The sequence below is a fragment of the Malaclemys terrapin genome, chromosome 11 (assembly GCF_027887155.1).
Source record: "Malaclemys terrapin pileata isolate rMalTer1 chromosome 11, rMalTer1.hap1, whole genome shotgun sequence".
In the NCBI taxonomy this organism is placed as follows: domain Eukaryota; kingdom Metazoa; phylum Chordata; order Testudines; family Emydidae; genus Malaclemys; species Malaclemys terrapin.
Genome location: NC_071515.1, coordinates 65913062 through 65985150, shown reverse-complemented (window position 1 = coordinate 65985150; position 72089 = coordinate 65913062). Strand labels below are relative to the sequence as shown.

Sequence of the window (72089 nt, the reverse complement as noted above, 5' to 3'; positions counted from 1 at the left end):
TTGGCTATGAAAATCTTTTAAACATAGTTAAAACAAAAAATAAGCATTCATACAAAGAGGAGGAAACAAGCACATAGAGGTAAATTATAGTGTATCCCCAGTGTTTTGTATGCATTCAATGAAACAAAGACTTTTTTGTCCTGTAAACATAATCACATTTGAAATCCCTTTTGTAATTATTATTATTATTGCATTAAAATATCATTTAGAATTGTCCAGATTCTCTTAAATTCTCTTACCACTCATTATTTATTCCCAGGCATAAATACATACCATACTGCATAGGATTATAAGAAAAAGCTATTAAGGTTGAACCTCATATTTTTCCCAGTTGGCACTATACTTGGATAGTTGTAGAGTAGCCTTTGAAAAACCGAGTATGAGTTTTGTCTTCATTGGTGGGATGAGCAGTGATTTTGCACCACCTTCTGGCACACTGAAGAACAACAATAGACCAAGTCTGAATGAAAAGAGTTATTCCCTCTCTCCCAACCCCTTTAAAATGTTAGTGTAATGATACTATCTAATTAGGCCCTAATTCATGGAGTTCCACTAATTTCAGTGGGACTCTGCATAGGAGTCAAGGTCCAGCTATATTAAACCCTTTGTAGAATCTGGCCTACAATACCACACTGGTGAATTAAAATAGACCCAAGACTGAGCATTGCCTCAAATTAAGGGCTGCATTCAAGGGAAACTCTTGTGGAGCTGGGGAGTCCTAACCCCACTAGAGGGATCCCCAAGAACCTACAGTGCTGGCTGCTGCAGAGAAGAATATAAGGCCTTCTCTTCCTGTCCTGCACTGAAAGGAGGCCACACAGATCCATGTCACATGCAGAACCATTGGCCATGCCCTGTTTCTGCTCTCGATAGAGAACTGCTGAGATCCACGCCAACGTTCATGGGTAGGCAGAGTCAACCTGTACTGGACCTCTGCTATTGCCCCCCTCCCCGGGGCTTTTCTTAAGCTTTTATGAACCTGTCCAATGAGTGTCTGGACTGGACACTTAGGGCCTGATCAGAAGCTCATCAAAGTCAATGGAAACCCCTATATTCCCTACATGGCACTGGATTGCATTGGGGTCTGGATCAGGGCCACAATTAGCAAGTCATAGTGAACAGGCCATTTCATTTAGGGTCTCATTCTGCCACCCTTATTCACATGGAGTAGCATGCTAGCCTACTGTCAGTCACATTGATTTTCTATGGAAGATGACCACAGAACCTATTTTCCTTAATTTTTCTATGTCAGCCAGCTGTTTTAATCTTTTCTAAAAAGAAAAATAGAAAATTACAGTACTTTGAGTCAAATCCTTCCTTGCTCGTACAAACAGAGCTACTGAGGCCAACGGGTCTACTCGTCTGAGTGGAATCTGCCCCCGCACCTCTAATAGTAGCTGTTCCACGGATAAACAAAAGAGCCAAGAGAGGGGTTTCATCATCTATTTGGCTTTGCATACCTAAAGCTTTAAAACAAAACAGGAGTCTACAACTACAATACCAGAGAAACAAATGTGTTTCTTTCTTAGGTTCATAAAACACTCATTACCCACAATTAATCATAATGACATGTCGTATTCAGGGCTTTAGCTAGGATCTGGCTAGGAGTGTAAAGACTTGGCTCTTTCTAGATTTCAATTCTTCATGCAGTATGTATTTAAGGATGCAAAACTGATTAGGCAAAACACAAACCTCTTAGTTTCTCTCTCTTTTGTGTTGAAAAGCCTGTTAGTTTAATTGCTGAGGGTTTTTCATTTCATGCTTTTTCCAACCCAAACAATCCAAAAGCTATAGAAGTCCACTCAAACGTCCATGGATTCCAAGTAACAAGAGAACAGGGACAGTTCAAAAGTTGTGAATTCCCACAAGAGGAGTGTGATATTAAATGCTAGCGCATATGCTTTGTTCACTGTCACCTGTTTGAACTCTAGTAACAGGAGAGAAGGGCTTGATCCAAAGCTCATGGCAGTCAATGGGAATCTTTCTATTAATTTCAGTGGGGCTTTGGAACAAGCCTCAGGACAGAATGTGCTTGTTGGCATTTTCTGTCCCCCCTGGAAACACAAAGCAAGAGGAATAGACTTATCAAGAAGTGCAATTTTCATTTATACAACAAGCTTACGATCTATTGAAAACCTCTGTCCTAAGACATCCTCCTCATCAGCCAACCATAATCTTGCAGTCACGGTGAAGTACATATGGTACAGCACATGCAGAGGACGGATTTTTTACAAAATAAAATCAAGTTGTTTGGGCATTTCTGCAATCTAACATTTGCATTATTAAAGCAGACTATCACAGTCCACACTGCAAATCAATGAGGTGAACATGGGATTGTTTTTAGTGCTTAAAGCTTTTACTTGGCGTGCTAGTCCCCAATGAAACGTATGCCACCATGACTATACTACTCTGATGAGATGTACTGGCTAGATTAAAGCTAAAATGGGTTTTCCTATCCATGCTAAAGTCATATCTTCACTTACAAAGTAGACGTGGACATAGGAGTGGGTAGAAATTTAACCAGAGAAAAAATTATTCTTTTATTTACATTCACATTGTCAACATTTGCCCTTGAGGGAAAAACCTTGCTGGCTGCAGTTATGTTTGTTTTTCTGACGACTCATTCCACCAAAAGCATCTAATGCCTAAGACTGTGTGTATACTACAAAGCTTTGCAGGCATATCTATAGCCATATAGCTATATTAGCAGCTATACCAGTGTAGATGCAGCATATGCCAACAGAGGGAATTTTTCTGCCAGCATAGTGACATCACCTCCCCAAATGACATTAGCTATATCTACAGAGACACTCTTCTGTCAGCATAGCAGTGCCTACATTGCTATGTAGAGTGAGTGTGTGGTCCCCCCCCCCCATCTCTAACTAAATAGCTACATAGACAAAACTTTGTAGTGTAGACCTAGCCTAAGGTAGGTTATGACTTTCTTTGCCGCTACTATGAGCAAAACTGCGGTCTGGGAGGACTACTAGGCCAGGAGGACTAGATTTTCAGTGTGAGATTTGTTGCAGTGATGGGGCATGTGAGGTACAGGGGACAGGTTTGCTTGGAAATCCAGGGTGTTCCTATGAAAGGATTTTGGCAGGTGAGAGTGACAAATGTGTGTCCACTCCTCCTTCTCTCTCTCTCCCCCCCCCCCCCATTTCAGGATAAAAAACGGGGACTTAAGCATAAAAAAAGAGCCAGTGGGAGAAAACACTTATCTGCCTGCATTCCCTAAGCTGTTTGCTCACGAGTCCCAAGGGTTTTCCTCAGTGCTTAATTTGTAATGAAAGGGGTGCGGAAAGGCTCATGCATTTTTTTTTTACTTTCATAACTGGCTGAAGACCACCTACGGAGATGGGGATTCACAGGTGACTTTTTTGCAGTGATGGAGAGAGGGGCTGGGTTTGTAACATGTGAGATACCCAGCAGAAGGGGTCCTTAAGATGCACACGCTCTCAAGCAACCACCTGTCAATTTCACCACTTCAGCTAGGCAGCAGCTCCTTCAGGTAATCAGGGTTTGTAAGAGAACTGGATAAAACAGCAGGTTTGCTGGGACAGGCTCCAAAAACAGGACTTCTGTGCACTGATTATATATAATCACCACTCAGTCGCCAACTCTGCATCTTAAAATTGGTCAAGAATTAACTAACTCTCCAACAACTGTATGGTGTCAAGCATAAAAACTGAACCCCAAAATTGTGTTTGGAGGGGGAAGAGACTTTTTACTCTGACTCAGTTAAAGTCTAATCTTTCTCCCAAATTGTGTGTATCAAAAAAGGCTGTTCAAAGTTTTGCTGCCAAGTTCCAGAATGTTAAGAGAAAGCTATAAGCATGTCTGTAGAGCAGGAGCTGCCCCTTTCTGGGCATGGCTGAGTGAATGCATGACTGGTGTAGTCCTATTATTTCAGTTCCCACTTTTTGCTAGCTTTGAATTTTCAAAATTATTTTTGAGTCAGGACTTTTAGAATGGTTGAGATAATGCCTGTGGATTGACCCATAATCTCGAACGTCTCAAGATACCCAGTCGGTCAATCAGCAGGGCTGTAGGTATGTTTTTAGATTTGTGGACTTTCTGAGCTCCAAGTTATGGGAATGGGGAGGTTCCTTGTTTCCTAAAGGTGACCTAACTGAACCTGGTTAGGTGCTACTAGACCTCAAAAAAGAACTTCCCATTCAGTTTCACCAAGAAGCTCCTGCAAGGAGTTCCACAGGGGAGGAACCACTCAGGCCACCAACTGAAGAAAAGGAAGATGCTTGCTCACTTCTGGCTCATTCGCCTGCAACAGCTGCTGGCCTCTGGCTATACAGTGCCACTGAGTCTGACAAAGAAGCTTGTGGTTCAACTGGCAACCAAAGCGGTAGGAGTCAGCAACATCTAAGATAGCAAGTAACCTCTAACCAGCCGGCAAGTCTATCAACATTAAACATCGGGCGAACAAAACCAGCTAATCTTTTCAACTCTGTGTCACCTTCATGAAACTAAGGGAAACCACAAGAGTCACAACCCCCTCCTTAGTTTCATTTCATTTTTCAATCTTTATTAGGTAGAGGCATGCATCTACCTCAGCATTCTTGCAATTGTTTTTAACTCCAGCAGATGGCTGGTAGTGAGCGTGTGTGTGTCGAGAACTCACAGAATTTATCTGAGAATGCTTCTATAGAAGCATTCCTCAAATGTCTTAAACACCATTAGGTAAAACCTTGCTGTCTAAAAGATCACACATGCATATATTTCATGTGTTAGGAGTGTTATGCTTAATCCTAAGAAATCATGTTATTTTCACCTAAATTTATCATTTGACTATTAAATTTAGCAAGTGGTGTCATAAATTGTATTAGACTTTTTCATTGTAATCCTATGTTTGGGGGGTGGATGTAGGACGGGGGGAAAGAAGCGAATGGCTGTCACTTAACTATTGGCCAGGCTACCTTAATTGCTAAACATTAGCTTTAACTTGGGAAGGATATGACCCTCTCTAGATCAGATATTTGGCTGGAACCTAAGTACTGTATCTTGATTGGTATTGAGACATACTTTTGTGGAATAACAGGACGGTTGCCTTCCCAAATTATTACTTAAAGCTTATAAAGAGTTGGTGGTTTACGTGATATGAATTAATCAACCGGCAGGTTAGATTTGACAATTTGATACTAACTTTCTCTTTTCATGTGATATGCATTGTTTTTGCTTATTATTTTGCAGTTATTTTTGTGTAGTTAACTATAGATACAGATCATTGGAAACCTGTCTGGTTTGGATCTTTCCTCTACAAATGTCAGGGTTCCAAAGCTGAGGAGTTCCCAGGCTAATTAAGAGGCCACTCTGTGACCCGCCTCGTGGTGGTCTATCAAATTGCTCCTATAACTGGTGCCTGACCTGGTACACTCAGGGTTTTTGAGGGAAATATTGACTTGTATAGTGATCATTTCTTTTGATTAAACAAAGCATGGGTTTCAGAAACTTTGAGGGCCTACTGAGGTGGATATGAGCCAGTCAATCTAAAGGCTGGCCCATTCCCCTCAATAAATCTATACTTCTTGCAATGGGGGGGGGAGGGGGCTAATAAATGCGTTAGAACCTCACTATTCTACACTTTGCTAATCCAGATCCTTTGGGGGTTTACAAAAAAATGGCTGTCTCTCCCTACCTCTCAGCAAATAATTAATGGCAGAGGCTCTGGGAAGTATCCATATTACTGAAATTGAATTGTTTTTACAAAACACAATTTGGAACATTTACCAATCCATTAAAAAGTATAGTATAAATAATGATTAAATTACACAGATGCATATGTAAACACCAGTATAGGAGTGCACAGTATGTGTGGTATTTTGCACTGTCAGCAAGAGGAATGGCATAGGATGGGGAAAAGAGGTTGGATAAGCACACATTAGTGCTGATCTTATATATGGGACAGGGATAATATCCAGTTTCTGAACTAGTATGGAAAATGGTACAAATATGCATGAGCAATTTAACCAAGTCTTTATTCTACCCTCTTTAAATAGGTACCACATGTATCTTTTATAACTTATGTTTGCAGTATTTAGGCAATAGCCACTATTGAAGACTGTGTCAGCCATGCTTCAATGCGTCATAAAAGCACCTTCCATTGAAAGAAAGAGGATTTCATAGTAATAGGGGAAATTGTAAGTGCTGTCAATGGTTACATTTCACTTCATTGATTTACACTGTATAGCATGATAACCTGAGCTGAATCATGTATGCAGGAGATATACAGTATTCAATGCAAGACAGTTGGGTTTCACAATATAAATGAACTAGCAAAGTCCACTAGTTCTTGGCATGGGGACTGTGTACATAAAAGTCTCACGGGGTTATGATTAGGTGATGCTGAGCACATACCCGTCAGTGGAATTTAGAATGTACGCAGGTCTCAGGATGTTAGCAAAAATCACATCTGTCCAGGATCAGAGCATACATACTTCGTTGTTTGCTAATTTTATAATGGAGAACAAGTTGCCTCTTGCACAGACACATATCTAAGGGTAACCACGGAGGTGGAGTGGGAAGGGAGGTGCATTTGCTGCATCTTATTCTGGGACATCTGCCAACTGCAGATGGGAAGAAGGCATTCTAGGAGTGTTTGGTCAGCACAACTAGCATGGATGCTGCCAAAACCTGCAGCCCACATTTCCTGGGGATTAATTTAGCCAGGGCAGAACCAATCTCACAGTTTTGGGGTGATTAGAGAGGGCCTGAATTTGGCCCAGTGCAGCAGGTGTCAGCACTCACTTTGGCAGATCCACATCACTACTTCTTGCCATGGCTTATTTTCTCCACACATTGACACCACCAGACTTAACTGGTAAATACCTTTTTAGGATACAAGTAACAGAGGACTGGGTTCTACGTGAGCTATGTTTTATATAACCCCTTGTGTAGTACCACCCTCCTTGTAAATTCTAGCTGAGGCATTAGGACCCTCACCTGGGATGGGGAGACCTAAGTGTCTCTTCATTCCCCTCCAACTGAGCGTGCTAACCTCTGAGCAGAAATTAAGGATGGTGGGACCACCTGATCCTCCAGGGTTGGCTAAGGATCCCTTTTTAAATGCTTGAAAACAAGACATTTTGGGGCAGATGACATCTTCCATTTGACTCAAAATAAATTTTTTTAATTCACTGAAATTTTCTGATTCAGTGCAGATCAAACTAGCATCCTTCCTCCACTCCACCCCCCTCCCCCAAGTTTTCCACAACTTCCAGTGAACTACAAAAAGTCAGTTATTTGTCTAACGCTAACTATGACAGAGGTAATTCAATCAATTGCCACCACTTCTCTAGAGTTAATTTGCATTCAACAATTCTACTGGTTGTAATGCTTCACTGGTGTAAGGGAGACTGGACAAGTGTAAAGAGTTCATTGGTGGATTATTTAGTCCCATTCTCATTACTCTTCAGAAGTAGGATGACCATACGTCCTGTTCTGGCCGGGACAGTCCCTTTTTTAAGCCTTATCCTGGCCGTACCGACTCTCTCCCCCTCCCCCCTTCAAAAGGAGGCATTTGTCCCATTTGCTTTTGCTGACTTGCTCAGTTGGCAAGAGCAAAGGGGACAAATGCCCACTTTTATCAAAAAAGGTGGGGTGCAGTGTGGAGGAATGTGTGGGGGCAAGCATAGATGCCAGCCCCCCTGCAAGGGAGGAGGCAGAGCTGGGGCAGGAGAGAGCATTCCAGCACAGGGGGCGAGGCGGCCGGGTTCGAGCCACTGGGCAACAGCCTCCTGAGGGGGCCCCCCGCAGGGTTCCAGGGACCGGGCAACAGCCTCACATGGGGTGGGGAGCCGCTGAGGGTGTCCCATTTTCTCTTTGGGAAATATAGTTATCCTATTCAGAAGCTCCATGCCCACTTGGGCATCAGTACTTAAAAGGCTTCCGATGACACCGTTGCCTCTGCACATTGCCAAGGATTCTGCAGCAGAGCTCAGGGGAGTGCAGGGAGAACTCTTTAAGCACAGACACATTGCAACTCAGGTACTGGGATCTTCCTCTTCTCCCCTTACATAAGGCTGGTCTCACTAACACCTCTAGTTGAGGATTGGTCCTGCTTTGAGCAGGGGGTTGGACTAGATGACCTCCTGAGGTCCCTTCCAGCCCTGATGGTTTAGAGAGAATCATAGACTAACAAGTCATTGTTTGCAAATTTGCATTATTTGAATTTGCAAATCCACTAGTACACTCTCCTGCTTTGTCCTGCTGTGGTGATGCAAAACAGTAATCACATTTTAACTTGCAGGTGCTCTATGGCTACTTTGTGCTGCTATGATTAACCAGGGAGATCTTCCCTGGAGTTTGTTTGCTTTTTAAGTGATTTTAGGTTGATACTACATACCATCAAATCATTAGAAACATGATATGGTAGCATTCACTTTGGGTTTTTCCTTTAGTGTTAGTATATGAGATTTAGTTTAAAAAAATACTACAGAACAGAGGAAAAAGTTCCATTAAGGCTGAGGGACACATCAGTAATGTAATGGTTAAACACATTAGAGATTTGTAGTTCTCTCAAAGCCAAGCATTTTAAACCCAGGGAACTCAGAGTTAAGGCTACTCTATAGAGAAATCTAAACATGCTAAAGTAAAAAATGCAGTGATGGCCCGCTGTAGCAGGATGCATCTGATCCAGCATTCAGCCCACCCACTGCCTCAGTTTACCTTCCACCTCACATCAAGCAAGCAACCACACCTGGTGTTTTCACAATACTGCTCCCCTTCTATGTCCAGCTTATTGCAATGAAAATAACATCCAGAACAAACCTTCCAGATTTCCTCCCCCGGCTTAATTAGACCTTTTCGTTTATAATAATATACTTTAGCCAGCATTTAGCTCAAAAGTGTTCACCTTCCTTATAGCCTGCCCTTTAGGGCTTTGCAGTCCTTTGCCCCTTCCAGTTGGAACTAGTTCTCCAACAGGCCCCTGTGCCCTGAAATTACTTCAGGAAACTCCTGCCATCTGCCTGAGAACTCTAAAGAGTCATCTCTACCCTCTCTCAGTCTTCTGATTGATGTAAGTTATAGGATTGCCTTATATAGTGTGACTGGTCATGTGACCACCACCTGATGCCCACAGAACTACAATTCCCCAGATCCTGCAGGCAACCATGTATCTGACTGGGCCTTGAAACAGGCTTAGCTGGCCCACAGATCCTTTACCACTCAAAGTGAACAGACCATCCTGTTACACACCCAAACCAGCTTAACTCTGCCCTGTAGTGAGGCCCCAAGGGAAAAAAAATATAAAATCTGGAAAACAAAGCAAGGCTAATGCACATAACATCCTGGACTGTGTAGAAATCTCTCTGAAACAGCTGAGAGCATTGCTGCCACACATATGAAGGTGTAGAAGCAAGTGCTGCTGTGACGTTACCCAGGGCACAATCTGGACCAATGAGTCCCTTCAGTTCTCCAACCTGAGGTGCCTTTTAAACTGCTTCGCTGTGAGAGCCACCACTCCTGGTCTGCTCTCACACAGCCTCCAGCATGTAAGTTACCCCCAAGTGTACTGCATGAGTGTTATAGCCAGCCACTTAAGAATTATACTGCAGAGCAACACCAGCAAATTCCCGGACGCAGACTGTCCCCAGAAACGTATGTATTGTATTGCCAGCTCACTCCTGGACAATACAAGCTCATATGAAGTCTGTCACTTCATTAATAGTGAATGATATGCACAAATCCTGTTCTCAACTACAGTTTCCCAAACAAACACACTGGTTTAGATAAAACAAATGCATTAATTACAAAAGATAGATTTTAAGTGACTACAAGTAATGAGGCATAAAAGAAAATTGGTTACAAAAAAGTAAAAAAATAAAACAAAACACAACTAACCCTAACTTAACAACCTAAGTGAATTCAAAGCAAAGGTTTCTCTCACCACATGTTCTAGCAATCTTATTGTCTGAATTCTTTCACTCAGGAACCCGCCATAGTCTAATGCTGCTTCCTTTGTTCTTCAAGTGTTGTCGATGCTGTGGTTAGAGAGAAAGGGAGGAATAATATGGGGTGTCTGCTCCCCCCTTCTTATTCTTTCTCCTCTAATAATCATCTACAGCTCAGGTTCAGGAGACAGTCTGTGTGAATGGGAATGGCCATTTAACCAAAACCAAGTGGTCCATTTGATTCTGTTGACACCCAGCTGAGGTGTTGGCTAGCCTTTTGTTTCTGGGGAAATGGTTTGTGACTGCTCTCCAGACTTGGAGCATGTCTTAGTAATATCATACAATAGAATTTTATAACTTTACATACACTGTTGTCACACATTTTACCAGGACAATAATGATCAGCAAATTATAAGTTTTCAAATGATACCTCACAAGGTATACTTTGTACAAAATTTATCATAGTCTTGTCTTGTAAAGGGATGAACTTAGGGGTACCGACTGTCACAGCTGCAAAATGAGCTCATTGAGTAAGTAGGTGTGTCCTAGTTCCAGTCCCTCCACCATTCATCTGAGCCTGCCCCACACCTAAGAGCTATTTTCCCTATTAGCTAAAACAACAGGTACCACCAGCAATGTTGTACATGGTGAGAAGGGGCATGGAATGAAGACTACTTGTAGTTGAAGGTGCTTTGATTGGCCTTCCAACTGAGCTGTCTAGGCACCTTCTCCCTCTGGCAAACCTCCTATGGTCACCAGAGGAGAGTCCCAGTCTGAGTTATAGCAATGCTGCACAACTACATGGTACAATGAGGCAGTACCAAAACAAGGTATCACTGAATTTATTTACCTGCATTTCTATCACATACATAGGTGTGCACATATCACCCGGTGTTCAATGAGCAAATTTCCTGTGCAAATGCCTTTTTAAATCCAAATCAGAGTTAAAGAATTAATTAAATCCACTCTGCAACTGGATTTACCTTGAGAATCAGCATTACAAACATGTAGTCTCAAAGGGGACCATAAAATAGGCACAATTCTGTACATTCAGAAATATTAAACCACAAAGAGTCTCTTGTTCACCTCAGAGCCCAGCCTGATACTATTGATCAAAGCAGGCAACTATTCGGTCATGTAAAGGGATGGGGACAGTGTAGTGAAACTCAGGCACACTCCCTGCATTTGGGAGCTTTTCTGAAGGTAAGTACACACTTCCCTAACTATATGTGGAAGGAGGTTGTTGGAGATCCAGTTGCTGGTGGGAGTGGCCAACTTGCCCTGCATAACATCCATAAGAGGGGCACTCTCTTGTTGCTGGAGTCCCTCTAACACAAGCAGAGCAATGCTAACAGTGGGATATGCATAAGCAGGTAGGGGACCATAGAACAGGTTAAGGCTGTATTTTACATCCATTGCATTGCATCTAGACAGGATGTGATCCATATACCTGTACAGGATTCTTAATTTGTATGGTGGTAGCAGCTAGAACCCCTAGTTATCGGCCAGGGTGCTAGGCACCATACAGATACATTACAAAAGTCTCTTCCCCACTGAACTATCTACCTAGTTCTGACATAAACAATGAATAAAACCTCTGCACATCTGTCAGAATGTAGGTGCCTGGATCACATCCTGCCTGAGTACAATGCAATATGCTTTTACTTCTGGGCTGTCACTATTTGCCTTGGCTCATTACATGTTGGAAGTAGAGTATCAGAGCCCAGTGATTCTCCAACACATCTTGAGATTGTCAAATTCAGGTTGTGATTTGGTCTGTCTCTTTAATTTCTCACATGTTCTTCAGTCATCTCAGTTGTAGGGTTTTCTTTGGTAAGGTATTTTCTGGCAGCTGCAGTTAGTATTTTTAACAAGTGCCTGTTGGTTATTAGGAGTGTTTCAGACTGTTTTCCAGTCTTTTTCTTCCCTATCTTGGCACTTATCTGTTAAAACCCAACAGCTTTGGCCTGACTCGGAAGAGCTAATTCAACATTTCTGAAAATTTTGATCCCTCCTCCTCTTTTAAGGCGAGCCATAATCCATGGGATCATGGATCAACATTATCAGTCTTTTCTTCAGCCCCCACATTGATACAGCAAGAACAGCTTATCCCAATCCACTCTGTATGGAGCAGACAGAATCTATTCTTTTAGGCCAGAAGAATGATACTCCTAAATCCTTGAGGACAGGTCCCTGTGGAGCATGTCAGTAGGAGAATCTCATTCACTTGCTGCTAAGAGGTGAATTTTACATCATTATTTGAAGTGAACTGGGTGATCTGCTGTTTTAAATAGATAGATATTTTTATGACAGTAGCACCTAGAGGTCTCAACCAAGGTCAGGGCTCCATTGTGCTAGGTGCTGTACACACATATAATAACAGAACGCCTGCCCAGAACAGCATACAGTCTAAACAGGTCAGATAGAGGGGAATGGGGAGGGGGAACAGAGGCACAGAAATGTGAAGTGACTTGTCTTAGGTCACACAGCAAGTCAACAGCAAAGCTATTAAAAAAAAAATCAAGCTCTCCTGACACCCCATGCACAGGATATTGCACCCCACCACTGTTTTTGCTTGAGGGCTCTGTAGTTATTGGCAACTGGCCTATACCAGTAGCAAATTACATCATCCTCCCCCATACCAGCTCGGTGACACTGGCCAGCAGATTGGAGTGGGGGGACTGGAATCAAAGCTCCCCTGCCCACCAACTCTGCAGGGACTAAGAGGATGCAGAGTGCCTGCTTCTTACCTGCCCCGAAGTAAGGCTCAGGTTGCCCACACACATGTGCAAGAGAGGTTGGCACTCTTCCTTACTGCCTGAACGGGCATCTACTCTGCACCAAATCCCTTGTCCATCACTGTCCTCCCCCAGGCCAGCCTGAGCGTCCCCTGCTCTTGTGCAAGCAAAATGGGACTGGTGGAGTCACCTGTGTACTTGGCAGAGGGAACCTCTAGCACCATAGGTGCTGCAGCACCCCCTGGCTTGAAGTGGTTTCCATCAGATACAGGTTTTACAGTTTGTTTAATGACTCTCAGCACCCCCACTATACAAATTCTTCCAGCGCCCCATCTAGCATCATAGGATTTCCTCAGAGGGCTATACATCTACCCTACGGTCCCTTCACACCAGCCTCGCTAGCAGGGCAATGATGAATTGGGGCCTTGTTTGTGCCAGTTTGTCCCCCTATCACTCACACTATTATAGCCCTTTTGTTTCTCTGTTAAGATGGCAAATTAAGACACCTTTAAAATAAATACAGGTTTGCCATCTACCTTGGCGCAATATAATTATTTAGAGTGCACAATCAGTTATTTCAGTTAGCGTGGCTATAGAGCCACAAAAATTAACTCAAACTCTCTTCAGGTAGCAACAGGTCAGCCTTCGAAGGATTGTGCCTCAGCAATGTGGCAATAGATTGAAGGACCTGTGTGGAAAGGACTTTGGAAACAAACAATGCTGTGGTTGAAGCCTGAAGCCACACCACCTACCCAGTTTGGTGTCAGGCTAGCTACTTACAACCTCAGTTTCCCCTCACTCCAGTTGGAACTTCCCCCTTCCAACCTGGCTTGGTTACTGCAGTGACTTAGCACTGCAACAAAATCATTTAAAAAAAAAAAAAAAGTCCACTTCCAGGATAACTAAGTTCAATACAAACACAAACCATCCCCAATCTCAAGCAACATACACTCCCTTTTACCTAGGATCTCTCTTCTCAACCCCTCCCAAGTTCCTTTAGAGTTCATCCTAGCCTTATCAAGCAGTAGTGGCTTCCTACCTAGAGTCCCCCTAGATCTGTACAAGCTTCTGGCTTCTCTCTCCCCCCCCCGGAAAGCTAGAGTCAGCCACATGACTTGCCTTTCAGGTGATTTCAGTTATTTCCTCCAACTGGAGATGTGAGCTCAGTATGTCACAGGTGGGGCTGGACCCATCTCCCCTTAATGGGCCAATCATCTGTGATGGCAAGACCATAATGAACAAAAAAGGCATGAGGTTAACAGGCGTAGACCCTGTTTATTAGCTCAACCTATTGAAGGACTTCAGCTCACTTTGTTATTCCAAACCTGTGGTCTGGGCTGATCTTGCACTATTGACCTTAATAGAAGATTTGCCATTGCCTTAGGGATTGATCAAAATGCCCACTGAAGTTAATAGAAATCCTTCTATCCTTAAATAAGAGCAGGATCCTTCTGGGGATGGTCTGAACATGAGTGTCCTACCATGTGAGCATGCTCAGATGGCTACAGCTGTTTTTTTTTAAGGAGGTGGGCTAAGGGTCCCTTAAAATCTGTGAGTCAATGCATTTTTAAAATGTTGACAATGTTTTTTCAAGCATTGCTTACCATTTTCCAACCAGCTTTAGATCAGAGATTTGGGTTTGGTTAAATATCTTAGTCCCAAACCATCAATTTCAGGTCTGGATCTGATCATTCCCATAAGTTTGTGCAAGGGAGGGGATTAGATTCTGTAATATTTTGTATTCTTATTGTTAATGTAAGCCACCTGCTAATGCAAAGCAAAGTATCGAGCGGCAAGGTAAGGTCTCTAGGCAGTTAGGAGATGTAAAGCATAGTGGAGGAGATGAGATATAACCACACTGCAAATTCATGAATGAGATCATGGGGGAAGTATACAACTCAGAATACTTTGTCTTAATGGTATGAGAATGTAGACAAGGAACAGGAAAGTAAGAAAAATTAGTTCTACTTCTATAAAGCAGTGACTGTGGGGCTCAGAAATTCATACATATTCACAGAAGGTTTCAGCTTAGGCACCGGCCCGAGCAAGGAGTGGTGTGTAAGATGCATCACCCCAGCAGGCCCTGTGCATATTTCTCAGGTACCATTCTTCCCTTGCTCTGGTATTGGATTGGAGAATAGGAAGTTACTGTGGCTCTTGTAAGGATGTAGCATACTCCCCCCTTCTCACTTAGACACTCAGTTTAGCCAGTGAAGGGAATAGAGCCAAGGATCTGCCCTGCCTTCTTCTCCTACATTTGTTCACAGCACAGTTTTCCTTTGCATTAGACCAATGACCTGGGTAGATTTCACTCACCTGTGTAGGTTGGTTGTGGGGCCTTACACCCCTGCTCAGGACAAGGGCAGAACATAGCTTCTAGTTATCTAGCCAAATACGGCTGCTTGAGTAAGCAGCAGTTTGAGAGAGAAAATTTACAAGAGTGTGATGTTGCTAAAAATATCTGCCTATTGGTACATGTTTCAAGTGAGGGGTAGTGCGGAAAGACAGAAAAAGTGTATGTATGAGAAAAGAAGGGTGGTCCACTGGCTAGGGATTCAGGGACCAAGTGCCAATACTTCCTCCGCCCCATATGTTCTGTGTGACCTTTAGCAAGTCACTTAGGGCTAAATTTTCAAAAGTATTTAGGTGCCTCACTCCCACTCCAGTCCTTAGTCTCTCTGTGCCTCAGGTCCCTATCTGTAAAATGGGGGTAATCAGATTTCCCTACCTCACAGGGGTGTTGTGAGAATAAATACATTAAAGAATGTGAGGCACTCAGCTACTGTGGTAATGGGCCCCATACAAATACCAGACAGATCAAAGTGTGAGACAGAGAGGAGAAAAATGTTGGGAGAATAAAACTGTGATAAGAGAGGACATTTTGTGCATGAGGGAAAGCCGGTGGGAATTATTCTCCCCTGCCCCATATCCTTAGTACAGACACATCCTAATGTCCTAATCATGAACATGATCGTGCAGCAGCACTGCAGTTTGCCCCTCTTCATTCCTCTTCACTCAAGACTGAGGCCTAACAAAGATAAAATGAAAGTGTGTGTGTGTCTGTGTGAGAGAGAGAGAGAGAAAGGGAGAGAGAGAGAGAAACCAGAGGATAGGCTGAAAGAGAAACTGTGTCTGCCTGTGTCTGAGTCTGATGGTGTATGTAAACATGTGTGCATGTAAGACACACACGCAGAGAGCCAGATGATGAAACTGACAAAGGCAAGGGTGAAGATGAACACCCAGTAGTGACAATGATGTTCTAGCCAATCAATGATGCTTGATGCATGGGGGAAAGAATAGATGTAGTTATTCTACAAAACCATATCCAAGCAAAAACAAAGCCATCTTTTTTTAAATAAAAATGAAACAGAAATGACAGGGAAAAGCAAAATATTTGTGAAATGATTTAAACATAGAGAAGTGAATCCAAGGAATCCCCCCCCCCACTAGTGAATATGATGTACTGTATAGTTTACGAGGGGAGGAAGAAAAAATCAATCCATGGCAATATCTGACATGCCTCTGTGTAATAAAATGCTCCACAATTACATGAACACGGTGGTGGTGGTGACAAGAGCTAGGGGATTTTGTGTCACCAAATACACTAGATTTGTATCATCCTGTCACCAGTTGTTCAATATTGTGATACTGGACAATCTCCCAGTGTTTCTCCCTGTAGAGCAGTAAACTTATTTTCTTATCGAGCCCTAAGGCAGGTGCAGACCTGAAGAAGGCATTTGCCTTTGTTTTTCTCCTTCAGCCCAGCCTAGCATCTCCTTAGTATGCGGGGCCAGTGATTCAGCCACACAAGTTTCCTCCTCACAGTATTTTCTTTACAAGGATTGCCGTGAACTGCACAATGGGGAGAAGTTTCAACTCCCCCCGTTAATGCAAATGAGAGAAAATGTCCAATACCTGTTATAAAAGATGGCATTTTAATTACTGCCACACACCACAACAGGCACACGTGCACACATACTGTGAATCTTTGGCTCCCTCGCCCCAGCTTCCTATGGAAAAGGTCTCCCTCCTCCAATCCTTTCTTGGCGTTTATGCAACCCAGAGTAACACAGGTTGATTGGAAAGGTCTCTCTCCTTGATAACAACAATTCAATGTGCCTTGACATTTTAATAGCCTGCCATCCTAGTGAACACAATCGAGCTGAGCAGTGAAGCAAAAATCATTAGGTAAGCAAGATAATCTAAACAAAAAATCAGCCTCAACCAGCTTCCCACATCTGGGAGCACTGCAGGCTGCATGACTGGAGAAGGCTGCACATCTGGGCAGACGTTCCCCACCCCCAACAAGAATGTTCCTTGTGGGGTGAATGACATTGGAGTCAGTGGATTTATTATGGGGGGAAACCCACATCCCCCAGTCCCCCACACACAGTGTATATCAATTTCTCTCTCCCCCCCATCATCCCCCTCCCCCTCACATACACATCCGTTTCCATAGGAGTGAGACGCTGACTTTGCAAGCCATTCTCTGTATGAATATGACCCTCGGTGGGAAGAAACCCTCTCAGGAGCCCAGAACTATGTTATCATCGTTATTAAGGAGCTAAAAAAGGAGCTGGGAAGAGGAGACACTGCTGGAATTGCAGCTTGATTGTGATTGATGTGTTCCTATTAGCTCCTCACTGTTATCTCTCAGGATGGCAAGAACAGCCAGTGGCTTGTAACACAACAGATTACCTGAGTTTTCAGCCCTAGACGGATGTTTAAATAAAATATAGTCCCTTTTAGCGAGAAGCTCATTTTCTCGCTGAGGCTCCCAGACTATTTCATGTCAGCTGTGATTCGCTGTGACTCTTCTCAGTAAACATGTCTTATCATTAATAATTCTTTACAAGCACAATTTCATGGAGTCTTTTTGTGTATGTGCGTGCGTGCACGCTGGCCTCAGCCTCATCTTGATACAATTTGGGAATCCAAGGTGCTTCTCTTCAGAATTTCACCTGCCTTGCCAAAAATGATTGATTACCCCTAGCAGACTGGGTGTCCAGCTATACCCAACAAATGACTTTGGCCCCTAACAGCAGGCCTTGGCCAGATAGAAATCAATATTTCACCATTAAAATCTATCAAAGAAGAGTTAAGGCACCATCTGTCCCTGCCGCCTTTCCATGGTGTGTGAACATTAAATCCGACACTTGTAGTACATGAGTAATCAATATATAGTAGTTCACAGATCATTTGTGGTCCCCTTTTAGCAGTGATGGATGCTTGGAATAGTTGTGATTCATTTTGTCACACCATTAAACAAGATTCTGTCCAGTTCCTTCCTGATTTCATTTAGAGGATCATTCTTCACAGTTCATAAGAGAGAAACGGTTTTACCAATCTGCTTCTATTTCAATAAGTCACTTTATAGAGATTTTGTGTCCTGCAGACTGTAAAAATTCTGGCTAGATAGTACAAACATACCTCTAAAACTATTCACTGCATGACATATGCATGAAGTGTGAAAAACTGAATGTAAATATGTTTACCTCTTTATCTACAAATATTGGTTTTAACCCTCTCCTTGCTAGGGTAGACCAAAGGCAAAGGACTCGTAAGCAGAGATTAGGACAAGAGGAATATTTTGGAGTTAGAAAATGTAGTGTGATCAAAATGACGATTAAAATAACCACAAACCCAGTTAAAGGATTTATTGCTGTATCGCTGTTTTATTTTTAGGAGCAAGAAAAACTGTTCTTAATTACTTCTGTTAATAGTCACTTTTTTGGCTACATATCACACGTATAATTACAATAAATATACAATTACTAAACAGTTTAAAATGAGTAACCTACAAGGAATAGGCAATATTTTTATTACTTTTGTTATACTTACCATTATTATGCATACTTGTAATTTGGGGATAGGAGAAAGAATATTACACATTAATGTTTGAGAGATTGTTGATCTCATAAAATGACCAATTCTTTCAATCTCACTCTGACAAAACTCACAATGGCATCAATCAGTTGGCTCCTTGGAGGGCAATGTACATCGGATTAATGGCCTTATGTTGATTTGCACCAGCTGCGGATCTGGCCTAGTATGGGTTTTGCCTGACTGCAAGGAGAGACCTGAGTACTTTAAGCAGCATGCATGGGTATTGAAATACAATTAGAGACAGCAATATAGATCTATCACTGCGTGTCCTCCAAAATCCACATCGTACAGTGGAATATTGCCCAAAGAAAAGGACATAAATAGCAGCGATTCATGGAACCAGCAGTGCTGACCTTACTATAGGGCATTTTATCATGTACTTTTATCATGTATGTAGAACATTTAAAATTGATACATGTTTAGGACTCCGCTTTGGTTGTTAGCGCATTAAAATCATTAAGCACAGTGATAGCACAGGCTCACAGCCAACTGCAATCTGGCTAAAGCTCGCTTTGTCTCGCACAGCTACAAAACCCTCCTTGACAAAAGGACCCGGTCTTGCAAACACTTGAGTGCAAAAGTCACATTTGATATGGGAGCACATATATGCAGGATTAGGCCCCCTGGTGCCCAGTCACGTCCCCCAGATATAAATGTGAAGCATCCCCTCCACATGTAGCTGTCCCCCTTCTCGTGTGGGCTTGGTGGGGACTGAGAGGGCTGGCGTAGGAAGTAGCCCCACATTACGTGGATGTGAGGCCAGGGACACACATGTTTTCCCCCACATCAGCCTCGGATTAATTACTGGGGACTAGCAGCACAGCTTCCTCTGTGGCAATCTCATCCCCCTTTTAGCAAGGGTTCCGGGGGAAGTCGCAGCCTAAGAGCAGGCATCAGAAGGGGTATGCTGCCGCTGGCACAGAGCCAGTGCATGGGAGCCCAAAGCCTCTCCACAGCTACCTTCTGCCGATATCCTGAGAACTGCAGGGTTTGGAATGGGCAGCATCTGTGCCTCATTCCACAGAGAGGTGGAGCCAAACTTGTGCCTAGTTCTGGTGCCCACAGTTCAAGAAGGATGTTGAAAAATTGGACAGGGTTCAGAGAAGTGCCACAATAATTATTATTATTTATTATTTGTAATAGGCAGGGGCAGCTCTATGTACTTTGCTGCGCCAAGCACGGCAGGCAGGCGGCTTTCGGCGGCGCGCCTGCAGGAGGTCCGCCAGTCCCGCAGCTTCGGCGTACCGCCGCCGAATTGCCGCCGAATCCGTGGGACCGGTGGACCTCCCACAGGCATGCTGCCGAAGGCTCCCTGACTGCTGCCCCCACAGCGACCAGCAGGCCGCCCCCCTGACTTGCCGCCCCAGGCACGCGCTTGGTGCACTGGTGCCGGGGGCCATCCCTGGTAACAGGAGCCCTATTAATGGACCAGGACCCCATTGTGCAAGGCGCTGCACAAACACAAAACAAAGACAGTCCCTGCCCCAAGGGGCTTTTAAAGGGTTTGAAAATATGCCTTATAGTGAAAGACTCAAGTGACTTAATCGATTTAAGAACAGGAGTACTTGTGGCACCTTAGAGACTAACAAATTTATTAGAGCATAAGCTTTTGTGGGCTACAGCCCACGGCTGCCACTCTGAAATTAATCGATTTAGCATATCAAAGTGAAGGTTAGGGGGTGACTTGATCACAGTCTATAAATACCTACATGGGGGACAGAAATGTGATAACTCTTCAGACTAGTGAACAAAGGTATAACAAGATCCAAAAGCAAAAAGTTGAAGCTAGTCAAATTTAGACTAGAAATAGGCGTACATTTTTAACAGTGAGGGTAATTAACCATTGGAACAATTTACCAAGGGCTGTGGTGGATTCTCCATTACTGGACATTTTTTTAATCAAGATTGGATTTTTTTAAAAAGACACACACTAGTTCAAAGAGGAATTAATTTGGGGAAATCCAATGGTCTGTGTTATACAGATCAGACTAGATGGTCACAGTGGTCCCCTCCAGGTTTGTAATCTATGAAAGCTCCTCCTTCAGCTGCAATGATTGGGGACAAACTCTCCTGGTATTTGCAACTCCTTTAATTACTGTCCACAGATTTTACAACAAGAGGGAACAAGCCATGCAAAAGTAAAGGCCAAATCAAGACTTGACTAAACTGAAGATACATCTATGCTTACAGTGATGTGTAGAGCATGTGGAAGCAGAGAAAAGGATAAAGGGAATTTGAACTCAGATATCTTAACTGTTAGGAATAAAGTAAGAGTCAGGCTAACACTAGCTCTAATAATGCGAGATTTCAGGCAGGGCCTGGGCAAGTGGAAAGCGAGTGGAACAAAAAAACTGTAAGAAATACTGTTTTTCAACCTTGTGTTAGATAAGAATGGAATACAGACTGTAGCAGGAATTGCTGAGAAAAGTAAGATATCAGAAGGAAGATGTATAAACAAGATGCAGTTGTTGATCATTATTGTCTGTAACAAAAGGTATAAATGATTACCCTAATTGTTTATCTGGCAGAGTCCTGCCTGGGATGGGGGGAGGGGAGGGGAACCCCCTGTCCAGGTGTACCCTCCCCTTGCAAGTGTCAGGAAAATAAACTGTCTCTGACTTGTTGCAACCAACCTTAGAGTGAAGACTCTGTTTTCTTCCACATGCACAAACACTGCATGCCCAGCTAGCATGGGTATAAATAGCAGTGTAGATGGTGTGGCATGAATTAAACAAGTAGAGTGCCCACATGCCTGAACCCTATGGTATTGAGCCTACCTGGCTCTCTACATACCCAAGCTGTGCCTCCCACATATATACTATTTTTAGCAGAATAGTGCCCCACCGCTGGAGCCTTTCCCCACTGCCTCCTTGCTGCCAGAGCCTTTCACTGCCAGGTGTAGCTGCATACCTCTGTGTCAAGCCTGGATGCAGTGTGCTTTTCACTGTGGGATGTAGCTACACGTGTAGTGCCCATATTCTACGTGCCACCATAAGTGCAGACATAGCCTGAACATCCAGGAGTGCATAGAATAGCACCACTTACCCCAAATCTTAATTTGTTAACCCCAAAGTCTATTTATTGCTACCCGTAACCCTATGGCATGGTAAAAAGAACAGGAGTACTTGTGGCACCTTAGAGACTAACAAATTTATTAGAGCATAAGCTTTCGTGGACTACAGCCCACTTCTTCGGATGCATATAGTTATTCCTTAATCACCAAAGAGGAAGGCATCAGGCCAGCGTATTAATAATATGACAGTACAGATGATTTGTGTTAGGGTGGGAAAGTTGCTAGAGCAGCAAACTGTAATGGAAAAATCCTGGGATTCAAGCCTAATTATTTAAAAGTGTGCACAAATGTTCTAGGCACACAATGCCCAATGCACACATACAAGCTGCAGTTGTACATTTGCCCTGAGTGTTTTGCATGTGCAATTCAAGCATGAAAATAACACGCATGCAAATTTTTACACACACATACACATCTAAAAATGGCTGACATTTTCAAACTTGGGGGCTTAAAGTTAGGTTCCTGAATCCATACTTAGGCAACAAAATAATTTGCCTGATTTTCTGAGCTGCTGACCTCCTGTATCTGTTACTGCCTTCAGGAGCTCAGCACCACTGAAAATGTCTTAGTTCTGTAGGTATCTATAGAAGCCACTTGATTAGATGACCTGTATTTAGGCACCTAAATTTGAAAGGGTTGGCCTTAGACATTAGCTTCTATGTGACTTTACCCATCTGTAATTAACATTTGTAAAAAAATATTATTATAAAAACAAAAACAAAAACCTGGGGCCAAATCCTCAGCTGATGTAAATCAGATTAGTGCCACAGATGTCAATGGCGCTACATTGGCTAATACCAGAACAGATTCTGGCCCTTAGTGCCTAGGATTACAGTATGTCAAAGAATGGAGATGGCAAAAAAAAAAAAAAAGACTGAATCTTTTCCAAAAAAAAAAAAAAAAAATATGGAACCAGCCAATAAAAGAGATTGTTCACTTCAGTCTTGCATCTTACAGCTTGGCACCAGTAAACTCTCAGTGTACAGTGTTATGTTACCACTGAGTAATCCTGAGGTTCCTATCCCGTACAGAAGCCAAAGGAAGAAAACAAAGATGTAAAAGGAAATCCAGCAAAAACTGTGAATTGTTCCTTGTGAAAGTTCTATATGGGGGAAGGAGGATGGGGAATAAAGCAATGGAAACATGTCCCACGTCTTTCCTTTTAACACTATGCAGAGTCACTATGTTTTGTAGAACCTTTTATATATGTAGGAGGAAAGGATACATGTATTGATTTTTTGCTAATAAACTGCATAGCTGTGACTCTCTTCTTGTAAATCTTTCCCTAAGCACAAAAGTGGGCTAAGGGAGGGGGACAGGGACTGTAGGGTAACGAGACTAATCAGGACTTTACCATCAAAGCGAATACATCCAATTAACAGCTATTAAAGAAGAATTTTATGGCACTGTGCACAGTGAGAGCCATTATATCTAGTGGAAATTAATCTTCATTATTTGTACCTGTGTACATACATGCAAAGGGAAGCAACTCACATTAATCTACATTAAACATAATACACAGTTGGTGTATTATCTACTCTCAGTCAAAATTGACTGCTAGTCCCTGCATATGTATCTTCGGTGCTAACTCAAGTCATTATAGTACAGCATGTTTCAAAGACACAATTTGTTCCATACATAATAAATCAATAGTTAGAATCTTTTATATAATAAAAAAAAATAGCACTGTATAGGCAAATATCACCTTCTCAGAAAGCTGTGTAAAAAAAAAATAGAATCCGCTATACAGATTTATTATCCATTTTAAAGGAAACTGAACAAATATAAATCTGTGGGTTTCAGAGATTTAATTAAAAGCAATTACCAACTCCACAATGTTGTATTTCATATGCTTTGGACAACAATGTTAAAGCTACCCACGATATTTTGGATTTGGGGATTTTCTGGTTCCAAATACGTTGTTTGTTTGCTTGGTTTGCAGTAGATGTAAGGGTAATTTTTAAAGGCCTGCACTGTGCTAAAAATAGTGAATCGTGTATTCGTTGCTTTAAATTCCCATCTAGTGATCAGACACATTCACAAACAGATGTTTAGAATCCTAAAAAGGTGAAAAAATAAGAAGCAACAGGCTCCAGCTGGTTTTCTCTGCTGTTCAATTGTTCAAGGACATTTCTCGTTTCAGGAGGTAGCCTTGGGGTCCTGAGAAACAAATGAAGAAATTGATGTTTATCCATATTTCTTTTTGTAGCAAAGGTACTTCTGATTTAATGGAGATCATATATACACGATTGCCTAAGGTAGTCTTATATATGATCACATTTTATAGTACAGTGTTTTTACTGTGTGATGACACAAACTGCAATCAAACAAAATATCACTGCAGAAGAGGCTTCGGTTGGAGCTCGGGCTCTGAAGCCCACCCCCATCCCTAGGCTTCGGAGCATGAGCTCCAGCCCGAGCCGCAACTTCCAAGTGTGGTCTATGCAGCTGTTTTTAGAGTGCTAGTGCAAGCCCTGCTAATCAAGTCTGTTGACCCAGACTCCAAAATGCTGTGTAGACATACTTATTGAGACTCCAGTTCAGGAAAGTGCTTAAAATTAAGCATATCCTTACATGCTTTGTTGAACTGGAGTCAGAGGCGAGAACTCCTTGCTACTATTTTGGAAGCTTTCAGAGTGGCAGCATAACAGAGGCCTGTCACTGAGGTATATTTAGCTGACATTGTTCTGATTGTCCGTCTGTCTAAACCTAAGGCATTTCTGTTGTGTCTATCACCCTAGTATCTACAGCCTGGATCTACAAAGGTACTTAGGTTCCTAATCCCCAGATTTAGGCACCATTGAAGTTCATAACCATGGCCAGGAATAATAACTCTCATTAATGAGATAACCCCCATAAATTGCATGGGTGGATCAAGGAAAAGTCCCCAGACGTATATTTCTATATATTTGCTCAGGTATTTTAAGAAAGAAAGAAAGAAAGAAAAGGGTTAAATTCTCGTCCCACTGAAGTCGGTAGGGTCAGTTTTATCTCAAAGCTTAAACCGCAGAGCAGCTGTTACCCAGACCCAGTCTACACGACAGGGTTAGGTCAATATAAGCTGCCTTGTGTCGACCTAGCTGTGGAAATGTCTTCTCTTGAATTTGGCTCCCGCCAACATAAATCCCTCTCTATGCCAATTTAGGCTACTCTAGCACTTTTGTCAGTAAAACTTTTGTCAGCCAGGGGTGTGAAAAAAAACACATCCTGACTGACATGTTTCACCGACAAAAGCACCGGTGTGGACAGCTCTCCTGCAGACATGGCTACCACCATTCGTTATGAGTGGATTAATTATGTCAACAGGAGAGCTCTCCCGTTGGCATAGAGCTGCTACACATGAGACCTTACTGCAGTGCAGCTGCGACAGTACAGCCGTGCCACTGTAAGGTCCGTAGTGCAGACATAGTAACATCACCTCCCCAGGCAGCGCAAAGTCACGATCAATGTAATTAGGTCGATGCAATGTCAGTATAGACACTGGGTTGCTTATGTTGACAGTTACTGGCTTTCAGGAGCTGTCTTGCAATGCTCCACACTGACAAGACAATCGACACAAGTGCTCCTGGTGAGGATGTGCGCCGCTGACACAAGGATCCAAGTGTGCACACACACACTAGCGATTTAATAACTGCAGTGGCTGTAAGCCAATGTAAATTGGGTCAACGTAATTTTGTAGTGTAGACATGGCCTAAGTTTAGTGGATATGTGTTGGTAACCCACACTGGGATAAAGTCTAAATATGTATTTTAGTCATATTTTAACACGTTAATTAACATGTCAGCTAATGTGATTTTAAATTCTAGTGTAGACACTAAACAGATGTTTGTTCTAGGGATTAATGACAATTAGCTGCAAATGTTCAGGGCCTGTCTACACTAGAATTTACAATCACGTTAGCATGTGTGTAACAATGAAACCAGCTCGAGCCCCTACCCAGTGACCTGGGTTAATTACACACCACCTCCTGGGCACCTCTAAAGGGCAATACTTCCTCTCTCACAAGCACAGAGTCTGAGTGTAGCAAAGAAACTTTCAATAAAAGGAGGGAAGTAACCTGGCATTAAATTTGGAGAACACCACAAACATGATTCATAACATAAACCATGAGCAAAAGACCCACCCCCAAGTAAGTTGGGCAGTGTCCTTTTCCCTCAGGTTCTTAAATCCAGCAACCAAAAGTCCCTTTAACATGCCTGTCCCTTCTCTGCACCCCACTCACAGTTGTTGTCCTTGGTCAGGGCAGACTCACAGTTCAGAGGTGCATCTGCAGAGTTCACCTCCCACCGTGGGTGTGGAGGGGAGAGTAAGAAGGCACCTTACTCGTTCCGCTGCCTGGGCACTCACTCACCGTTCCTCTTCACTGGCCGATTGGCACTCCGCTCCTCTCCGCTAGCCGCCCTGCCGGCCGATCGGCACTCCACGCCTCTCCACCAGCCACTCTGCCAGCCAATCACCGATCCACTGGGATGTCTTAAGGGCTCACAGCTCTCAGTAATTGTAGCTGTTAGTGGGGGAACCTCACTGCTGGTGCACACTAGGCAGTGTCTTACATCAGAGATACTGCCCAAAAACACATCTAATGTTTAGACTTAGGTATCAGTGATTTCAGGTCTGAAGTGTGTAACAAGACTCTCAGTTAAGTCTAAATTGGCTCTCCTTACAGTGAAGAGAGCCCACACAACCAGGCACATATACCTATCCCCACCCTCTCTCAATTCACTGGGCTTTGGAACCCATGTCCCCCGCCTAGCAAGTGTCATTTAGTTGAGGGTGAGTCCTTCAATCAGGGTATGCCAAACACAGTTCTGCTGCCCTTGATTCACACAACAAGGATAACAACCCTTTATTACTCCTGCCCCAATAACAAGAGGACTGGGGATCCAGCACCAGCCAAAAGTGATCATTTGGGCAAGCAATCCCATCATGCTGAGCATCTAGGCAGGGTGGGTGTGCCTATGCAAACGAGATCAACCAGTGGGAGCCGCAATCGGCCGAACCTGCAGACGTGGCAGGTAAACAAATCGGCCAGGGGCTTTCCCTGAACAAGCGGCAGACCGGCTTTGAGAACCACTGCTATAGAAGAGTGTGAATCTTTGTCCCCCAATAGTGGCTGGTTCACATAAAGTTCATGATTTTAGCTCTGTGGTTGATGTCTGAGGCCTGATATCAGGAAAATATATCTGTTTTATATTTAGGAATGATTATTATTACAAAAATAACAAGGATACATGTTATTCCAATTCATTTAACTAGGATGATGGCAGCAATGGTAAGAATTTGTTGAAATTTGAAATTTCAATGACATTTTGAATTTCAAAATTCAGAAACAAAATGGCAAGACATTTTCATTAGAGTCTTTCATAATTCATTCTATTGTATGGACAAGGTGTGTGAGTGGAACAATATTTCAGTTTTTAAATTATGTAGAAGTGTGAGAGTGACCCAAAACTCTATAGGGTGAAATCCTGGCAAAACTCCTATTGACTTCAATAGCACCATGATTTCCCTCTAAAAGGTCTTCACTAGAGTAAGCAATGTTAAGATCAGTGAATAATGAACACTGCAAAGACCTATTCTATTTTGCCTAGGTTCCTATACTGCCCTCCTCACGTGGTATGTAAACACCTTCCAGGAATGAATTAAGCCACATGACTAATATCTGACATGTGTGGTTCATTCTTTCTCTCACTCTCCCCCCAGGGAAAGAATTGTGGATTTGAAATTTGGATTCTTTTAAAAAATGTACATGCTGCTCTGTGTTTATGCTAGAAAAGGCAGGTTGAAATCGTGTGCCTTGCACTTGGAATCAAAGATAGTGAGTTTGTGATGGTTTGTTCCTATGGCAGCTCATGCCACGGACCGGACCCTGAGAAAGCTTTGTCTCCTTTTGCATAGAAAGCTTTAGTCTTATGGTATAAAGTTCCATTGTGCCTGTTGATCACAGCCCTCACCCCAGAGCTTTAGATGGTCTTTTAATTACCCTGCGTCCAGGGCATTAAGTACCTTGAAATCAAGGACCTGTATATAAAAACATCAGTGAAATGAGTGAAATCTTTTTTGCAATCCTGTAGAAAAATTAAACGCCCATTTTTGTTGCTGGCCTTACCAATATGACAATAATGGATATTGTGTGCGCACACACACACACACACTGCAGTTTCCACTAACAGCCAAATGCAATTTGAAATCCCCAGTTCATTCCAACTATTTACAAGTATTATACTTCATAAACAGACCACCTCTTCGGTAACATTCTTTAGGAAAGCTGTATAATATATTGGCATAATAGTATTTTTCAGGGAAAGCATTTCATTTTAATAAAATGTGTGCCACCATATTTAATCAATCATATTGATTGACAACAGCAATAGTTGGGTATCCCAGCAGATGCTGCTACTACCTCATTCTTATTCCAGTTTCATTTCTCAATCAAATCCATGTGTAAAAAAAATATAATGTGCTGCCAAGATAATGTAATAAAACTTCAACTGAAATGCATACCACCAAGACCAAACCTGATAAGTCAAAGTATGGGAAAAGTTAACTTTAGAAAAATCATTTATGACATGCAAATATTAAAGTTTTATAGACTAGATATGCAAAGACTAGCCCTAATAAAAATGGGAAAGTTTCAGATATCAGTGCTGAATAATCATTGGGAGATTAGCTCTGAGCATATTTAAAATATTTTGCAATAAACCTTACATTTTGTTAGTATTATCTGAGTTGGATTCAACTGTTCATTACACAAGTGAGATGAATTATAACTTTTATCTGAACAGCTGTGTTGTTTCTGTTGTGGCGAACACCAGTTAGCAGTGATGCATTGCTCTATGCCAGAGGCTGAACTAGCAGGTTTTGAAGTTAATGATTCATATAAGCATACAATGAGCCCTAATTGTTAGTATGTCAAGTACAGTATAAAATTACTGTATTCCAACTCCCAACTCCATTAAAATTCTTTCTAAGCAACCTGCATACCTCACTTTACTAAAATAAGGTTTGATGACCAACCGAGACCACCCTCATAGTGGATTTGCTTCATCATATAGTTAGGCCCAGACCCTCAAAGGTATATGGGCACCTAACTCCCATTGATTGGGGTTTCAATATGTTGGATTTTCATGCATATAGTATTATAAATCCATTAACTGTTAGATCACTATAACGTAATGGGCCAGGTCCTCAACTAGTGTAATTTGGTGTAGCACCATTAATGCTAACACAGCAATGCTGTTGTGCTCCAGCTGAGGATCTGACCCAACAAGTCTGTCTCTCTCTTCAGAATATATTTTTTCTGAAGTTTCTATGTTTTATGCCATTCAAGTACAATGGCACATTATGTTTTCAAAACAGTCAGTATATTAAAAAAAAACAGAAAAGATAAGTCTCCAAATAAGTCTCCTTTTATGCCTCAGAATAACTGAGCGGGTTTCTGAGTATCTTGAAATAAACTAGAAGATGCAGCCAATGACTATAGAATTAGGCTATGGATGCCAGTATTGTCTGGCATCCTTCAAGCTAACCTCACACCCAGAACTGAGTTTAGCAGGAATGATGTTGACAGCAACTAGAAGAACACACAGTTCCTCATAGTAGCAATCACTGTGATGGAATTTCTTATTCTAAAACAATGGAAAGTGAACCGGGAAACAGGCCAAACGGACCTCAGGAAATTTTTCCCAGAATCATTTTCTCACGGAGATGCCCTCTTTTCTTGTCATTTAAATGATTGTATTGTTCATGACATGAAAGGTGCCAGATTCGCAGTTCTCCAGACTAAAATCCAAATTGGAAAGGGTTCAGAAAAGAGATACAAGAATGTTTCGTCTGGAAAACATGAGAGATTAAAGAAGCTCAGTCTATTTAGTTTAACAAAAAGAAGGATAAGAGGTGATTTAATCACGGTCTACAAGTACCTATATGAGGAGATGGTTTCTGGTGGTAAAGGGCTCTTTAATCTATCATTAAAAGGCTGACTGGCTAGAAGCTGAAGCTAGACAAATTTAGCTAAGGCTTACATTTTTGACAGTGAGGGTAAATAACCATTGGAACAACTTTCTTAAGCATGTGGTGGATTCTCCATCACTTGAGGTCTTTAGATCAAGGTTGAATGTCTTTTAAAAATATGCTTTAGCTCCCGGGAACCATGCGGTGGAATTCTATGGCCTATGTTACACAGGAGGTCAGACAAGAGGATTGTAATGGTCCCTTTTGGCCTTAAAAAATCTATGAAAATCCTCTAGTTACACATGAAATATAATTGTGAAATTTTGGGGGGACATGGGGCCTAAGCCTGTGAGGTGATGAGTATCTTCAACTCCCAAAAAGCAACAGAGAGTCCTGTGGCACCGTTAAGACTAACAGATGTATTGGAGCATAAGCTTTCGTGGGTGAATACCCACTTCGTCAGACGCAAAAGCTTATGCTCCAATACATCTGATAGTCTTAAAGGTGCCACAGGACTCTCTATTGCTTTTTACAGATTCAGACTAACACGGCTACCCCTCTGATATTCAACTCCCAACCAAACCAAAATAAAATGGTCTATAATATAGTTCACCAGGCAGTTAAAGAGTGTAGTCTTGACTTGACTGGGAGTCTAAAGTATTCAGGACTTCATTGGAGGTACTCACAGACTGAAAACCATGGACACCTATCCTCTAGAAAATGTAGTGAGAGGAAAGCAGGTTGAAACTTTTTGGTGAATAGTAAATTTGCTGAAAAATGTATTTTTGGTGGTATAAACTATTCATGAATTCAGGTCAAACTCATTTAATAGTTTTGGCCAATCCCCACCCTACCCTCATCCCCCCAAAAAACCCTGAAAACAAAAATGTTGAAAGTGTCAACATTGTTTGTTTTGCAAATATCAATTCAAATCACCATTTTCAATCCATATCCAAAATGTTTCATTTTTGACCCAAACAATTTTTTCTGTTCTTCATTTTGTTGAGAAAAACTGAAAAAATTCAAGTTTCAATTGGAAAGTAACCACATATTTTTTTAGATTTTTTTGGTTTGGCCACTAAACTGAAAAGACAATTACTCACTTGGCTCTAAATGAAACTAACAACTCATTTCACATAGACCACCAACCAATCATATTGTTATATGAAAGGTTTTGCATCCCCACACCAGCCTGCTTAGCCATCCATTCCCCTTATTTCTGGCTATATTTAATATACCATAGCAGTGACTAATGTTCAGTTTGTGAACAAAGACAATGGACCAACTTTCCCTTTAGTGTTTTAGTCAGGAATACAAAAGCTCTTGGAACATACACGAATACAATTTTATTGGCCCATGCATCATGTCTGTCTTTCTAGATTTGTATAATGGCACTCATCATTGTAGTAACTGAGTGTCTTCCATGAGAAGCAAACACAGTCATTATAATGCAATGTATTGGGCTGGGATGGAGCAAAATATGCAAGGAGACTTTTGGGTTTGTTTTGATGATGAAGATGATGATGATGAATTTATTGAGCTTCAGTCTCTCTAACAAGTTCATAGCCTACCCATCTACGCATGTGGAATTTTTAAATGTTCTCAGCTTTGCCTGTATGTAACTTTTTGAAAGAAACCTTTATATTTTTACCACACGAAACGTATTTTTCTTCCCTCATATTTTTAAAAAGTCATTATAAATATTTGTGAAAGTAATTGGGGTGAACGGTTGGAGACCACTGACGCCGTCCATTTACCCACTGAAGAGACACAACTTTGACTGTGGCCCTTCCAGCTTCCCCATGCTGCCCTGCCAATGGGCCTCAGCACCCTGGCTAGAAGTTCAAGAGTAGTTCTTTCTCCATGTCTTCACTTCTGAGATGCCAACACAAATGCTGATTAGTGTCAGTTAATGAATCGGTGCAGTGGGTTTTCCAATGGGAGGGCCCAGGGGGCAGGGCAGGTGGTGCTGTTATACCAGGTCAAGGTTTGGCAGGGGCCTGCATTGGCAGTATCATGAGCAGTTCTTGTTCATAGAAATACAACATCATGGCCATGTTTTGGTGGAGCAGCAGGCTGCCTGCTGCCACCAACACACAGCAGATCCGCCCATGGATAATGTAGCTTGGGTCTCACCAGGCCCAGTGGAGACAGAGAGATTCCAGCTGGAGGTGACAGAACATAGCAGAGATCAGACACTTTCCTGAGCACTGGAGGTTTCCTCCTTTCAGAAACATAAATTCCCAGCAGCTCCCCCTTCCCTTAGGGCTTGGAAAGGGAGAGTGAGTATCCCCTGGCTGCTGTATCTCAACATCCTCCCATAACCTATTCTAAGGCCCCAAGCCATACCATTCCTCACCCTGTATTCGATCTAAATCATATAAATAACCAAAACATCCCAATATCCCAGTAAGTCATTCTTCTTTTAACTGAAAGGGTACCCGCTTCTTCCTGCTCTTTCCTACATGGAAACTTTACACTAGGGAACCAAAATTAGACTCTCTCTTCATGTCCTCACCTGTGGCCAGTTTACCACATGCTGCCTTCAAGAGCTTATGCATTTAAGGCTGTCATGTCAGGACACGCTAGGCTCTGGATGCATAATCGCTAATTGGCAGATCCAGGGGGACATTCCAGCCAGGAAAAGCAAATTAAAAAAAAACAACCCCCTTGAACAAGACACTCTGACAGGGTGTGATGTATTGTACACCAGAAGAAAGGAACAGCACTAGAGCAGAGCTTTTGGAGATGATGCTGTGAAAAACCTGCCCACCGTTAGACTAGAGAAACATCTTGTGAAGTCTTTCTTAGGCCTTGTCTACACTACGAGAGTAGTTCGATTTTACTTAAATCGAATTTTTGGAATCGATATTGCAAAGTCGAACGTGTGTGTCCACACTAAGGACAGTAATTCGACTTTGTGAGTCCACACTAACGGGGAAAGCGTCGACATTGGAAGTGGTGCACTGTGGTCAGCTATCCCACAGTTCCCGGAGTCCCCGCTGCCCATTGGAATTCTGGGTGGAGCTGCAAATGCCTTCTGGGTAAAAAAAATGTGTCCAGGGTGCTTTTGGGTAACTGTCGTCATCCGTCCATCACTCCCGCCCTCCCTCCCTGAAAGCGCCGGCGGGAAATCAGTTCGCGCACTTTTCTAGTCAGTGACAGCGCGGACGCCACAGCACTGCGAGCATGGAGCCTGCTGCAACCATCACTGCAGTTGTGGCCGCTCTCAACGCCTCGCAACTTATCATACACCTTTCCCTGAGGCAGATGCAGAAAAGTCAGGCGAGGAGGCTACGTCAACGCGGTGATGGCCTGAAGTCTGAGAGTAGCACAGACCTCTCAGAAAGCAGGGGTCCCAGCGCCGAGAACATCACGGTGGCAATGGGTCATGTTGATGCCGTGGAAAGGAGATTCTGGGCACGGGAAACAAGCACTGAGTGGTGGGACCGCATAGTGCTGCAGGTCTGGGATGAATCCCAGTGGCTGCGAAACTTTCGCATGCGGAAGGGAACTTTCCTGGAACTTTGTGAGTTGCTGTCCCCTGCCCTGAAGCGCAATGACACCCGGATGCGAGCAGCCCTGACTGTCCAGAAGCGAGTGGCCATAGCCCTGTGGAAGCTTGCAACGCCAGACAGCTACCGGTCAGTCGCGAACCAGTTTGGGGTGGGCAAATCTACCGTGGGGGTTGTTGTGATGCAAGTAGCCAAGGCAATCGTTGATGTACTGCTGCCAAAGGTAGTGACCCTGGGAAACGTGGAGGCCATCATAGATGGCTTCGCAGCGATGGGATTCCCAAACTGCGGTGGGGCCATAGATGGAACTCACATCCCTATCCTGGCACCGGAACACCAGGCCAGCCAGTACATTAACAGAAAGGGATACTTTTCCATGGTGCTGCAAGCACTGGTGGACCACAGGGGACGTTTTACCAACATCTACATGGGATGGCCGGGCAAGGTTCATGACGCTCGTGTTTTCAGGAACTCTGGTCTGTTTAGACGGCTGCAGCAAGGTATTTACTTCCCGGACCACAAAATAACTCTTGGGGATGTGGAGATGCCTATAGTCATCCTCGGGGACCCAGCCTACCCGCTAATGCCCTGGCTCATGAAGCCCTATACTGGCGCCCTGGACACTGAAAAAGAACTCTTCAACTACCGGCTGAGCAAGTGCAGAATGGTGGTGGAGTGTGCTTTTGGACGTCTCAAGGGGAGATGGAGAAGCTTACTGACTCGCTGTGATCTCAGCGAAACCAATATCCCCATTGTTATTGCAGCTTGCTGTGTGCTCCACAATCTCTGTGAGAGCAAGGGGGAGACCTTTATGGCGGGGTGGGAGGTTGAGGAAAATAGCCTGGCTGCTGATTACTCACAGCCAGACAGCCGGGCGATTAGAAGAGACCAGCGGGAAGCGCTGTGCATCCGGAAGGCTTTGAAAGCAAAGTTCCTGAGTGAGCAGGGTAACCTGTGACTTTAAAGTTTGTGTATTGAGAAGCTAAACCTGCCCCCGTTTCTTTACCCAGTTAATGTTGACTATCCTATCCAGTTACATACCCCCTTCACCCCACTTCCAACACACGTTTCAAAATAAAAATAGTTCTACTTTGTTAAAGCACACCGTTTTCTTTAATACTGTATTCGCGGGAATTTTTTAAAACTGGGACGCAGACTGTGGTGCGGAGCGGGTGTACTGTAGTGGCGCGAATGCAGCTTCTAAACTCAAGGATTGACAGGCTCCGCTGCGGTGGGATGGTTGTTTCAACGGAGCCTGTCACCCCTCCTGATAGGGACTGTGTGTATGGGGGGGTCTATGTGACTTTGTGGCAGGGGGAGGACGGTTACAGATCCCCTGCTGTGTGGCTCTGTGATCCTGCCTAAGGACCGCCGCTTAAGATCTGTAACTGCCCTCCCCTGCCACAAAGTCACAGAGCAACCCACCCCCCACCACATAACATGAAAACAACCTCCCAGACTAACCAGGGTAACTAGTCACTGCATCACTGCACTATGTATGTGCCCTGCTGCTGTGCCTGCCCCCAACTATATACCCTGCCAAAGGTGACTGTCCTGTCGAATTACCAACCCCCTATCCCCCCCTCCTCCAAAAGAACATGATGGAAACAGTAGTTAACAGAAACGTATTTTTTATTATCAACCAAACATGGAACTGGGAAAGTGAAACTTGGACGGGGGCTTGTGTCAGGCGGGAAGGAAAGAACTTGTCAAATTTTGGGGAATGAGAGCCTTCTGCTGCTCGAGCTCTCTGCAGGGGTGGAGTGAGAGTTAGCAGGGACTCTGCCGCCTCTCCTTCTGTGCACTTTGGGTGAGGGGAGTATGGGACTTGGTGGCGGGGGAGGGCGGTTAGAGATGGACTGCAGCGGGGCTCTGTCCTCCTGCCTCCGTTCCTGCAGAACATCCACAAGGCGCCGGAGCGTGTCCGTTTGCTCCCTCATTAGTCCAAGCAGGGTTTGAGTCGCCTGCTGGTCTTCCTGACGCCACCTCTCCTCCCGATCCATGTTGGCTTGGTGCATTCGGGTCAAGTTCTCCCGCCACTGGGTCTGCTGTGCTGCCTGGGCTCTGGAGCAGGCTATAAGCTCTGAGAACATGTCCTCCCGTGTCCTCTTCTTCTTATGCCTAATCCGCGCTAGCCTCTGGGAGTGTGATGACAGGCTAGGTTGTGAGACAGTCGCAGATGGGGCTGTGGGAATGGGAAAAAGGGAGTGAATTCCTCAGAAAGATAAATGTAGTTGTGAACAAAGAACATAGTCTTTCTCTGTTAACAAGACCATGCACAGCACCTATCACATGCGCACTCAGCACAAGGTCGAATTCTCGGCCTTCGCATTCAGTGCCTGGGGTCTTCTACAGCACATTTGAGAAGCCTCTCAGGAGAACGGAATTTCTGTTGCAGGCAGACATGGTAAGCCGTAGACTTGTGGCAGCTTAAAACTTTAATATTAGCAATGGCCTCATTTCACATTGAAATCAATGTCGGTCCCTGCTGCCAGCAATTCGGCAAGCAGGAAGTCTGCTCCTGTCCCACACCCTCGCGGCTGTCCCCGGGAACGATCCCTTTCGGCTGCCCCTCTCCCGCCTCCACCGCGTGGCTGCAAACCAGCGGTTACAGTTCTGTAAAGGAACGGCAAAGCAGTCCCAACACTAACATTCCCCTACCTCATTCAAAGCAGGTCATCATGAGCGACATCACCCTCATGAGGATCTCTGACAGCGAGAAAGAGCGAATGCTCCGGGAAAGCCTCCAAAGACCAGGGCCGTATGCCGCCATGCTGTGCAGAGCAATGATTCCAGAGTACTTGCTTGTCTCGTGGCGTGGCAACGTGTCCTACTACGGAGGACCCAATAAGGCCGCTCTCCCCAAGAACCTAATGCAGCGGATTTCCAATTACCTCCAGGAGAGCTTCCTCGAGATGTCACAGGAGGATTTCTGCTCCATCCCCGGACATATAGACCGCATTTTACTGTAGCTGCTGTAGCAGTGACTAACCAGTAGAGCGGCTTGGGCAGGACAATCATGCAAAACCGGACATTGCTAGATTTTTTTTCAATAGTTGCACTGCCCATGACTGAACCGTTAAGCTAATCAAACTAATCATGAGAAACCCATTTTTTAAATTGTTAATATTCCTGTTCTGTTACAAATAAATGTTTAGATTTTTACAACACTTACTGGCTGATCCTTCCCCAGATTCTGTGTCCGGGGTAACGGCTGGGGAGGGTTGGTAGGGGATCTCTGTAAGGGTGATGAAGAGATCCTGGCTGTCGGGGAAATCAGCGTTGTGAGCGCTGTCGACTGCCTCGTCCTCCTCATCTCCTTCCTCATCTTCCCCGTCCGCTAACATGTCCGAGGATCCAGCCGTGGACACTATCCCATCCTCAGAGTCCACGGTCACTGGTGGGGTAGTGGTGGCGGCCGCACCGAGGATGGAATGCAGTGCCTCGTAGAAACGGGATGTCTGGGGATGGGATCCGGAGCGTCCGTTTGCCTCTTTGGTCTTCTGGTAGCCTTGTCTCAGCTCCTTGATTTTCACGCGGCACTGCGTTACATCCCGGCTGTATCCTCTCTCTGCCATGTCTTTAGAGATCTTCTCGTAGATCTTTGCATTCCGTCTTTTGGATCGCAGCTCGGAAAGCACGGACTCATCGCCCCACACAGCGATGAGATCCAAGACTTCCCGATCAGTCCATGCTGGGGCCCTCTTTCTATTCTGAGATTGCACGGCCATCACTGCTGGAGAGCTCTGCATCGTTGCCAGTGCTGCTGAGCTCGCCACGATGTCCAGACAGGAAATGAGATTCAAACTGGCCAGACAGGAAAAGGAATTCAAATTCAAATTTTCCCGTGGCTTTTCCTGTGTGGCAGTTCAGAGCATCCGAGCTCGTACTGCTGTCCAGAGCGTCAACAGAGTGGTGCACTGTGGGATAGCTCCCGGAGCTATTAGCGTCGATTTCCATCCACACCTAGCCTAATTCGACATGGCCATGTCGAATTTAGCGCTACTCCCCTCGTCGGGGAGGAGTACAGAAGTCGAATTAAAGAGACCTCTATGTCGAACTAAATACCTTCGCGGTGTGGACGGGTGCAGGGTTAATTCGATGTAACGGCGCTAACTTCGACATAAACGCCTAGTGTAGACCAGGCCTTAGCTTTGCTTTCCTAAAGAAGCCCTGTAACTATTATATTACAAAACTCAGTCACTGGAGTAGTGTTGATCCTGACACTTCAAATGTGCTGTAAGCACGCCTAGGCTCTTAAAGGGGCTCCAAAGAAAGAACGTGATGAAACAGTCAGTGCTATATAAAAAGGTAGATATCTGCTGGAAATTTGTCCTGATTTGTCCCCTTGCAATCGCCCACACTATGCCCAGTACTCAGAAGTACTAGACATAGTGGTTCTCAACTGATTTACCATTGTGGGACACATACGCAGCTCTGTGTGTTATGTGGGCTGCATCCACACAATTGATATATTACCTGTATGGCCCTGAGGATGTCACATGGGCCACAGCTGTGTGCTGATTGGTCCGCAGTCCACGGGTGGGGAACCACTGTATAGAGCAGGGGTTCCCAAACTTTAACAACCTGTGAACCCCTTTCGCTAAAATGTTGTCTTGCAAACCCCCTCCTAAACATGAATATTTCCAGGGATTTTCTTCTTTACCTGAGTATAAATTATAAAAAATATAAAATTTGTTTTTATGACATGCTTATTACACACTTTATTATTACTTATGATTACAGTATTTTTATTACATTTGAAAACGGCAACACTCTTCCAAGATCTCACTTTCGTAGCTCGTATCACTTTGAATAAGCCTGTTCTAGGACAAGGTTCCTATGTTTCATCAAGGAGTATCAGATGTGAAACAGCATGAAGGTATTTAAGAAGCCAACTCAAAGAGTTCCTCCTACACAAGCATTCAAGTCTTGAGCAGTCCAGGCAAACAACACACGTTACAACAATACTAGCTGCCTATTTAATTTTAAAAACAGCAAAATATATCCACCTCCCTTTCCATTTCTTATAAGGAGTCCTTGAAGTTTAAATCTCCTCAGTGTGATAGATTATGTTTGCTTTGATCTGCTTAGCTCTTGGAAGTCCAGGGGCTCCGGGCTGCTGGCCCCGTGCTGCCCAGCTCTGTCTGCCATTAGGGAATTTTTTTCGGAGAACCTCCTGTAACATTTCGCGAACCCCCAGGGGTTCACAAACCCCAGTTTGGGAAGCACTGGTATAGAGGAACATGACTTACTTCAAAACTCATCACTGCTGCAATGCCTTAATCAGCCAGAGGGGTCACTGTTGAGGTATTCATTCCCTGCCTCCAGGATATGAACAAGCCTGCTGCCTTCTTCCTGCTGCCAGCCCCCTGGGAGTAAGAAGCTGAGAATCAAGTCTGCGTTTCCATCGGGGCCATTCAGAGCAGAGTTCCATTTTCAAAGAAAGCCATTTAGACATGAGAATAACAATATTTTGCATTAAGAATATTAAAGCTCCTCCCCAATATTAATGAATTAAACCTCCCAACCGTCTTCTGAGGTGGGTAAGTGTTATTATCCCCATTGTGTAGCTGGAGAAACTGAGGCATGGAGAGGTTAAGAATTGCCCAAGATCACACATTGAGGTTTCTGGGACAGGAGCTGGTTATCTGGCCTTAATGTCTCTGTGTTCTACAAAACATACCTGCTCCTGACTGATTCACTATTCCAGGCAATGAATTATAATTTGGTTGAAGAACTTCAGAATGGAGGACTAGGATCAGCCTCTTCTTGGTTTGAGCATTGGCCTGCTAAACCCAGGGTTGTGAGTTCAATCCTTCAGGGGGCCACTTAGGGATCTGGGGCAAAATCAGTACTTGGTCCTGCTAGTGAAGGCAGGGGGCTGGACTCGATGACCTTTCGGGGTCCCTTCCAGTTCTATGAGATAGGTGTGTATATAGATATATAAAGACAGAGATGAGCACTATATCAGTCTGGTTCTGATATAGGGAGTCTGGGTTACCTCTTTAGAAGGGATACTGGCCTGACCATTGTGTTTCTCTTGGGCTGCTTTTCTTTATTGTGGTTCCAATGCTTCAAAGAAACCTGCAGATCTCTGCATACATGCTTAGTCTTCACAGCATCAGGGCCTCTATATATGTATTACATACAAAAAACAACATTAAAAGAATGCTGAGGACGCGGTTGGGACAAGAAGGAAGGCTAGCCTGGCCCCTCTCTCTTTCTTCTCTCCCAGGAGTTGGGGCAGTTCCTGCCCCATGTAGTGCTGCCAGAGGGGACAATGAGCCTCAGGGGCCATGTGTGGGCCTCTTCGGGGGAAGCCTAACCTGGATCTTTCTCTCACCGGATCTGCGGTTGGTGGACCTCTGGTCCCATGTGTTGTCCCCCCAGGGAGTGTGGAGAAGAATGGGCCACAGGGGCCTGATACTAAGAGGAGGGAGGGAGGGAGGGAGGGAGGGAAAGGGAAGCCTGGCCTGGCTCTCTTCTCCCTCCAACCTCTATTACACCTGTTCTAGCTCTTAGGTATTCTCACTGCAAAATGGTTGTAAATATGTTGCACCCTAAAAGTTTGGCTTCAGGATTATTTGCCCTCCTCTACTCCTTCTCATCTAAGGCAGGGTGACAGGTGACAGCTGCGGTGGTGGCTTTTGTGATGAAGAGAATGGAATGCTACAAACTTGGCCAAAACCACCTAATTCATTTGACATAAGAAACTGAACAACATCAGATATGATGTTTCTTTTTCAATACTCTGCAGTGTGGAACAAATGTCTTCCTCTTCAGCGTGAAGAACTCACTTCACACCCTGAGTTTTTGGATTTTATCTATGTTGCAGCTGTCATTCTGGAAGGTTGCTAGTTTGGAGGCTAATTTTAAAAAGACATGTACACTATGGATTGGGGTGGGAGCCAGGAAACCTTGTATCAGTCAATCTTGAGTGTGTGTCGTCTAATATTCCATTGCAAAAATGCATCTAAAGCCATGCCAAATCTTCATGAAGTGACGTATCAATATTTAACTAATTTGACCCTATGCAGGTTTAAACTGCCCAGTATAATCCAGAATATTCCAGGGGTATGAATAAAGGACTGAGAGGCAGGAATTACGCAGGCAGGCAAATTGTGAATACTGTGATTACTGATGCTGATTGGCTGTGAATTGTGCAGTCAGTTATGCTAAAACATTGAATTTTCCTTCCTCACCTCAAACTCTCTTCCCCTAGTCTTTTATTTGTTTCCTCCAGCTGCTCTGGTTTATTGTTCACACTGCAAATTCTCTGGGGTAGGAACAACAATTTAATATATATTTGTACAGCGCAGCAGATAGCACAACAGGACTCTGACTTGAATGAAGCTTTTAGGTATTGCCACAATATATAGGATGGAAATACTTCATTCTAGGTCTGGTTCAGATATTGACTTAGTGGGTAACTTCAGTAGCAAATGTTTCAAGCCAAAATAAATAGTTACTGTCCTAATTTATAATCTACACAATATCCTGATTGACTTGATTTCTTCCCTCAAGTAAAGGTGTAAAGGTTTTGATAAGCTGGAGTTTGATTAGAGCTGCTAAAAGGGACAAGTGCAACTACATGATCTTGACTTTTGAATAACACTTCCAGGAGAATTTAAGGCAGAAGTACCAACCCTTAATTGAATCTAAGATTCCATTTGCCTTGAACTAATAGCTGAAGAATTCAGTATAATTTCTTCCCAGAGAAAAGTGAGATAAATGATGTGTACATGTCTATCAGGTACAATATTTGATCACTTACCTTCTTAGTCATCATTGATCTTTAATCACTTATTATGTAATGTTACACCCAATACAGATTGCAATGGAGGAAAAAACATAACAGTCATGCAGCCTGCAGAAGCAAGAAGGTAATTTGTCTCCAGCAGGAAGGTTGCTCTTTTCTGCACACTTCGTTTACAGCATCATCTATCATCTGTGAAAATCGCCAAGAGGCAGCGGGAACAAAGCTTAGCTGAAGTCACATGAGGCAAACTGTCTTATTAGAGTCTCATACTGATAGTAGCCAAACCTAAAAATTTCCCAGGGCAAAAACACATGTAAAGGAACGCCAAATCAGTCAATCTAAAAGGGTTTTTAAATGCTCACCCACTGCTATAGAGCAGAATGATACTGCTCATGCTACCTCTTTGAACACTACTGTGCTGGGATACCAATTACAGTTGCAGATTATAAATGGGTAACAACATGATCCTTGTAAGGAAAAGCTAAGCAATTTTCATTCGAGAATCAGTATGTTCCCTTATTCCTGTCAGCGTATCCTGAACTACTGATGACTTTTTCTAGGCTGTGAACTGTCCATTTATTGGGGAGAGGGGGAGAAGAAAGAAGTAGAAGAAGAAAAATTATTTCTTCACTAAGAAACTTTCAGATCCCATGAAACCTGACTACAGCTTGGCATGTTCTTCCAAGCACAGCATGCAAAAGTAATAAGATTTCATGATGTGATTATTGGACGTTGTGGGCCACAGCCATCTGCTAAGAGGGGGACGTTCTGCTCTCGGAACATCCTGGTTGTAATTTGCACGGTCCTTGAATTCTTGAAAGTTACCAGGAGTTCTAACTTAGTGTGGATATCAACTGGCAATTACAGCATGAAAAACAAAATGACTCAGCAATTTGGTCTTCTTAGGCAAACTGATTCCAGAGCAGGGATAGTCATGGTTTGCATTTAGCTTTCTCACCCTCTGTAATAGGGATACTGAATTTTCCAGTCTGCTGAAGACCTATAACATAATTATTCCTCCCCAAAATGAATGCTGCCTATCTGACAAAACACAAAGCCCAGTGATAGTGGACAGGATATAATCTTCTTGATTCACAGTTACGGTTGCGTTCAGCTTTCCATTAATAAAAATCTCTAATGGCTACACTATTAATGTGTGCCATCAGGGCCGGCTCTAGGCACCAGCATCCCAAGCATGGGCTTGAACTAACACGTGCCATAGGCAGACAGGGTTCAGTCCCCTACCAAAGCCGATGGAGATTCCCTGTGCAATGACAATTTAGTCAGATTTCATGCAGGGATTGTGAATGACTAAATACGAGGAGTGGGATTTTCAAAAGTGTGCAGCATTGGCCTACTTCTTCTCCCATTGAAATCAATGGGGTGGGAGTGGTTCATCACTGACTTTGCTATAGCTCTTGGGCTGTGATCGCTTCTGAGGAATTTTCATCCATGTAGTCAGCTTCATTTGATTGGCTTCAATTGGAGCGTTATATGCGGAGGGCTTGTAGGACTGGCCCTATGGTATCTATTTGGTTTATAAGATTTTTGGTCCTATGTGCAATTAAGTACAACCAAAATTTTCAAACTTTGGGGCTGTGGAAATGCTGCACCTCTGCAAACCAGGCTAATTATTTCGGTGTTCACAATATTGATATAGGCTCTGGACTTTAGTTCCCAACTTTGGAAACTTTGGCCTAATTTAACATTTTTCAAATATTAGTAACATTTCATTAGCAACAAAGTATGTTGTGGAGAGCCCATTAGAGTGACAACAAGGAGTCATTGTGGGTCTGAAGTGGCTGTCACGACAGCAAATGTATTGTAATATACATGAAGGAAGTCTATAAATTGCAGACGAGAAGTCCTGGAGGGGGTAAAATGGACAGCACTTTGCTTGCTGTACCAGCCACATCCCCTCATTTCTTGAATGGATACCTCTGGCGATCTATCTGGTTTCACTTCACCATCAAGCAGCGTATGGATACAAAGACCTACTGCACCTATGCCCACCATGAAATCCTACACTAAACTAAGGGCTGGGCTCTGGGTTGAACTATACATCTGCAAAATGGGGGAGTAAGAAATCCTCTTCTGCCTCTACCTTGCCTACCAGGCTCTTGGACAGGGAATGGACTGGTAGAGATGGGGGGCTGAACATAGCCTTGACTCCTCTCCCTCGCCATTCCAGCCAGCAAAGCTGAGCCAGTAATGGGTAAGGGAATCATAATTTGTCACTGATATAAACCAGCAGAAAATTACTAACGCCCCCACCTCCACGCCAAGGGGAGAGAAGGGAGGGAGTTGTGACTCCCTGAGCCACAGTTCCTTCCCTGGGCAGCTCTGCCCTTCGTATGGGCTGAGTCCTTGTGGCACAATCTAACCGTAAAGGAGAAGCTGGTGTAAATGGACCATGTTGATTTACATCAGCTGGGGATGTAATTCATTATCTTTAAGAGCAGGGAAGTTGGGCAATTTTTTTCTTAATGACTAGGGCTATGTCTACACTACACATATTACAGCAGCGCAGCTGTACCGATGCAGCTGTGCCATTGCACGCTTTCTAGTGTAGCCGCTCTATGCCAACGAGAGAGAGAGAGCTCTCCTGTCGACATAATTAATCCATCCGCCAACGAGCAGTGGTTGCTATGTAGGTGGGAGAAACAAGTTCTCCCGATGACATAAAGCACTGTCCACACCGGTGCTTATGTCAGTATAATTTATGTTGCTGAGGGGAGTGGTTTATTCACACACATTCAACGCAAGTTATACCTGACATAAGTGGTAGTGTAGACATAGACATGACTAAGGTGTGGCGTGCTTGCTGCAGGCAACTTTGTGTGTGTTGCATTCATCTAAGAAGTAAGAAAAGAGAACATCACTGGATGTGTCTGCTCTGGTAGCAATCAATGCACAGTGGCACAATGTATGCCACTGATGAGGACAAATAACAAGCATCACAAGGGGAGAGGCGCACCCTGCAGCAATACCCTTCTGAGTATATGTCAAGCAACAAAATGAGAGCTCCAAAAGTCAGTTGTAACAGGTCACTGTAGGACTTCTCATGCGTTTGGAGTTTATCTATGCAATATGAGCCTAAAATCTCTAATCTGAAACCAAAAAACACATGTTGTTCTGAGGCAGTGGTACAAAAATATATATTTTTCCATAGAAGTATTTCTGATATCAAAACTTAATAATTTTTTCATGTTACAGTAATATATAGCCCACCTAAAATTTCATTATTACCATTGACAGAAGGAAGGTGTTAACAGCTGGGAGGGGGAGAAACAGGTGTGGGGAACTGTGGCAAAATTTGAATGGAAACATGTGAGTGATTTAGCCTTTGTTCTTTATTGTAATAGCGTTTCTCAAACTTGTATAATAGTAATGTAATCATCAACTGCATCCGACACCATTGCATCAAATTATTTCACTCCCCCCTGACCCTCTCCTCACTGCCACCTCTTACTATCATCAGAAGTATCTGTTAATCCCCAGGGCAATAGCATTTCCCTTAATATAAAACGGATTTAGATTTTTAGCAATCGGTGTTCTAAACTATTGACACCAACGGGTATGTTAATTCAGGAGACAAGACAACAGCACATGGATGTGAGAAATACAGATTCGTCAGCAAAGAAAAGGAAGATCTCTGCTAATCAATTAACCTACACTGGACCCATCACTGTGAGAAAGTATTGTGCATAAAGGGACAAAATTCTCTATGACAGATGGCACTCGGCCTCATGCTATTACTGGGTTACTGCTCACCCGCTTGTTTACTTCCCATACAGAAACAATAAAATTGCTTATTTATTTTAAAGAGAGAAGTGGAAACGCTTATTTACTAAATCAATCAAGGCTTACTAAGGCAGAACAGCCACAATCCTCACTCCCCTAGAACATTAGATACTTCACTGATTTCAAGTGGCAATTATCTAGTGCATTTTTTGCAGCCCACTCTGACTAGAGGCATTTCATTTGCAGATTTTGATGAAAATTGTCGTATTTTTTAATTGCCTATTTCACCAAACTGAATTTTGAAGCAAGTGATTAACTGGAAGCTGCTTTTTTTCCCCTCGGAGTTGCCTTGGGCAAGCAAGAAAAATATTTGTCAAGACCCATGTCTGGTTATTTCACGTTTGAGCTGAGAAATGCACAACTGCCTTCAAGTCAACATTAGGTATAACAGAAACATGACTATTATTTAACTATAGCTGAAAATGTCAAAAACAAGCTGTGTCTGGCATTTTGACAAGACAGTGTTGAAAAGGAACCACTTTTCAACACTTGGGAAACTGTAGAGCAAAACTGTACAGTTATCACTTGGCTCTGGGTAGGACTGTAGAGGTTTACGTTTAAATTCTCAGGATTGTGTTATTAGGAAGTACTAAATTATTATCATTTGTATTCCAGTAGCACCTAGGAGTCCGAGCCATGGACCAGGATTCATTGTGTTAGGCACTGTACATACTGAGAACAAAACTCTGCCCCAAAGCTAGATAAAACAAAGCCTGAAGTCCCAATCCTACAAATGCTTACAGGTATGCTTGGCTTTATGCACATGAGGTCAATGTAACTGTTCACATGCCTGACAGAAAGAATGTATGTAACTTTTTCTGGATTGGGACCTTAATTATGACTCTGAGTGTTTGTTAGAAATAAACCAAAAATATTTTAAAGTAGACATCCTCCCTGGAAGTTTATCAAGTATAATCAAAATTTGATTTGGCACATTTTTATTAAAAATAGCATTGTGAAGGGGAAAAAACCTTTGATACTGGAAAAACATAGAAAATTTAAAATCAAATATACTTTCTTCCAAACAGAAGAGCAACTTGAGGGAGATCATTTTAACCATAGGGTAAAGAAGTGACAGTTCCTGTGATACAGAATATTGGGTGGGTCAGTGCTAGAAGAAGACAGTACTCTCTCTATATGTTGATGATCGTTTTAAAGAATTCTAATTAGCAGGATGGACAAGGTGTTATGCAATTAAAACACTCAAAAGCGTCAAATATATCTTCTGCATTGTACAAGCAACTGTTGACCAGCTTCATGTAGGTTAACTGGCTGCATCTCTCTGTGCTTCACCAAGATTCAGGTAAACAATTTCTAACCTGTTCATTTCACCCCACTAGGCACCTTTGATATCAACCAGTTTTAGATCATGTATTGTATCTCACATAGATTTGTCTGTACAAACATATTTGAACTGAATTTCAGAGTTGTCCGTTGTTGGCTCCCTGAGCAAAAGCTATAGTCCAACAATTCACACCCATTGATCCTCGGGTGAAGGATCATGATTTCTTCTCTCTACAAACTCCTGCCTACAATCCTTTAACTTTGTACCAAATAAAAGGACAGTTGCACAACAGATCTCTGTTTGTTCTATTAGCTGTTTTCTACTTCAGAGTTTAAGTCAAACTCTGAGAGTTATGAAGGCTGGACTAAATGAACCACTACTTCAATCCAGTGTGAAAATTCTTATGTTCTAGGAGTCATGAAGACTTCCACACCTTTTGGAGCTTCAGGGAACATCCATACAAAGAGAATAGGTATCCTCAGAGCAGAGAGATTCCACATACAAAGAAGTATGTTTATTTTTCTGCTGATTTCAGGAAATATATTTCAGTTTCTAATGCCCTGGAGAACTTTCCCTTCACCGACCCACAATTTAGCCCACTGGATCAATGCAATGATCAGGGTCTGTAGACATAACATGAAGAAAACTTTACCATCAGCAGATACCCACCTCAGAGATTTCATTTCTAGATTTCACCAACTCTCACCCAGGGCACCTCTAACTGTCTGTGCTGTTCACTGGCTTCCCAAAAGCAGTGTGCTAAATGTGGGTCTGAAATCACATGGAACATTATTATTGTTTAATCAGAAGAGACACCGTCCCAAATCAATCTTGAGCTGAATTTCCTACCAGTGAAATATCAAACAAAAATGCATGAATATGGCAATCTGTTGTGACAACAAGCTCTTCAATAGCCAACACTTTGCACTCACATCATCGTTACGCTGATCTGCCACATCTGATGCTAACAACTTCGTCCCTCTGAAGAGTTGACGTACCCTATAAAAAGTGCACTTTGTAAATCACAGAGAAAGATGACAGCTTCCATCCATGATGAAAGAAGGAGGGAAAGGCAAATTTCAGTTTGTTCTGGTCTATCTAGGTACATTTCTGACTCCTTATTACCTTAGGAAAAGGACTGAACAATTATTGTAGTATTCTTGAGCATTCTCAACCATGGTGGGCTAAATTCTCTGCGGTGAAACTGCTGCAAATCCACTGAGGTCAATGGAGCTGTGCCAGTTTAGCAGAGGACTTGGCCCTGTCTCCGTTCATTCAGCAATGATTGTACTTGACATGCAGTACAGAACGCGCATTTGTTTTTAAAAGGAAAACAGTGGGTTCTTTCAATGCTAACCCACCCTATAAATAGTCCTAGTTTTCCAAGAACTAAAGTGCCTTTAAATCAAACTCATATGTGTAAAATAGTTTGAAGAGAGGGGCAGAGGAAGAGAAAGGAGAAGAGGATCTCACTTTTACTTCTTTGGTATATTTGAGTGACGGGGATCTCAGCAGTGGAGGATGAGGAAGTGAGTGCTTGAAAAGCAAGGCAGCCTGTGTTTCAATTGTACATCATTAAAACACACACCCATTACAATCAAAGTTATTTCTGCCCCACATAAACCTGATGTACTCTCACATTACCAACAAAATTACTGGGGATCAGATCCTCCCAAGACAGCTTTGCACTGCTCCAGCGGGTACTTAAAGTTGCCTAAAGACTGCAGCTAAAGAATGGCCTATGCTAAGGGACTGCTGACCCCTGTTATACGGTGGTATTCCAGGTTGGATTGGGGCTGGGATGGGGCTGATGCAGAACATACTGTGCCAAGTCTAGGCAGCAGAGCTACTCCTTAGGAGCAGTTACCCATTGTCATAATTTGAAGCAGGCCCAAGGAGCCGAGAGCGTGTCTGTATGAACACTGGATCTGTGGATCTGACTCCCAATCTTCAAACTCAGGCTGTGAAAAAAAGCCATTTATCATTTCAAGCTTTCTTGCCCCTTACTGTTTGTCGTGTAGCCCTGTGCAGTTTTGTGGTTTCCCTTCCCCAGGGATGGATAAATAATTTGTAACAATTCCTTTGCTAAATTTTGTCTCCAATTCTGGTCACGAATTTTCACAGAATAATTCTTGCTTCAGAAACTAGGCACAGCAAATATTCAAAAATCTGAAATTCAAGCTGCTTTTACCACAAGGCATATTCCCGTTCCCCAAGTTGCTGAGCATAACTTCGAGTGAAGTGCACAGACACTCACATTTACAAACTCAATATTCCCTTGCTGAATATATTTTGCAACCTTAGCTTAAATTGCACTATTTCAGCAAACATCGCCACCAGTAAACTTATTTACTAGCGTATTCATAGAAAGCAAACACAACAGGGGTGTGGGCATAGCCGACGAGAATCTCTTTTAACGTTTGGATGAATTCTGTTTATCTGGGATTTGGATGTCGTGAGTTCTGTCTGGGAGCCTAAAACGTAGAATTTTCTGAACGCTCAACTCGTAGATCTGTAATGTACTTACTAGTCTCTCTCTCCCCCATCTTCTCTTTCTTACTATTGTATTTGATTTCTTGAAATTATGGTACAGTGTGTGCATTAGAAAATACCTAGTGCAAAAGTATTAACAGGACAGTTAATCTTTTGTACCTCACACAGCAGAGTTCTAGTGACTGCTAGGAAAAAAAAGAAATCCCTTTCTTAAAAAATAAATAAATAAATAAATGCAAATCTGCCCTTTGGCCTGGATTTAAGCCTGCTAAGAGAGGTCAGGGGAGAACTACTGCTTCTCCTCGGGACTAAGTGCCTTTCAGGAGTCAACACACTAACTGCCAGTATGTTGCCTGCAAATCTGTGCATAGTTTATACTTTAATTTGAGGCTGCTACTTGCCTGCTGAAGAAAATTCAGGACAAAGCCGTAGGTCCTTTTGCTCAAAACATGATCATATACATAGTGAAAATGCAATGTGACTGCATGAAACAATTAAACTAAGTAATGTTTACTATTCCACTGTTGTTAAGTAGTTGGATTTACCTTTCATTTAAGATTTAGAGTTGGACATTACATTCCAGCATGTCTCCTGCTTTGCATTTAGTGCTGGCATCAGAACTAAGCACTAGATGATTCCTCCCACTGTGAGGCACACACTCCCTTCTTCCCAGCCATGGTTGTACTTTTACAAGCACTATATTTCACATTTAACACCACTTAAGTGTGTGATGTTTATCCATTAATGTTATAAATGGGCATTACTAGCAACAAGGATTCCAAATGTAAAAAACACGCAAGACGGTCAGGGTGATGCATCTGTTATGACAACACTCTTTCCTTAGGAGCCGGGGGAGGGAAGGGGCTGCTAGTCCCTACCGCTGCAGAATCCAGCCAAACGCAGCGATGGAAAGACTAGCTGTGACAGAGTGCTAGGAGCCTACAGCTGACCCAGCACTCTGGTCACTAAGATTATGTCTATATTGGGATAAAAAACCCATGGCTACCCCGGCTCAGCTGACTTGGGCTCACGGGGCTTGGGATGCAAGGATGAAAATTGCTGTGCAGACATTTGAGCTCAGGACCACTGCAAGTGGGGAGGGTCCCTGAGCTTGGGTTCCAGCCTAAGCCCAAATGTCTCCACAGTGATTTTTAGCCGTGACCCATGCCAGCTGTAGCCATGTTGCAGGTCTTTTATCCCTGCGTAGATGGACCTGAGGTACTAGCTATTTCTCCCATGGAGCGGAGTTAACTGGGAAATGGGTGCTCAATGGCTTAATTGGGGGGGAGGTTGACGAGCTAATGAGAGCAATCAGCTTGTCAGCTGGGAACAGTTACAGGACAGGAAGGAAGTGCTGGGAAGGCTGCCAGGGAATACAGGATCTCAGGATGGGGAGATCTTGCCTTCTCCCTTCCCCAGCGAGCGGGTAAGGAGGTTGTTTATTTCCAATGGTATGGTGCTGCACAAGGCTGTACTGGTAAGCTGGTGCCGTGGACCCAATAAATAACACACTGGTGTTCATGAACTTGAGAGCATCTAGTCTGTTTGTGGTGGCCCGAGGTGTGGAGAAGATGGCCGTGTCACACTGGCTTAGATGGGGGACAGAGAGGAAAGTTGGAAAAGGGTGGAGAGGACACAGAGTAGCTTAGGATGGACACTTGGATGGACACTCCACGGTAAAATTCCTGCACCTACCTTTTGGCCCATACAGGACAGGCCTGCCTCCAGGAACTGTCATGAGGAGGATCACCAGCACTGCATGTATGAGCTTCCTCATTGCTGCATTCCTACAGGGCAGGGTGGGAACAGGTGACCCCATCAATTATTCAGAGCCATTAATGGCTCAAATCCCACAGACTACATTTCCACATACAAACCACTGGCAACTGCGATCCCCAGGACATCATAGATCACAAAGCTCAGGACAAGGCATTCTTGAGGTGAGGTTGCGGGAGGGGATCCAGCGGTCCAGGACAGATTAGATGAGGCCAGAGTCCTCTAGGTTTCTCAACCTTTTTGATACCAGGCCTTCCTACACTGTCAGGGAAATCTCAGGGAACAGTGCCGATCCAGACCAGTCGTTGAGAAACACTGCTCTAAGAGATGCTGCCAAGCTTCCTTTTCCACAGCAACAGAAAGACATTCACAGCCAGCTGCTTCTCTCTACCCTTCCTCCCTCCTCAAGAAAAGAAAAAAGACTCTACCCCAGGCAGAGCTGTCTATAACCTAAGAAAGGAGAAAAACTAGAAACTCAATGAAGCCTGGGACTTCTCTATTGCCAATCTCAATCTATTGTGTCTGGAAGTTGCTAAGACGATGGGCAGCAGCACAGAATGGATACGTCATTTATGTCTATGCAGTGTTTAGAACAATGGGGTCCTGGTCTCTAGGTTCTATCATAACAAAATAGTAACAGTCAGACACAGACAACCTACCCACTAAAGCACCCAATGCATCAGCTAAGAAAAAGCTGCAGGTCAAAACAGCAACAAAATGGGGACTGCAGCCTACAAAAGCCTCTTTCCAAAAGGTCTTCACTGTTGGATGGGCTAAAAAAAAAGTAAGAGAAAAATAAGACAGATCTAAGCCACAAAGCATACGGCAGAAGTTCCATCCAACTTCCAGACACAGAACTCTGGGTCACCACCAAGCCGGTATATTGATAAGTGACATCATTGAAAGCTCTGTGCTTTCCTTGTCCATGGGAGAGGACATCAGCATTGGGTTTGGGCTGGCAAGACCAGACCTAAAACCAATCCCTGTTAGATCCCCAACAGACAATCTCCAGCTCCTACTATTGTAGTTTATCATTCCAATTTATTTACAGTTCCTTCAACCAGTTTTCACGTGTGTATGACAGTGCCTGTATTTAAGACCATTTGAATTAAGCTTTCACACACAACTGTGAGGCACTGTATTAAAATGCTTTCATAAAATCCAGATCCATTACACCTACTCCCTTCATCCAAACAACATCAAAAGAGCAATCACATTCATGTGGCTTGATTTGTTCTTTGTAAACTCATGCTGTCTATTGTTCATAACTGTCACCCTCTATTAAGAAAATGAGCTCTCTCTTTCCATATTTGTTCCATTATTTTATTAGGGACTCAAGTGAGCTTTCTACATATTTAATGAAGCACCAGTCATCACAGAGTCATAGTACTCTTTATCCAAGTGCTCTTGCCAGGGTTTCTTTTACATTAATATTTAAAGGACTAGCATCAGGTTTGCTTTCTTCACAACTGCCAACCCCTGCCTCCCCAAATCATAGGGTAGCTTGCAGCTTTCCATAGGATTTTTTTTTTAAATTGCAAAGGTCAGTAAATTCATTAGCTAAAGACTTTGAGAACCACACTGCATTGAACCAATGATTTGTCTAGTGCAGGGGTAGGCAACCTATGGCACGTGTGCTGAAGGCGGCACGCGAGCTGATTTTCAGTGGCACTCACACTGTCCAGGTCCTGGCCACCGGTCCAGGGGCTCTGCATTTTAATTAAATTTTAAATGAAGCTTCTTGAACATTTTAAAAACCTTATTTACTTTACATACAACAATAGTTGAGTTATATATTATAGACTTATAGAAAGAGACCTTCTAAAAACGTTAAAATGTATGACTGGCACGCGAAACCTTAAATGAGAGTGAATAAATGAAGACTCGGCACACCACTTCTGAAAGGTTGCCGACCCCTGGTCTAGTGCAATATCCAATCTCAAACAATGGACAGCACTAGATATTTCTAAGAAATGTGTAAACCTCCCTGGTAAGGACAATTATTCAATAACTTTCCTATGGGAGTGGGGTGGAGTTTTTTCCTAACCCCATGCAACTGTTTGGCATGACCTAGCATGAGGCAGAGTTGCCAAGTTTGGTTGGATGTATTCCTGGAGGTTTCATCACATAACAATCTTCAATTATAGATTAACCTGCAAGTCCTGGAGGGTTAGCATGAGGGCTCTGTTCATTGTACATTTTTACCCTGTGTAGCATAACTATGGATAGTCTTATTAATCATTTGTCTAATCTTTAATTTAATTTTACATGCTCTTTTCCTCAATACTACCTTCTGCCAATGAGTTACAGAAGCAGCCAGAAGCCTCAATTGGGAATTTGGGACCCATTTAGCTAGATACTATAATACAAAGGCCTCCCCTTCTCCAAAGAGTATACAATCTATACACCTGTTGAGACGATGAGTGTATAAAACAAATAAATGGGCCTGGAAAAAGACAAGATAGGCAATGAAACAATCCGGTTTATATTAATAAATAAAAGTGTCAGTATGCCAATGGTCTAGCCATTGTGCAGTGATTTATAGGCATCCAGGCAGAGGTGAGTTTTAAGGAGGAAACAGAATGAGGAAATGTATTGCCTGGCTATTTCATTGGTTTAAATTCCTTCCTATAGCATTGAGAAGAGGTAAAGAAATGCCCAATTTATGTTCTTTATAACGTTATTGTAAATAGTTCCATTGTACCACATTTTACCTGTCTCCTCTCTAATCTAAATAATCCTAACCCTTTTAGTATCCCCCACTTTAGATGTTTATACGGATAACATCATCCAGAGGTGTGCGAGATCTCATTAGAGAAAATGAGGGATGTAAACATTCAATCTTCAGTGCATAAATTAACCACTAACTCACAGGTGTTAGGAAAAAGCTTTGAGTTATTCCACAACAGTCCACAGAAACATAGGAATTGTCATACTGGGTCAGACCCAAGGTCCATCTAGTCCTGTACTCTGTCTCTGACAGTGGCCAACACCAGGTGCTTCAGAGGAAGCTGTAAGAAGGCTGGAGCAAGCAGATATGGGAAAATCTGCCCCCACATCATCTCTCAGCCTAATCTCTAATACTTAAAAGATTGATTTAAACCATGCAGCATGAGGCTTCATATCCATTCCAAAATTTTTTGTTAGTATTATCTATTATGACAACAGGGAAATATGTGTAGTAATTCTTATGTTCAGATGTGAAGTCATTTAATACTGCTGTTTGTTTTCATTGGTTGCAATGCTCTTGACCTCTTCTATTTCTGTTATATTACTTTTGAGATGTCGTGTCCAAAACAGAACACAGACACTATTATGCCTCAGCCTGAATATTTATCTGTCTTAATACACCTATGACTGATTGTTTGTTTTTTTCCCAGGGTTGTTGGGGTTTTTTTTGGACTAGTACACCATATAGACCAGAAATTTTTATCTGGACTGCCCACAATGACACCTCTCTCTCTTTCCGCTAATGTAAGATCCATCAATGTATATGAATAATTCATACTGAACCTTACAATGTGCATTAGATAATTATAGAAATATAGGGCTAACAAGGACCTCAAGAAGTCATCAAGTCCAGGCCCCTCCACATCTGTTTATGAAATGAAAGTTATATATGTACTATAGAATTGCTAAGGGGGCAACTTTGAAGCAACTCAAAATTTTAGACTTGATTAACCTAACTAACGCTGCATTACCTAACGTTGCCACCTCACTGTTAACCCCACCCAGTTCAGACCACTGATAAATAAGTTATACAACACAGGTCCTGTTATGGATTCTTGGGACACCCCACAATTAACCTCTTTTCCATGTTTAAATTACCATTTATTCCAAAATCTTTATTTTCTGTTTTACGCAGTTTGAGATAAAATTGGTCATTTGTATATATTCTCCCATCCAGCCCTGGTATTCCCCTTCCAGCTTTCAGATTTAAAATGTCAGAATTTTAAAGGCAGTTCAGTACCAAAGTTTTGTCAGAATCACTGTTGATTTAAGTCTCACTCCTTATTTGGTAATCCTGTTTTTAATCTAGTAGTTTTAAACAGGGGGATTGTGAAACCATCATGCCAGCTCTACAGCTAAAATTAGCATGTGAAACACTTGTGGAGATGTTCAGTATAATTATGAATGATTACTACTTAAAAAAATAAACCTGTCACAAAATATTGTAATTATATTTAATACATATTTTGCTTTTAACAGCAGAAATAAACAGCATAGACCTTACAACTCATAGTTAGTGAAGAGTTTATAGTGCTTATAAAGTTGTATCTAAAATATACCTTATTCATTCTATACTGAACATTTTGAAGACAGTCTAATATTATAATTACACACTATACAATAGCAGCATGTTCACACCACTATAGTTAAGGCTGTGTCAGCATTCCCATTATGTACCTCTTTTTTCAGGTTCTGAGTATTCCAGCCATAAAATTATAATGCAGTTTGAAAATTTGACATACAAGGTTTTAGTCCGGCAGCAAATTTGTTTTAGTCAAATAAGAATTAAAAAAATAACATCTCTATAATAAAGGAGACCACCCAAGTGCATTTTGCCCAATCACCTTAAAGTTTCAAAACTGAAATTTGGAAAGAAGTTAGCTGACAGTATATTCCAATCATTTTTAAATGAATGTGATTTTAAAATGTTGCAAGGTGGGTGCCACAAATGAACAGTAACCACTTTTCACAAGGATTTTTACTGTACATTTGAATACACGTCCTGTTTTCTATAAGTATGTAAACCAACAGATAGAAGAACTTATTACTAAGCAAATAAGAAATGACTTACCTCCAGTTTTAAACACACACACAGTGGTCAACATTAAAGCTGTGGAATGAGGTATCACATTATTTCCCTACAGCTATTGTAAAAATGATGATCAATATCTCAGCTTTTATGCCAATCATTGACTTTTTATGAAGACAACCATGCTGAGGATCTGATCAGGCAGTCCAACTGAAATCACTTGCCTGAGTAAGGAATGCAGATCAGGCGAAATGTTATGGGGAAAAAAAATAAATTTAAAATATATCAGCAGGTTCCTTGTGAAATGCCAGAACCTGAAAATGGAATTACAACCTTCATTTATGTAACATCCAAGGTTGCGTTATTTATTATGACCCTGATGGAGGAGAAACATCCCTAAACAGGAGTGCACTTAAGCATATGCTTAAGGTTAGCTTAAAGGAAAGAGCCTGCTTAAGTGCTTTCCTGAATTGTGACCAATATGTGAAAATGTGCATGAGGCACTGAAATGTCATGGAGCTGTAATAAGCCAATGAAAAACTGTGGAGCTACTGAACTGAGATCTCCAAATATCATTTGCTTATTTAAAAATTTTAAAAGCTGCGTCCATGCAAAAGATTTTCCTTCTGGTAACTCTTATTGTTGTTACATGCTATTGGAGGCATTTCACTACATGTGTTATAGACTTCAGATATAAGCACACAAGACTGAAAAAAGATTGCCTATATCAGGCTTCATGTACAATACATACATAGACATTATAAAACTTATCTAAACATATATTTGTTCTTTGGACCAACTTCAGTCTCCTTATGTGACTGTAACGTGTTTTAAAAAAATATTTCATGGAAGATTAAAAATAATAATAATTAAAATGCAATAAAAGAGCTTGCTTAAACAACATCAAGACAGTGATGGAAGTCAAGAGACAAGAGGTAGGGACGTTCCAGGCCTAATTCACTGCTGGCATAATCAGGCAGAAGTCAACTTAAATCAATCAGGTGGGTGTCTATTTGAAGCAAAGGTGAGTTTGCCCTATAATCTGAAGGGGGAATTGCAAAGCCAAAAAGGGAAACTGGGGGTAAGCCCCAAAATATAGGCCAGATTCCAACACACACACAGACAGAAAGAGAAGTGGTTAGTGCAATAACCTCCATCTTGGAAGACCTGGGATCAAGTCCCTGCTCTGCCACAGATTTCCTGTGTGAACCTTGGGCAAGAAATTTAGCCGCTCTGTGCCTCAGTTCCCCATCTATAACATGAGGATTACAGTTCTTCCCTATCTCACAGTGGGGGTAGTGAGGATAAATACATTATAGAGTTTGAGACACTTAGATATTACACAAGTGGGGCCATACATGTACCTAAAATAGAACTTTCCCCCACCCACTAGTCCCACAGACTTCAGCCAGACTACTTGTAGAGTAAGGTATTACTCAGCATGACTAGTAGTGTCAGAATCTGGCCCTAGGTGATGCGTGTCTTTATTAATCAGTAGCAAGGCTGTGATTCTGTTCGGGGGAAAAGACATGTTTATGACTAGCTACCAGCATGAGTTGCAATATCTTCAGCCTTAATTCTGAATTCTCTGGCTTTTGCTAAACTATCAAAAACTTCAATTCCCCAAATTGCCTAGAAAAACTGAAGCAGAATTTTCGGCTACAGTACAGTAACTCAAAGGTCTGTTTGGCACTGAAACATTGTGGAAAAAGATGGTAAACCTAGTTTAGACTGGCAAAAAACCAATCTTGTCTATGAACAAATATTGTCAAATGTATTGCATACGAGTGTTACTTCACAGGAATCAGACACCAAGGTTTCTAACTGACTTACAGAAGCAGCAATCACAGATTGCAATAACGTGTACCATTCAAGGGGAGGGGAGGGGGGACTGCATTTTGGCAATTTTAGAGTCAAAATGTTCCTTATAGCATGTTCTTCCGACAGTTGTTTGTCATATATTTTCCTGTATAAAAGATGTATTTTGCTTTTCCTCAGTCCTGGTGAGATTTTTCTGCAATGACTTTGCATTCATACTGCAAAACAACCAAAGAGAGTGAAAATTATTTGAGAACAAGGATTTATACAATTAAATTCTGAGTTAGACAGCTGTGAAAGGGAGGGATCTACATAGCAACTGACACAACAGCTCTACCCACACTTTCCCCCAGATCAGTTCAGGCCCCCAAACTCCCATGCTTTTCAGGGTACCCTCACCAACTACAGTTATGTAGTAAACATTTTGTACACAATCTGTGCCTCCTTGCATAGCAAAAGAGAGCCTAAGTACATTAGCTATTAACTTAGAGCTTATGCAGCTTTCCTCCCCCGAAACATGGTGTTCTTATTTAGGCCTTAATCCTGCAAAGGCTTGTGAGTGTACAGAATGGAATGAACACAATGAAATGGGGAACCCTTTAGGATAGGTGGGGCACTCAGCAGTGGACAGAACTTCTGCTGGTGGGAGGGACATGCTGACCAAACTGAAAAGCACGGTCTCTGGACTCCCATCTTAGTCCACATTTGCAATCTGAATAACCGGTTGATGTTTATTAGGAAAGAATTTTTTAAAACCAGACAATACAAGCTCAGTACCCCCCAAAAAATAAAATAAACTCTAACTTACCATTGCCAGCTGCCTACCAATGTTCCCCACAGTAATGCCACCAGCAAAAAATATACATGGTAACCAGGAACGAACATAAAGGAAATCTGGAGATGTATATCTAGAAAGGAATACAAGTTTGCATTATTATCTGTTTACTGCCAACATTGAACTGAACCCTATGCACAATCCTTTCTTCAAAAAAAACATACTTTTAAAGTTAGGCACAGAGACATACTGAGAAATCTGGATATGGGAATATATTAGCCTAAAGATACACACACTTGTAGTAGGAAGTTTGATTTCTTACTGCAAATATCAAATTTACTACCCTTCCATTCATTCATTCTAATATCCTTTCTCTGTTTGATCCAGGTTATTTTGCTGTTGGTAATGTAGCAGTTTTAGAACTCCAAACCAAAATCTCGGTCTTACACACACATAAGCACTCACAAGAATAGTCCAATTAAATTAAAGTTACACACGTTTAAGTCTTAGCGAGTTCAGGGCTCAAGTTAAGTCAGATCTACCTTCAATGTTCTTGTTTACTAATCGAACATGAACACCACTTAACCAGAAGAAAAATAAAGACTCACTGGTAAACCCCATTGTAGACCAGAAGCTGTGATACCAAGGTGGCCAGAAAAGCAATTCCGATTCCAAGACCAAAGCCACTTCGTGATCTATCAAAGGTCCACCATAGTCCAATTGAAAGCGCTGCTAGTGTAAGAGACAACTGTATGTTGTTGGCAAAATCCACTTTCTGTGGTCATTTGTTAAGGATCAGTTTTAAAGTGCCAACTTCAGGTGAAGTGCAATAATATTTACTTCATTAACTAACTTTTGATCTGAAAAATAACACAGTCCTACATAATAACAACACCTAGCTCTTGCATAAACACGGCTCTCTTCATTTAATACAACTAAATGGTATAAGAATATTATAATAATAATTGTAAAGTATTATTTTATCTGTGTTAAGAAAAATATTTACTTAAAATGTTATTTTATGTTTACAGTATTTTTTTAAACCCACAATGTTGTCTCAGGACTTTGCTACAAACTGTACAAGTGTTTTAAAATACAAGGAGACTAGACGGAAATTAAGTAGAATACCAGATTTTTTGACAGATTTACTGTAAAAATATTACTGTTCAGATGAAGAAGTACCAACAACAGTCCAGCCTCACCTGTTGCTCCTTTAATATCCTAAGGTTAAAGCTTTAAATCTAGCATTAAATTGCCAAAATGCCATATATCTTATGTTGTTGCCTACTGAAATAAGGTCATTTGGAAAAACAAAATATATTTAATTTCAATAACTATTACATGTTTTTAATTAGAATAGTATTTTTATCCAGTAAAACATTTATTCAGAATCTTGTTTGCTTTTAAAAAAGCTACAGCTATGCAAATATGATAAATTAATAATCCTAGACACTTTTGTAGCACTTTGCCCTCTTCAAAACACTTCACAAATATCAGCTAATTAATTTTCTCAACATCTCTGTAAGAAAGTACCGTTAAAGAGAGATTGTTAACATTCATAAGCCTAAACTTAGATTTAGGGGGTGACAAATGTATAGGTAAAAAGGTTGTCCTGGTCTCAACCACAGGAATCCACTGGCCTGGAGAAAGATCTAGTGGAGTAGTCTAACAAAGAAATGGGGTTAACTTGATGGTAACAGAGAGAATGGCAGACACAAGGACACAATGACCAAAGTCAGATCAAATGCTGTTATTTTAAAGTGAGATGAACTGAAGCTCAGGCCTTTCAGGAAGCCACTTAGAAGGAAGTAGAGTTGCTACACTAATAATAGCTATGGAAGAGGCATTGTTTCCTTAAAAATGTGGAATGGCTGATAGCAAACTGCAGAGGTGTTTGCTGAAAGTAATCTGACTCATGAGGAGTTCACCACCCAATTTTCAAGAAACATGTCATAATTTCTTAGGGTCCTGTATCTGAATGTGCCCACAGTCAGGGGATGGTCAGAAGTTGGTGGCATCCACGTGACCAGATGGACACGTCTTCAAATATGGGAGAACTGAGGCCCGCAAGAGGATATTAGCAGACCCTAGCTTTGATAGCTCCAACTTTTCTGGCCACACTAGATAGGATGGGGTATTGTGGGAAAAGAACAATATCCATCCAAAGGTAAGGCCACTTGAATGGGAACGCAGCCCATTTTCCATGCCTTCCTTTGGCATCTCATGTCATCCATTCTCTCTTCTGGTTCTGGATGAAAGAATGAGCCTTCTAGAGATTCTTAATTTTCCTTTTAATTACTTATCTTTGAGTCTGGGTTTGGTAGACTAGTCAATTGCCTTAACTTGGAGAGGGAGATCCTATACACGATGACACAAAGCACAACTGCTCGTGGGTTGCCAGTGAGACATCACAGTCCATTCTGAGGACATGTTTTTGTCCAATGGGCTTCTGGGAATCATGACTCCTTCATCTGGGGCTAGTATTAGTCTAGTGTAAAGATGTACATAGATTTTTGAGAATTCGGCAGAAAAATGATGTATTTCACATCATGCCACATTGATTCACTTGTAACTTCTCTCCTTTCCGCATAGGCTAAGTGACTTGCCTTAGAATATCTGCATCTCAGTCCCTCGTCTGTAAAATAGGGATAATAACGCTTATTCGCTTTTGTAAAATGCTTTGAGATCCATGAATAACCAATGCCAAGTATTTTTTTCCTACCAATTTTTTCCCGTGCTTAGCAAAGTGCACACTCTTCATTGATGCTGCTGCACATGTGAAGTTTGGTCTTTAAAACTGTAACTGTATTGAGTTTACAATAAGTGCAAGAAGAGCAACCTTAAAAATTTCTCAGAGCATAAACTCCTTTCCCATATGTACTTGAATAAACTCTAAAAAAGACACAAATATATATTTAAAAAAACAGGGTGAGAGATTTCAGTTTAAGTGGTATTTCTAGAAACTTATATGCATAACCTTCATTAACTAGTGCAGCTACTGACATTCTATAACAGTTTTAACTCTAAGCTACACTCTGTATGTCCTTTTAAAACATTATACATCATATTTTAGAAACAGTTACATTGTGAGCAGCTATTTAACCTTTGGTTCACCAGAAACTAATTTGTTACTGCAAACTTCATTACCACATAGAAGGATACAGCACTAGCATGATTGATACCCACAAAGACTGCTACACATCGCATTACACTGGACCATTCTCTCTTAAATTTATGTGGCTCTCCCAGATGTCTGTCCATGCAGGGATACAACAACCCAATCACAGCTGTGGAAATATGAAAGAAAAATTAACAATTAAAGCATCTGCAATACTTAGCTGCACTAGAGACAATCTAGACCAAGGTGGTTCTGCAACCATAAAAAAACAAATATTTTTCAAACACTGTCAAGATTTAAAAATAAAAAGAAAGGCATTTCAGATAGTTTAGGCCCAAAACATAAGTTATTATTAAACGGCTGCCTTAAAATTCAATGAAAATAGCTATATGTTTGTCATTTAAAATTCCCTTACAGCATCTTTGGCCACAAGGAGGGATAGCTCAGTGGTTTCAGCATTGGCCTGCTAAACCCAGGGTTGTGAGTTCAATCCTTGAGGGGGCCACTTAAGGATCTGGGGCAAAATCTGTACTTGGTCCTGCTAGTGAAGGCAGGGGGCTGGACTTGATGACCTTTCGGGGTCCCTTCCAGCTCTATGAGATAGGTGTATCTCCATATATAACAGCTTTGAGCTGGTGCATAATACCAGGAAGGGGTGAAAATAAACTAAAAGTGGGATTTTCTAAACATTGGCAATACTTTTCCTTAAACACTCACTATACCGTAGTTCCACCTATAAAGACAATTCCCACACCAGCTGGGAGGCACACATGAAAGTTTAATGTTACGCTGTTTTAGTATGTAAGAAGCAGGGGCTCGGAAGGCAGCTTTGAATTCTAACACCTATTATGGTGATAGGTTGGATGCATCTCACAGGAGAGGTTTTCCATGTGCCAGAGAGGAACCTGATCTACAGGGTTTAAGAAATAAATGAAAAATCACCAGTGAAGCAGCATCAGAAATTGTCATGTAACCAGCATTCTAGCTGAGGACGTGGGGCCCAACTGATAGCTAACAGTGGTAGATGTAAAAAGTCTCCGCAAATAGCACTGATGGATGGCTATGAAAAATCTCTCTTCATTGGTGTCTTTAGGATGAGTAAACTAGGCCTAATGCCTAAGGGGTCGTTCAAAGAATTACAAATATTGTGGTTTTGCAGATCTGTTTACTGGGGGTGATGGAGAGGGGGAAGTCATACCCCAGAGACATATTAATGTCAATGAGATTGTGTAGGTAGGGATAGCAGAACAACACATGAGTTATCCAGCAGATTGCCTTGAGTAGGTTGCAAACACTATTCCCTCAGGTAGCACTTGTATGCTAGACAGACAAGAGCAGGAGAGGAAGAATTGTGAAACATTCCTACAAAGAGACGCTGTAGCATTTAAAGCTGGAAGAAATCGACTAAGAACATGCAACCTTGTAAGTCAATTTCAGCATAGAAGCTCAGCTTGTCACCTCAAGACTGTGACAAAGCCTGAACCTTAGAGTTTCCTGGTAAAGAGTTTGTAGGTATGTAATGGTCTCCAGTGCTTGCTAAGAGAGTGACACTATTGCAAATGGGACACACTCCTTTCAACCCCCAGAACAAATCCTTTAGGTAGAAACAACTGTAGTAGACTGTGCACTGAAAATAGTGTGGGAGCATGGTGTGTAACTAAATGAGAACAGTAGGCATACCGCTGACCCTTTAAATCTTTTCAGAGCCTGTTTCCCCTCTCCCTTTGTCCCATGGACACAAAAAGCCCATCTTACTAACAGATAATTTTACAGAGCTACATCCATGTATTCTCTTTTACAAAACAAACCTGAGATCACTTACTGTAAAAAGACATAATAGATATGTTGTTGGATAGCTGAGCCCCGCTACAAATAGGAAAGAAAAAAATCCTTCGAGATGGCCAAATCAAACTGCTCTATCAGTAAATCAAACCCCTCATGAGCTCTATGCCAAGACAACCAATTTAAGCATAAAAAAATATGCAGCAAATACAGGGTACCATAGCAGCAAGATTAGAGAATAAGAGCTATGTTAGACAGGCAACTTACAGATACAACAAGTATATAACTGTGACCAAAATATTCCAAAGACAGAGAGAACAAAACTGACATATTGAGACAGCTATTTGGACAGTTTCCTTTCAGATCAGGCTCTTCTATGAAATCTGTGGTGAAATGATTCAACACCATACCAAAAGAAAGGTAATTAGATAAAATATTCGACTTAAAAATTACCTTTAGCAAAACCTTGATGCCAGAAGTGCCCAATAGACCAAAGATAAGTTTACTGATTTGTAGTACCACCCAAAGAGGCAAATGGACTCCTCACTCTCATTAAAATCAAACTCAAGGAAGATACTGTCTTTAAAATAAAGGTCTACTTATAATAGAATTCCCCCATCCAGCTGCTCAGAATAATCCACTGGTAAAGTGTTATATTGACCCATGGGAAAGGTCTTACACTGTGTTCTGAAGCCCAAACTCTGTCAGACTTTTAAAGGGAGCAGATTTCAGAGGACATCCATTGTTAACAATGTACCACTGACAAGAGCAAAGCAGCACCTTGTGCCTATATCTCCTTAGGATATAGGGGTACAGCTGCATTCCAGACCACGTGGACCTTTACAGATCTAATCCTGCACCTTGACCCGCACTCAGAAGCGAACAGGAAGCTGGGGCAAAAATGGCATACTCTCATTACGGCTTACACCAGACAAGGCAAACTACTCCATGCTGCAAAATCTGGGATCTCCAGGTTCCTTTCCAGAGTTGCCCACAAAGGGCATGGCAGTAATCTAGCCTCAAGGTTACAATCCTATGGATTTCAGTGGATTGCCAAACTCTGTATTCCTAATCCTGAAAACTGAGCATAATCTTCTGACTCAAGAATTCAGCACAGCAGGGCTAATATTTAGTCCTGCCTCAGTGCAGGGGACTGGACTAGATGACCTATCAAGGTCCTTTCAAGTCCTACACTTCTACGATTCTATGATTCACCCTACAACTTCTGTAAAAATGTACAAAGATCTTTTGGAGAGGAAACAGACAGATGGGAAAGGGAGCAGGACTAGATCCAAAATTTTAAATCTTCCATATTTTTCTATTAATGAAGGATTTTTAATTTCCTCACTACCACCCCCACCCCCGCGCACACACACACACACACACACACACACACACGAAACATACAGACAGTTGGCACCTTCTGACATTACCTGAGGCTGTGCCACAGCAAGGTGGTACCCACCAAGCTGAAGAGAAGATGCTTGTGATCACATCTGGTGGAAAGAGCGTGACATTTCTCTGAATCTGTAGCAAGTTTAATACTAATGCAAGGAACACGCCAATAAAAAACAGCACTAATCCACGAATCACCAAGTTTATGCCATGACTGGTTATAGATGAAATGTATGGACCACACTTTTTTGATATGGTTGGTGCTGCATCGCTTTCTGCCATGACGCACGAGGCAATATCCACCAGTGTGACTGGGGAGGATCCACTTGTAGTCGGTATTTTAACTCTCCCAATTTAGGATGTACCCCAAACCCTGTGAAAACAATAGACACAGCTGAAAAAAAAAAAAGACATTTTTACAAAAATATATTTAAAAATAAGTCAAGCTTTTCTGAATTGGCAGAAGACAGAATTTACCTTCTGAAGAAGGCAAACCTCAACAGAACTAGCTCTTTGTGCAACAATGCTATTGCAGTTCTGTCTACAATCATGCGTTAAGCTGATGAATATGCTGCTAAAAATACAGTTTTAGCAACAGCTTTACATACTTTGGAGGGGGAGAAAAAACAAACCCAAGAAGGAGTGGGACGGCATGGCTGATGATGTGGGACCATATGGCGCAAGAACAGGAAATTAAAACTACTCAGGAGGAGGTGCTTGCTTCAGAGAAAACTGAGTTTGTGATGACTCTGATGTGAAAGAAGACAGTGAAGTGGTACCAGGGTGTAGGTGGCTCACAAGAGAATGAGGCATCTAGTTTCAAGGCAGCTGTGGAGTTACACACTTCTTTGATCTTCAAAAGAAGCCAGTAAAAAACTCAAAGTGTAGAGTGGGGAAATGAAATTTGAGAAAAATTTTGCAGGGTGGAGCCAACAACCTTTGTAATAATTGAGAAGGTGAGTCTTTGAAAGCTAGAAGGGCACACAATCCCATTACACAGAAATTCTCATGAAGGCAACACAGATTTCATTAAAATTGTAATAGTGGGTTAAGAAAAAATATTCTCAGCTACAAAACAAACAGTGCAAAGAGGTAAAGAAACTCCACCTTCCCATCAGCATCAGAGCACTCCATACATACATGCCCAGCTCTGTACACACTAGATATGAATGGCAGAATGTCCTTCCCAAGCATCTTTTTTAAAACCATCAATCAAAACTATTGTTTTACGTGGATTCAACATTACATTCGTGTAGGACATGGACAGCTTAGCCACCTGGAACTTTAAAGAAAACAAACATTGTTTTTAAATTTGAAACGGCCAACTAGTGGCAGCTTTTGATAACTCTGACTCATGGCCACATGGATAGAGACAGAAGTAGAAGACTCCTTGTTTCCCCATTCCATTCCTACAGCACACCATACTGTCTTCAATACTGTCTTATGATCCACGGCTAGGCAGAAATCCATACTTTTTGAGAGGGTTACCAAAGAGGCCACATAAAAAAAGTGTTGCCCTATCCATATAGAACTTCATTCTTGTGGATTTGGGCATCAGTGTACTCATGTGGACAGTCATAATGATTCCAATAGGACTACACTTGTGAGTAGTTAAGTGTGCGACCCAGGTTTGTGAACTTGAAATGCTGCCATTATTGTGGCTACAGAGGGCCTACTTTTCTGTCCTCCTGCATCTTGTGTAATCATTTACACCAGTGCGAAATTTACACTACCAGATCTGATGCAGCTCTGGCATGATGGCGCAGAGGATAAATCTCCATTACATTTTTAGTTATCTAGAATGGAGCAGCAACATCTTAAATGACTAAGACTTTTTTTTAATCTCACTGCTGCTTATCTCACTGCTGCCACTGCAATGTCATGTCACTCTTGCCCCTAAAGAGGGGGAAAGAGGAGAGCAGGGCAAGGTAATGAGCATCATACAAAATGAGAAGACAGCAAGAGCAGCAGCAAAACATTATCAAATCTGATTAGCGGGATAAGCCATGGACCTCTAGCGTAATCACTGAAGTTTCAAGTAAGAATAGGTCATTGCTTAAATAAGTAAAATAAAAAGCATGGGACTGAAGGGTCAACACTGGGGAGCAATGTGGCCTTCTATTTAGGCCTCTGGAGACCTGGCTTCTATTCTTGGCTCTGCCATTAGTAGGTGAGGTGATTTTGGGCAAGTCCCTTCACCTACCTGTGCCTTGGTTTCCTCGTCTGTACAATGGGGATAATGATACTGATCTCCTTTGTAAGTGCTTTGAGACCTACTGGTGAAAAATGTTAGATACAGCTTGGTATTATTATTATTAGTTACTAGAGAAAACATATTGGCAGTAGTATGGATAGAGTTTAATGATGCCAGCATACACAATATTAAAATAATTCAGCAGACAATGATTTATGAAACAACTGGCAACATTCATCAACCAATCACAGGCCTTGCCCATGGCAGGAAATTACTTGTTTTACAGCAACAGTGCAGCTGCAGTGGTGCTATAAACCGGGCAAACTCTGCTGTGGACCAAACATTTTTACCAGTGTCACCTTGACCACTCAGATCAAGGAAAGGAATTCCCTAGTGCAGGGGCACTTATAGAGTATGAACATGTTTACAGCAGCGAGTGCTTTGCCTTGAATTAGCAGCCTGGTGTATTGGTTAAGAGCAGGCAACGAGGACACAGGACTTCTAGGTTCTACTCCTGGTTCTGCCATTGATTTGCTGTGTGATTTTAAGGGGAATCCATTTACCTCTGTTCCTCAGTTTCCCCACCTATAAATAAGGGACAACAACTGACCAATCTTTAAAAAGCACCAAGATCCTATGTTTTTGCAATGTATTATTACTGTGCCTCCTGTATTAATTGCGGAGATTAAGATTTCTGAGGTAAGTTACAGCTGTGGGTGTGGGAAGAGTATGTGCCTATATATACACACATTAATCGAAATCAGTTATATTTTATCCAAAGCTTCCATCCAGGTCTGAATAACGCCACCACAGTTTACAATTTGACCCTACAACATTGCTGTGCCATCACCTCTTGAAAATGGATATTCAAAGCTGTAACAACGCAGGAAAGCTACAGAGCTGGCACCTTTGCAAGACAGGCTCAGCTCCAGTTTATCCCTTCTGTGGCACACCACTTCAACTCAAACTTTTTAGTGAGGGGAAACTGTGCCACGTGAAGGCTTTGGGAGTCATGTACAATAATTAAATTATTACCGGAGATTTTTTTCCAGTCACTGCAATGTCTCGAATAGGAAAAGTATCCTAAAACTGCTCCAAAGTTTACCAGTTGAGCTACTCAATAAGGCTCATTTGTGTGAATCCCACAAATAAACTATTCTTATGCAATATATAGATGTTATGCAGAACATGGTGGAGTGGAAAAGAAGACTGAGTTTCTTAAACTAAAAATCTAGCACCAGGTGATGAGAACCGGGAAATGAAAAGCTACCATTCTGACACCGAGGGAGTTTTCTAATGTAGACCAGGACTAAGTTTCTCTCATGACATTAAAATCCAGGAACTTCACCTCAAAGCCAAGTCAAAGTTCCTCCAAACCAATAGCTTCTCACGCTGAGGTCGTTAAGGCATGTCAGTTTCTCAGCCAACAGTACACAAGCGAGTGATATGGCCAGCATCACATCAGACTGACTTTGACTGCCCTAACCCAATGAATCAGGTACCCAGTTTGCAGCGGAGTGAACTGGAAGTGGCCTTTCAGTGTGAGATCAAGTTAGACTTGAACCCAAGACAACCTTTGGGATTGCAGTCAAGCACCTTAACCACTCAGGCACCGCACCAATAATTATGCAGCTTTCCCTGTCCTGCTCCTTACTGATTCCTGGCCTTGAAAGTCCCATTCATTTGGAAGGAGACTCTGAATCATTTTGGATTAATTTGAAGGCTTTTTTTTTTTTTTTTTTTTTTTTTTTTTATATAAAGTCAATGTAGTGCTTATGAGAAGTACCAGCCTGACAGCCCTGGCAAGCAAAAACATAGAACAAAACAGGTTCAGGACAGACAATAGCAGTGCAAATTTTTCCACTACAGCCTGCCATGGTGGCTCTGGCACACGTTCAGAGATAAGAGAGTAGCTAGATGGCAAGGTGAATTCAGATCTTCATGCTGCCAACTAGAGCATCTGCTGCGGGTGGTGGATTTTTCAGAGAGATGCCTGTTGTCCGAAGATCACATAGGCCCAGGACCGGATTAATGCAGGGACTAAGGGGGGCCCTGGCGCAGCAGGGCCCAGGCAGGTTGCCTGCATGCCGTGGCCTCACACTGCTCTCGGAAGGGGCCAGCTGCTGGCATGTCCCTGCAGCCCTGGGGGAGGGGGAGGGAGGAATGGGGAGGGGGAAAGAGATGGCTCTGCGTGCTGCCCATGCCCCCAGCACCATCCCTGCAGCTCCCCTTGGTCAGTTCTGGCCAATAGGAGCTGCGGGGTGGCGTGGGCAGCGCACAGAGACATGCTGTCCCCCTCACCTTTGGGACACGCAGAGACATGCCAGTAGCTGGCCGCTTCCGGGAGCGGCATGGAGCCATGGCATGCAGCCTGCCTGAGCCCTGCTGTGCTGACGGCTGGGAACCACCTGTGGTGAGTGCCTCCCGACTGTAGCTTGTACCTCACACCCCTTACCCCAAATCAGAATCCCCTCCTGCACCCAAATTCCCTCCCAGACCCTGCACCCCAACCCCCTGCCCCAAGTCAGAATCTCCCCTGCTCCAAACTCCCTCCCAGAGCCCGCACTCCTCACCCTCTCCTACACCCCAACACTCTGCCCCAGCCCGGAGCCCCCTCCTGCACCAGACTCCCTCCCAGAAAGAAACTAATATAACAGATGTTCTAAGGTAAGAAGTAAGCTATTTTGAATTAACTTAACTATATTCTACATGTTTTAAGACTGAAATGTAACCACAGAACGGCTTTATGTTAATTAAAAGCCGAGTTTAGTATAGTGTTAATAACCTGGATGCCATAACTGTGGTCATTTTGTTTTAAATTAGGAAAAAGACTTGTATACAAGGGCCCCACAAAATCTAATAGCCGCAGGCCCACAGGAGAGTTAATCCGGCCCTGCATACGCCAAGAAGTCGGCTAGCAACAACTTTTAGTGACTGGGACTGGGCCCGATATGAAGCAGCACATTGTTATTAATCATTTAGGGCCAAATTCTACCCTTGGACAGACATATACAATTCCTGCTCCAGTCAACAAGTGTGTGTGCCCAGAGGGCAGCATCTGACCCGTACCCAGGGCTGGATGTGGACGTGGCCCCTTCTGACACATAATATAGGGCTTGCGTCTGATGAAGTGGGCATTCACCCACGAAAGCTGATGCTCCAATACCTCTGTTAGTCTTAAAGGTGCCACAGGCCCCTCTGTTGCTTTTTATTATACAGGGCTGACTCCCGCCTGGGGGAGTTCACTACATAGGATCCCAAAGAGGGAACCCCGGCGCCACCCCACTGAACACGGCATCTGAAGTCACTCCCTCCAGGGGGAAAGGTTTTAGCAGCGAGACACCACCAGCCTGATCAGGGGTGCAGCTCGGCAGCGGCTCTGTCCCACCCCAGCTGCAACCCCCAGAAGGCACAGTCCGTATCTCCCCCCGGCTTACCGCCCTCGCCACTCCCCCTGCAAGTGCCCAGCCCCAGGGCAAGTGTCGCCACAGCCCCCTTACTTACTCTGCCTCCGCCATCTTCTCCCTCCCTTGCCTCAGTCTCCGCCTCGCGCAGGCTCCACGGCGCTCAGCTGGGCTGGGGCGAACAGCTGACTCGGGGCACGAGGGATTCCGTGGGGCCCGGCCGCTGCAGACGAGCTCGGGGCAGTGGGGCTTCCGCGGGGCCAGTCAGGGCGCTTGCAAAGCACGGACCGGAGCGGAGGTTCCCCTTCGCTCCTGTAGTCACGAAGCAGGAGGCGAGCAGCTGGGAAAAGGGGAGATGGGGATGTGCCACAAAGGAGAGAGAGACGTCAAGAGAGAGATTCCTGGGAAAAGTGCAAGAAGAATGTAGTCTAGTCTGTAATTTATAGAGAGGTAGGAAATGCACCCATCGAGCAACGGCTAAAATAAAGAGATAGCGAGGAAGGAGGTAAAAATGCAAAAAGAAACAGTAATTCGAAGGAGTAACCAGTGCTAAGAAATGGGAGGGATGCAAGCTAAAAAAGGCACCGTGGAGAAAAAACGGAAGTGTGATAGTGCTAAAACGGGGGAAGAGGCAGGAATTATTCAAAGAAAAAGAAATGCAACATCAAAAAAAGTCTTTTAAAAAGACTGAAAAAACGAGAGAGAGAAAGAAGGAAAAACTGCAATAAGAAATAATCTGTAACAATTAAAAAAATAGTACAGCTCCGATCCTGCAAACAGCTATGCAAATGCTTAACTGTACTCCCATTGATTTATTTTAAACCTAGCCGCAGTGACTTTGGTGCAACTGGATTTAAAAGAATTCGGTGTTTTACGCTTGAAAAAGAAACTTCAGTTGCAGTCTTTGAATTCTTTTTTCTCCATGATATTCTTTACATGTCACCTTCAACTGCATTTTTTTAGATTTTTTTTTCTGTGAACTCATTAGCTCATTGACTTCAATGGGATTACTCCGGAACAACATTGAGGATGTGTGTAAAGCATAGGACTGGGGCCTATGAAATGAAAAAAATGGGGGCTGAGAAGAAATACTAAAAAATAAAAAGGGAATCTGTGCAATAATGCTTAAAATGCAGAAAGAATGTGTAAAAGGGAAGAGTATTAAAATGTATTTTTAGAAGTCTATTTTTTATATTTTGTATTTTTGCAGTTTAAAAGTGTATAACAAATGAATAAAAGAGCAATTAATATACAAAAAAGTAAAATTCAATGAATGCAACTGCAGTTCTTTTTAAAATGCAAAACACTGACCTTTGTTATGAATCCCGTTCATTACTAAAACAGGAAGTGCAAAGCTGAATTGCTGTGTAAAATCCTTTTGCTTTCAGTTTTGTTATTTTGACACATTAAAATATCAGGGTTGGAAAGGACCTCAGGAGATCATCTAGTCCAACTGGCAGGACTAATCCTCAGACAGATTTTTGCCCCAGATCCCTAAATAGCCCCCTCAAGGATTGAACTCTTAACCCTAGGTTTAGCAGGCTAATGCTCAAACCACTGAGCTATCCCTCCTCCCCCAGTATTGTTGTGCTTAATAAATATCACTAACAGAGAGATAAAGATTTACTCATTTGCAATTAATTTCAAAGAGGGCTTAAAAATTGTTGGCCTGAATTGGGCCCTTTCTGATACGAAGATTTGTGCAGTTACTTAATGTTGTTTAACAGTGTTGGTTTGCTGACTAGGGCAAAATGAACAGCGATTACTAATCCAGGAATCCCATTTTTATCACTAATTTGTGGCACCTGTAGACTTCCTTGGGGAGACGCTACAATGTGAGGCACACAACCTCTGGTAAACTAACTTGATTAACAACAAGCAGGAAGAACAATAAATAAGAACATCCTGAGGCTTGTTATTTATATTTTTATCTATGTGAGAGAAATACCATTGGGAAAGAATGCTATTACTCATTCCATTATGGTGTTAGTCAATGAACTTTCTTTTTATTCTTATTTCATGTGTCTTAAATACAATATAATGGATTTAGAATACTTACAAATCAAGTCGACTATTGCAAGAACTTTGCTATATCCACGTTACAAAATCACTTATATGATGATTGGAACGGGGGTTGTTGTTGCACATAAGAGTGCAAACCCCAATACAATTGCAAGAAGACTGATTGGTTAATATGGAATTATTTTATATTATGTATTACAGTAGCACCCAAAGGCCCTAGTCACAACCAGGGCCTCATTGTGCTGGACTATGTACAAATATATAGTAAGAGACAGTCCTTGCCACAAAGCACTTACAATCTAATTTAAGGCAAGACACAAGAGATTGTGACAGATATATTAAGGAATGGGGGAAGGAAGAAGCCGTTAACTGCGATAGGAGTACATGATTACAGAAGTGTGCTAGGTATGCAGTTACCTACTTTCAAGTCATTCAATGTCTGTTTTTGTTATATACAATAGAGATGAACAAAAAATATTGATCTCAGTTACTCCTACAGCCAACTGCTTAGTCAGTGTGTTTTATGTGATGATATTTGACTTACAGCTTTTGGATCCCGCAAGTTTTTTTAATCAGATAAAATGACCTTTTTGGATGTAAGATAAACTTCTTAGGACAGCTGCCTCCCC

The 72089-nt window shown here is 42.5% G+C and overlaps 1 protein-coding gene across 4 annotated transcripts; it reads right to left on the bottom strand.

Moving 5' to 3' along the window:
- Positions 1-56842: 56842 nt before the first annotated feature.
- Positions 56843-70002, bottom strand: INSIG2 (insulin induced gene 2). Of its 4 annotated transcripts, none has more exons than XM_054043881.1 (6): positions 69539-70002; positions 63879-64234; positions 60708-60832; positions 58154-58320; positions 57579-57678; positions 56843-56988 (listed from the first exon to the last, which is right to left on the bottom strand). In XM_054043881.1, the coding sequence occupies exons 2-6, from the start codon at positions 64120-64122 to the stop codon at positions 56947-56949; spliced, it is 678 nt and encodes a 225-aa protein (XP_053899856.1). In that variant the 5' UTR covers positions 64123-64234; positions 69539-70002; the 3' UTR covers positions 56843-56946. The 4 variants fall into 4 exon arrangements, with proteins under 4 accessions (XP_053899856.1, XP_053899858.1, XP_053899857.1 ...); XM_054043883.1 differs by having other exon boundaries at positions 63879-64213; XM_054043882.1 differs by lacking the exon at positions 69539-70002 and adding an exon at positions 66044-66116.
- Positions 70003-72089: the final 2087 nt, after the last annotated feature.

Coding starts and splice junctions, on each gene's coding strand:
- INSIG2 (XM_054043881.1), bottom strand. CDS start 64,122: ATGGCAGAAAGCGATGCAGCACCAACCATATCAAAAAAGTGTGGTCCA. Junction 60,833..63,878: donor TTGCTGTGGCACAGCCTCAG/GTAATGTCAGAA, acceptor ATATTTCCACAG/CTGTGATTGGGTTGTTGTAT. Junction 58,321..60,707: donor GTATCAATCATGCTAGTGCT/GTATCCTTCTAT, acceptor AAATGACCACAG/AAAGTGGATTTTGCCAACAA.